The sequence below is a fragment of the Miscanthus floridulus genome, chromosome 8 (genome assembly GCF_019320115.1).
Source record: "Miscanthus floridulus cultivar M001 chromosome 8, ASM1932011v1, whole genome shotgun sequence".
NCBI lineage: Eukaryota > Viridiplantae > Streptophyta > Magnoliopsida > Poales > Poaceae > Miscanthus > Miscanthus floridulus.
Genome location: NC_089587.1, coordinates 210,249,711 through 210,321,799, shown reverse-complemented (window position 1 = coordinate 210,321,799; position 72,089 = coordinate 210,249,711). Strand labels below are relative to the sequence as shown.

At 44.1% G+C, this 72,089-nt stretch overlaps 3 protein-coding genes and 1 non-coding gene across 6 annotated transcripts; 2 read left to right on the top strand and 2 right to left on the bottom strand.

Moving 5' to 3' along the window:
- The first annotated feature begins 44,092 nt into the window (after positions 1-44,092).
- On the top strand, positions 44,093-44,164 carry TRNAW-CCA (transfer RNA tryptophan (anticodon CCA)). The gene has a single exon. It is a non-coding gene; the product is annotated as a tRNA-Trp (tRNA).
- A 1,020-nt stretch (positions 44,165-45,184) lies between these two features.
- LOC136474806 (pentatricopeptide repeat-containing protein PPR5, chloroplastic) lies at positions 45,185-47,686 on the top strand. 2 transcript variants are annotated; one of them, XM_066472372.1, is made up of 2 exons: positions 45,185-45,677; positions 46,219-47,686. In XM_066472372.1, the coding sequence occupies exons 1-2, from the start codon at positions 45,442-45,444 to the stop codon at positions 47,381-47,383; spliced, it is 1,401 nt and encodes a 466-aa protein (XP_066328469.1). In that variant the 5' UTR covers positions 45,185-45,441; the 3' UTR covers positions 47,384-47,686. The 2 variants fall into 2 exon arrangements, with proteins under 2 accessions (XP_066328469.1, XP_066328468.1); XM_066472371.1 differs by having other exon boundaries at positions 46,211-47,686.
- A 329-nt stretch (positions 47,687-48,015) lies between these two features.
- On the bottom strand, positions 48,016-51,563 carry LOC136474805 (tRNA (carboxymethyluridine(34)-5-O)-methyltransferase-like). The gene is made up of 3 exons (XM_066472370.1): positions 50,720-51,563; positions 48,919-49,971; positions 48,016-48,376 (listed from the first exon to the last, which is right to left on the bottom strand). The coding sequence occupies exons 2-3, from the start codon at positions 49,962-49,964 to the stop codon at positions 48,292-48,294; spliced, it is 1,131 nt and encodes a 376-aa protein (XP_066328467.1). The 5' UTR covers positions 49,965-49,971; positions 50,720-51,563; the 3' UTR covers positions 48,016-48,291.
- A 1,097-nt stretch (positions 51,564-52,660) lies between these two features.
- Positions 52,661-56,292, bottom strand: LOC136478079 (membrane-anchored ubiquitin-fold protein 3). Of its 2 annotated transcripts, none has more exons than XM_066476404.1 (3): positions 56,026-56,292; positions 53,831-54,001; positions 52,661-53,152 (listed from the first exon to the last, which is right to left on the bottom strand). In XM_066476404.1, the coding sequence occupies exons 1-3, from the start codon at positions 56,156-56,158 to the stop codon at positions 53,097-53,099; spliced, it is 360 nt and encodes a 119-aa protein (XP_066332501.1). In that variant the 5' UTR covers positions 56,159-56,292; the 3' UTR covers positions 52,661-53,096. The 2 variants fall into 2 exon arrangements, with proteins under 2 accessions (XP_066332501.1, XP_066332502.1); XM_066476405.1 differs by having other exon boundaries at positions 53,834-54,001.
- Between the last annotated feature and the right edge of the window lie 15,797 nt (positions 56,293-72,089).

The following is a 72,089-nucleotide window of genomic DNA, read 5'->3' as shown; positions in this document are numbered from 1 at the left end:
TCCTTGTCTATCTTGGCTTCTAGATTAAGCCTTGGTTGTACTAGGTTGCTCTTAACCATGTATCTCTATATCCCTGTGTGGTTTAGTGTTCGACATCGTGTAATCTTCCGTGCAATTTTAGATCTGTGAAGTGTAATCGCATTTGCTCCTATGGGTTAGTATAAGGTATGGACTATCGCATGAAATACTTGTTGGTAGCAGTTAATAGGGTTTAGGCCTTTTAAAAATTATAACAAAAGTGTTAATGGCTGTTAGTTTGAATTGAATCCTTAACTTTTCTAAGTATAGAAAAGTAGTAAAACAATGCTATTTTGACATTTAATTTCTATCAAAAATGTTTAAACACTAGCTGCATATTTTGGTATTGTTGATTGCATCAAAGCGAGTGCTTGAGCATGGCTTAGGTCAAAGTTGTGTTGGATGTCACGTTGCTCTCATAAAAATTGCCCAAACTTGGTTGGAACGCATTGTTAACTATGTTGTTACTGCTCTGTTCGTGAACCGGCACTCCAGCGACAAACCCAAGTTGGCATCCTTTTATCTCCATCTCTGGTTGCTCTCGGGCCATGGTGATTACTTCGCTAGCTAGCTGGTAGTGTCAACTTTAGGTTAGTAGGATTGGTTGAACTTCGGTTGAGATGATTGACATCCTTTGCTTTGCTTTAAAATTCATGCACGTCATATGTCTGGCTCGTGCATGTGGTCACCTCACGTAGCCACTTGGCGTCGTGCGGTTGGCCATGTTTTGTGTGTCGCGATGCCGAGCTCGGTCGGCCTGTCTAGCCATGGGTCGCCGTGACCGGCAATGGCGGGCCGCTGTCATCGCCCTATGCGGCTGGTCACCACCCTACTACCCCTGCTGTTGCCTTCCCCGCCTCGTGCTGTGGTGCTGCTACTGTCCTTCTCGCTATCAGGCATGTGGGCGTGTCCCTGGTGCCGGCACCGTCGCATCACCATCGCGTTCGCACCCTCTGCAAACCTATGCCGCTGCTTGGCCCAGTCCGATGGCACTGCCTCTACCGTGTTCGCCCTGCCATCCTGGCCGTACGTGGGGCCAAGCCAACACCACGACAGTCACCGTCTGGCTATCGTGGCACTTGTCTTGCCGTTTAATTCACCTACCCACCGAGTCACTATCTGCCTTGGCTGTGTTGTAGCATTGCGATCTTGTCCCCACTGCCTTGTTGTTCACGCGCCGTTCTCGCCTCACTGCGCTGCGCCTGGCGACCTTGCTTGTAACGTTTCTATTGTTAGCCCCTCACTCACCGACGCGCCTCTATTACCGCCTCAACGGTCATGTCCCCAGGTGGCTGTGCCCTCATTGTGTCTTGGCCGGTCCGTGTAACACCCAAAAATTTCAACTACAAATTAGTAATTAATTTTTAGCATTTATTTAATTTTCTATGTATTTTTAACCTAGGCTAAATAATAAATTTTGGTTAAATAAAATTAACTATAAGGTTTAGAAACATGTTTGTTGCATTCATGCCGAAGCATATTATTTTTGGTTGAGTGTAGGGCTAGATGGTTTGTGGTTGAATTCAAATTTCATTTGAATTTGATCAATTTTCAAAGCTATAGAAAGGCAAAAGAATTTGATTTTGAAAAATCTTCTTTTCTTCCCTTTTTTGCCTAGCCCCAGAACCAGCCCATCCCTTTTCTTTCTTCCCTTCCCATGCTCGGCCTGCTGGCGGCCCAGCCAGCAGCTTTCCCTTCCTTCCCCTCCTCCCGCACGGCCTGCTTCCGCACCGGCCCGCTCGGCGGCCCGCTCCGCGCCCCTCCTCCGCACCGCACGCGCACACCCACGTGGCCTAGCTCGGTGCCCCAGCCCACTTCGGTCTCCACTATAGCGTCAGTCGCCCGCTCTTCCCCCCTTCTCCCTCTTGCTGCGTCACTGGCCCCACCCATTAGCCGACCACGCTCTTTCCTTTTCTTCCCCGCGCGCTCCCTTCCTTCTTTGCCGCCCGGCGATGTCGCTGCCAAGCACGGCAAGTCGCCACCGTCGCGCATGCAGGGAAGGCGCCCAATTCCGCCTGAGTGCCACACCCCTTCCTTCTACCGCAGCGCTGCCCACCTACAAAACCTGAGCTGGACCCCCTCTCTTTCTCCTTTCCTCTGTTCGCACTCAAGCTCACTCTCCGCCGTCGACAATCCACCGCTCCCGCACCTCAATCGCCATCGCCGACGCCTCCCAAAGCTTTGTTGTGACCCACTGGTGCTGTAGGTATCCCAAATTTCACGTTTTGGTCATGGATTGCTCGAATTCACCCTCACCCATGCCCCATTTCTCTCTCCGGCCGCCGCAGTCAACGACTCACCCCTTCGGAGCCTTCCTAGACGCCACGCTCTGTTCCTCATGACTCACGGTGAGCTACTCGTTCTTCACGTGCCTCTATTTCCTTGAACAACGCACTGGAATGCCGTATCGGTGGGCACCAGTCGCCGTCGGCCATGGCACCATCGTGGGACGTCGCTCCGGCGTGTTCCTCACCCTAGGATGGCACCCAGTTGAGTTCGTGATCACCCGTAGATCAATTCGGTGTGCTCGGTTTGAACCGGGGAGGTCTAGAATGTCGTACCGGTGTTCACCGCCATGATTGCCTCGCCGCTGGCCATGGCGGGCTCACCGGAGGTGCTGTGCAGCCGACGGGGAATCACCCGATCACACGGCGTCGTTGGATCTATTTTGAACGACCGAGATTAGATAATACCGTTTGGATGTGTAACTGGTCCATCGCGGCTATGGACTCGGTCCACCGCACCGACCAGATTAGGCCACGTGTCAACCCAGTTAGCAGCCGAGTCAACCCTTGGTCAGCCATCGGACGTTTTGCAGAATAGCCCCTCGGTTTCTAGTAAATCAACCCGTAGTCCAGTTCAATTCAAAATAATTACATTTGAGTTCTATTTTTATTCATTTAGGTCCCTGTAGTTTCTAGAAATAGTACGCATAGTCCATAAAAATTTAGATTTTAATTGTTTTAATTCAAAAATAAGTTTATTTATTTACATAAATGTCATTGAACCTTATTTCATGCATAACTTTTGTGTTTTAAGTCCGATTTGAGTGATTCTTTCGCTCACGTGTTCGTAGCAGTACGTAGAATAGATTTATAAGCTTTTCAATCTATGTTTTTACTGTTTGGTGTACTGTTCTAATAGAAGTCTATTTGTATGCATGTAATGATTGGATTGATGCTTGATTGGTGCATTGGAACACGTTTAGTGGGTGAGCAGTTCATGGTGACTGAAGACCAACAGGAAGATCAGCAGTACTAATATAACTTTGAGGAAGGCAAGTATACCAAAGGCCCCTTGTACCTATGAACTATTACAATTCATATTCATGCATGTGTCTAAATTGAAATACCTTTAATGACTTTACCTAGATTATTACTTATACCACATATGCTTGTTACCTAGGGTTTGGGTATGCATTTTGGATAGATGCTGCAGCGCTCAACATAAAATAATTATTAAACATGACTAAAGGCATTATGCAATGTGATAAAATGGAGCTTTTCGCAACATTTAGGGGCCTAGAGTATGGGGTTGAGTACTCTAGTGCCTCTCCATAAGGACTTAATCCTAAAGCGACCACCCAGGAGGTTTCGTACAACCCCGAGTGTCATATGGCTCTAACTTTAACCTATTAACTAGATTATACTAGCTCATCTGTAGCTTTCCGTAAGGGCAAGAGGGGGGCACTAGTTGGTATGTTTCCTTACCTGCTAGGGTGTGTGTACCGTGCTACGACCACGCGTGCCACTCCTAGAGGAGGGCTACATATGGCTAGACGGCTGAAACCTTAGTAGCAATGACTTGTTAGTGCGACTAGCTAAGGGTTACATAGTGAAACCCTGCCACACTTCCTCGATAGAGGTGTTGTGGGCTTTGCAAACCTTAGCATTGGGAATCATGGCTCGGTGGGTAAAGTTGTACAATTTCTATAGAAATATTTAACCTGTTATAACAGTCGTGCTCACGGATACGAGCGGTCTGGATCCTTCATGATTAGTGGTTACTATGGATGGTTGGGAATTGATATAAACTTGATGATACATTATTATCACTTGGGATTTGGGATTGTTCACTAAAGTAGTGATTCAGGATGCTAAAACTTGATCAACTCAAATTATGAACCGCAGTCAAACCGTGTCTAGCCTTTGAGCCTCATAGATCCCTTTGATATACTTGCTAAGCATGGTGAGCTTACACTTGCTTTACATTCAATAAAAATCCTGGATGGGTAACATAAAATGGTTATGAGGAGTTTCTAGTGGATGTCTAGGACTACTAGGATGATGTTCACCAGTTGGAGTCCCTATGGTAGATTGGGTCTAGTTATTCCACTATGTGTGTAATAATGTTGCCTTTGAGCACAACTATGTATTAACATTATGATGAGATATGCAATGTAATAAGTACTTTACTTTGATGCTGTTACAATTTGTGATATATGTGTGTATTTAGACATCTTAGGAGCACATATATGAGTACTTAGTTTTGCTATGCAAAATTGGGTGCGACAGTCCACGTTAAGTCAAGGCCGCTGCCCACAACGTAGTAGCGACAACACACCATTCCTTCCTTTCTAAATCACCAGCTCGGGCTTCGCAGCGCAATTCCCCGCATCAGTGGGTGGCATAGGTAGTTATCTATGTGCCCTCTTCTCCTCAAGTCTAGCCAATCACTGCTAACCAACAATTTGGTGTTTTGCTCACCACCGGCCGTGGGCGCCGCTGAATTGGTAGGTTGGGAAGTAAGGCATGTAGGACTGGTAGCAATTCGATTGCTCATAACCCTGCACTCGCCTTGACTCCCTCTATCCGGTGCTCACACTGTTTTGGCCAGGGAATTCATCGGCGATGCGGTGACATGTCGGTGGGTGGCTCAGGGCGTCACCGCCATGCCTAGATGCATGTGGCTAGACCACATCAACTTTTCCATGCTTCAACCATCACTATAGCTTACATCACGGTGAGCTACTGATGCTTCTCCACCATCTCTACCTTTCCATGAGGGCGTAGGCTCATCGGAATGATCGTGCCGCCATACGGATCCACCATCGGTGAGGCTAGTGTTGAGTAGCACACCGTTGGACTTTCCGCTGCCTCTCACCATTACGCATTGGCCTGTGGGTCCTAGCAGGTTCGATGGACGCGCCGATTTGGCCCTCGATAGGCTAACGTGGTCGTGCTGTGCTATCTAGAGTCGTGCGATCATGCGCAGGGATCCTAGTGACCTCCCCATGGTAAAGGCAAAAACATCTAAGGGCTTGGTTGCGAAGTTACTGATGGTAGGAATAGTACGCATAGTAGTCGTATTAATCTCTGAAAGCTCAGGGCCTTTCTGCAAAATAGCCAACGCGCGCGGGCGCCTCCGTCCTTGGGTCATACTGGGCCACTGCGAAGCATGTGCAGCCACGCTGCACTAGGCTGCCAGGCCAGATGGGGTGGCTGCCGGCCCTTTTCCTCTTCTAAGTATTTTCTAATTTAGTTTATAAGGTAAACTTGTAAATTCAATATAAAATTGTGTTGTTAACCAAAAATTGTGAAACCAATTTTGTTAAGTTCCTAAAATCATGATCTATCTTCTAGTATGTTTTGTTCACATAGTTTTATAATATTTTCAGGAGTTATCTAATTAATTTAAGATGCTTAATATTATAAGATATAAACTTGTAGGAATTTTTGTGATAAATTGGCGATAGTGTTGGCTCTAAAACTTTCACAGTAAATTCCTCACATTATTAGGTACTCACTATAATTTTTGTAGCTCCATAATAATTAGTTTGCTAAGGTAGCTAAATGAGCCCTAGTTCAAAAATATATGTTTAATCAATAAAATGCTGAAACACCTTGGGATTTTAAAACTAGAACAATTTTTTGGAGACAAAGCCTTACTTGGCGATGTGGATACGTAGACTAGTATGTTAGTCATTAAAGCTAGCTCGTTAACTTATGGAGCGTAATAGTATTTTAGAGTTGTAGTTGTCGTTGATTATTTACATCTCTGCGTTGCATCCACGTATATCATAATAGGAACAACGATGGATCATGGAGTCAACTGAAGTAGCGGAAAAGATGGTGCCTTGATGATCATGTCACCATAATGGAATGCTAACTTTTTGTTATATCTTACCAAGGCAAGCCCCGGTGCATAACCCCTATTATTCTGCACTTTATTTTATGCTTGTCAATTAATTTCTGAGGAGTTGAATGAAACCCACTTGCATATATATATATCCTTATCCTATGAGTCCTACTAGCATGTCAGGATCATGTAGCTTGCTATGCTTAGGATCTGGTAGAAGTCGGGTGATTGCCTGTCACTCACAAGAGATAGGAAAGATATTATTGTGTTATTATATTACTATCACATGGAATATATATGAATGATAATTGGAGACCGAGCAGAATGGTACTTTGGATCTAGACTTGGTTAGGCATTCGAGCGAGGCTCAGATTGCACTTGTTCCACCGATTGAGGACTGTTTGTTATTGTGGATGGTAGTCAGGTCACAGACTTATTATCCTGAGCACATACTTGCTTATGGGAGCGGGAAGGCTCGTTACGCTCTTGCCGTAGGTTTTGGCTCTTTCTGGACCGATTGATTGGAGGCAGGGAAAGGTGGAGGTCTAAGCACCATATTGAGACTGGGTCTCAAGTGTGGGGGCTTGGAGTCCAAGTTTGGATAGGGACCTGGACCCCGTGACAGGAGTGGAATGGGTTGGTTTTGTTTATACCTAGGGTACAAACAGGGCATGTGTTTCAGGGTACCCAGCTAGGATACATTAGTTCCCAAATCGCCTTTTCTATGAGCCGATACCAACTTGGCTATGGTCTAGCACCATAGTAAGAACTGGAACATGAAAGATGGTAAAATGGTTCTAATTTCTTACCACCTGCTTGAAAGTAGCATAGGTGCTTACATAAAATGCTTAGTTAATGAACTAATGATGACTGCTAATAAAATTGAATATAAGGACGCACGTTTAGTAATGCTTCCACATATGTAATAACCCACAAGCCAAATAAGCCTTGCATATCCTTTGAGTCTTTTATTTTCCTCCTGTCGGGTAAGTCTTGCTGAGTACAATCAAGTACTTAGGGTTTTATTTCCCCTATTGCAGGTGATTGAAGAATACTTAGAGTTGACTCTTGTTTGTGGAAACCTCCTGGTGGGCTCAGGGAGGATTCCTTTTTCGCTATGACCATAGTGTTTATTTATAACCCTTACTAAAGGTTTTTATAAGAAAAGATGTAAAATCTAATAGCATCTCTTGTGTAAAAATATCCACTATGTTAATGCTCCACCATGTCATTAAATTAATCTTGCTTCCTCTATAACTCTGATAACATTGTTATATTCTGCTGTTATAATCAATTGAGGTTATATTCTGTACTGTAATAAAGTGATGTAAGAAATGACTTAAGAATGTTGTAAGCTTTATTCTCTCATTTATAATTCTGATGGAAAAATATGGATTTTCGAGTTCTCCCTTGGGGTGTGCTCGATGGAACTGGATGGTTTAGTGTCCTCTCTTGAGTACTTAGTGTCTAATGGAAGACAAGTACTCCTGGGAGACATTAGATTAGGCGGTTCTGCCACAACAAGAAACCCAAAACCTCTAAGTTTGCAGCTAAAGTTGATGAAGGTTTTTTTTCTTAGTTATGGATCAAATGAACATGCCTACCGTGTCTTCAACAAAACCTCCGGGAGAGTTGAGATTGCGGTAGACATGACATTTGATGAATCTAATGCCTCTCAAGTAGAGCAAGTTGATTCAAGTGTTGTAGAAAAGGAGGATCCACCATGTGAAGCAATCTAGCAATTGGCTATTGGTGATATTAGACCACAAAAAGATGAAGCCACTGAAGTAGAGGTTCCTCAAGTTGCTACTGCACCAATTTCCACTAACATACCTGATGCTACACTATAGCAAACACCTGCTGCAACTCCAGAGGGTGGCTGTGCCGCACCTACATAGTCGGCAGCAGCTAATTTGACTCCAGCTCATGGACAAAACCTACAACCCACATTTGAGCAAGATGATGATGAAGATCCAGAAGATGAACAAGAGGCCATTGAGCATCCAAGGCTAAGGCAAACCATACAACAGGATCATCCCATTGACAACATCCTTGGGAGTCTTCAAAAGAGGGTAACTACTCATTCACATTTAGCAAACTTTTGTCAATATTACTTGTTTGTTTCCTCTTTGAAGCCTCGTAAGGTAGAACAAGCACTTGGAGACCCAAATTGGGTGATGGCCATGCAAGAAGAGCTCAATAACTTTGAAAGAAACCAAGTGTGGACTTTGGTGGAACGACCCAATACCAATGTCATTGGCACCAAGTGGGTCTTCCACAACAAGCAAGATGAGAATAAAGTGGTGACAAGGAACAAGGCAAGGTTGGTTGCTCAAGGTTTCACTCAAGTAGAGGGCTTGGACTTTGAAGAAACATATGCACCGGTGGCAAGACTTGAAGCAATTTGAATGCTTCTAGCCTATGCTGCTCATCACAACTTCAAGCTATATCAAATGGATGTGAAGAGTGCATTTCTCAATGGCCCTATTCAAGAACTTATCTATTTTGACTTATTGAGCAACCACCGGGCTTTGAAGATCACAAATTTTCCAACCATGTCTACAAACTCCAAAAGGCGCTCTATGGGCTTAAGCAAGCACCAAGAGCATGGTATGAATGCCTTAAAGAATTATTGCTTAAACAAGGCTTTGAAATAGGCAACGCCGATCCTACCCTTTTCACTCACAAAATTGGCAAAGATATATTTGTGTGCCAAATATATGTTGATGACATAATATTTGGCAGTACTTCTTTTTGTGAGGAATTTAGTAGGATCATGACCAATAGATTTGAGATGTCCATGATGGGTGAATTGAAGTTCTTCCTTAGATTTCAAATCAAGTAAGTGAAGAATGGAACTTTTATTAGTCAAACAAAATACACCCATGATATTCTCAAGAAGTTTGACATGGTGAATGACAAGCCTATCAAAACTCCCATGCCAACCAATGGACATCTAGATCTCAATGATAAAGGGAAAGCCGTGGATACTAAGGTATATCGCTCCATGATCAGCTCTCTACTTTATTTGTGCGCATCTAGGCCCGATATTATGCTTAGTGTGTGCATGTGTGCTAGATTTCAAGCTAACCCAAAAGAGTGTCACTTAGTGGCCGTTAAGAGAATCTTGAGATATTTAGTACACACTCCTAACCTTGGCTTGTGGTATCCTAAGGGCTCTAGGCTTGATCTACTTGGGTATTCAGATTCTGATTACGCCGGTTGCAAGGTAGATTGAAAAAGCACTTCGAGGACATGTCAGTTCCTTGGACGGTCCCTAGTGCCTTGGAGTTCTAAAAAGCAAAATTGTGTAGCCCTTTCCATCGCCAAGGTCGAGTATGTTGCAGCCGGTGCATGTTGTGCTCAACTACTTTGGATGAGGCAAACCCTTCAAGATTTCATATGTCACTTCACTAAAATCCCACTCTTGTGTGACAACGAAAGTGCCATAAAGTTAGCCAACAATCCCATAAGCCACTCAAGAACTAAGCACATAGACATCCGACATCATTTCTTGAGAGACCACGAAGCCAAAGGAGATATCGAAATTCACCATGTGAGCACCAAAAAACAACTAACCGATATCTTCACTAAGCCTCTTGATGAGTTCAAGGTTTTGTGCTTTGTGTAGTGAGCTAAATATACTTAATTCTCATAACATCATTTGAACTATAGCACACCTTGATTGATGAACTAGCATGGATAGGGGAAATGAATTGCAAAAGTTTAAGTATTGTGCTTAAAATGTTTATCAGAAGAAACAAGTGTATTGTGATTATTATTTGTATTAATTATTTGTTGCTAATCATAGTGTGCTTGAGATATGTGTCCATATCCTATATATATATATATGTATTTAGTTAGTAGCTAAATCTTGCTATCCTGGGGAGTATGACAGTGCCGCACCTGCCTTGCGGTACTGCCGCACTTTGAATTTAAATCGAAATTCAGCCCATGACAGCAGTTACCGTGGGGCCCATTTACTCTTCTTATTTCACCTAGCCCTAGGGTAACTCTCACCTCTTTCTCACCTGCCGCCGCCACCTCTCTCTCTCTCCTTTCTCTCCCTCTCATGCATGCAGCCATGCCGCCGCCGCTCTATCTAGCTGTGTTGCCACCTATGGCATTGCCGCGGCCTACTGCTGTTCTTCTATGTTGTCATCAGCAGCAGCCCTAGCTCGTGGATAGAGCTGATTCATCTTTTCCTCCTTAATCCATGAAAACCAAGGTGAAACCCTAAATCCATCCTAATTTATGCAATGTGTCAATTCTAGTTGTCTTGGATGGTTGATTAGAAGGTATATAGTAGTTTGAATGATGTATTGAGGATTGATTGAAGTAGAAATCATGATTCAACTTTGGAACCAAACTGACTGCTGCGGCAATGCCGCACCTCTGTGGCAAAGATGGCAATGCTACACTCCTAGTTTGATGGTTGACTCACTTTATCTATTTCACTCAACACCCAATGCTAAGATTCATGATTACTAGGCTTTCTCTCAATCATATCTAGATGAATCAATGACATATACATGCATATGCTTTCTAAGATTGTATAGTGGGTTGAGAGTTAAATTATGAAGTAAGTTCAGTAGACAAGAAGAGGCAAAGTGCAGTCTTGGTGAAACAGCTGGTGCAGCAGTGCCGCTTTTAGGTGCGGCAGTGCCGCACATCTAGGGTAGTACCTCATCAGCTGCTTCTCTCACTTGCACATTGACTCTTCTTGATTACTTAACTTGCTTTATAGGGTAACTCCTACTCTCCATTTGTACAGTTCTCATTTTGGTCTATGTTTTTGCGTAGATGGCCTTCGAAGGTGATGATGACCAGAGGGGGAAGAGGAAGATGACACAGCCTCGGGACAAGCAAATGCCTCGCTGTGGTCGTGGCAGGACCACAAGGGCAGCAGTAGTGCAACAAGTAGAGATGTTGCCAGAGACAGGGGGAGGAGAGATCAGATGATCTAGGATGAGGAGAACCTGGAGAGGGCTGGCCGCACTATTCCTCTAGGTGCTTGCCCAGATACTCCATCTCATCTTGAGGAGTTTGACAGTAGCTACATTAGAGAGTATTCTAAGGATGTGGTTATGAGGCGTCCTGTTGACACACGTGTTCATCCCGTGTCCAACTATATGGGAAAGCTGAAGATGGTGGAGGAAGCATGTGAGAACAATCCCTATGAGCAGCCAAAGGATTTGGAGATTGACTACAAGTTTTTGAATAAGTTTCATTCCAACTTCTATGCATCTGTGAACTTCAACTACAAGAAATCCAAAGTTGTCAAGATGCAGTATGTTGATTGGGAGGAGATGAAGGCAAAGAATGAGCCAGAATTCAATAAGGTGATCAAGGCTTGTGAGTTGTTTGGCCTCACTGATATTATGAGTTTCAGATATAATTGGAATGAGGAAGTGCTAGCCTAATTCCATGCCACTTTCTTCTATAGCATCTACACTGGTGAGATTCACTGGAAGACTGAGGGACAATATTATAGAGTTGATTTTGTGACTTTCAGCCAGATCCTTGGTTTTGGAGAGGAGGAGCGGGCTTCACTTACATTCATGATGAGGCTAGAGCTGAGATCCATGACATTGCATATATGTGGATTCATAGGAGAAGTGCAGATGGGAAGGTCAGTGGCCTAAAGAGGTATTATTACATTCTGAACAATTTGATCAGGCACACTATCAATCCTAAGGATGGAGCAGCTTCTGATCTTAATGGATATGTGAGGAATGTGCTTGCTAGATTTGCTCCTGAAGGTGACAGGTTTAATGTCCCTCACTTCATGTGGCGTGAGCTGAGGAATGCCATGGAGGATGGGAGAAAGGGGATACCCTATGCCCCCTATCTCATGTTTATGATTGAGAGGGTCTGTGGGGGGTATGACCCTAGATACCCACAGTAGACCACATGGGCTGCGCCCTCAGGGGCGGCCCAGCCCACAAGATGAAGCCTTGTGGGGCACGATGCTGGTCGGCACCTTCCGCAAGACATCTGGAAGATATCCTAAAGATGCTACGAGATCTGTTAGGATATGTATGATCCCAAGATTCCTGTAATCAGTTATTACTTTCTGGTTATCTCTCAGATCTAATCGACTTGTAATCCTCCTTCTCGGACTATATAAGGTGGGTAGGGACCCCCTCCAAACTCATGCAATATCACACGATAGCCAATACAAACCAACAGACCATAGGAGTAGGGTATTATGTCATACTGATGGACTGAACCTGTCTAACTCGTGTGTCTCTGTTGCCTTCTTGTTCTTGATCTCATGCACCTCTGCCGATCAATCTACCTTCATGGGATACCCCTTGGAGGACTGCCGATGATATTCTATTGATAGTTGGCGTGCTAGGTAGGGGCTTGCGTGTTGTTTCCTTATCGAACAAGATGACTTTTTCCATAGGCTCTTCATCCCTCCCGCAGCCCAGCCAGATCTTCACGGTCGGATCGATATCCTGAATCATCAACGCTAACGGAGTCGGAGAGCTCCTTGAGCCGGCACAGGTCAATTCTATGTCAATCATCCCCGCACCTGTGACTGTAGATCTGATCTCGGAACCACCCCCAAGGTCACCTTCATCAGCAACTCACCGTCTGCTTCCTTGCTACTAGAGGAGGCAGATCAACAACGATGATCTGGTCGAGTCCATCGATTGGGTTGGTCTGAAGCTCGCTGATTGCCTCTCCATCGCCGAATCGGCTCTAGACACTTTGGTTCAGCGCCGACCACCCTCCGATCCAAATCTATCAGAGGCTACTTAGAAAACTCTAGGAGTTACGGCTCTGCCCTTCGGGCTCACCAACGTCACTTCCACCTACCAAGATGCCCTAAGGGTCAAATTCACTGACCAGGTGGGAGACATCCTTCCTCTCGCCGACCAGATCACCGACCAGCCTCTGCCGGCCGTCAACATGCTCCACGTCAGTCGATGCTTTGGAGCGTCCCTCCAGACCATCCCGGAGGAGAATCTAGATTCCTAGTCCCAAGGCTCTATAAAAACCCTCATTGAAACCTTCACCGAGCAACTTCCTGTCCCTCCTTTTTCGAGGTGGTGCGATCTTCAACATCAGCATCAATAGCCCGCCTCAGAACGGTGACACCGAGGAGGAACACGCCGCTCATGAGAACCAAAACATCAACCGCGCACAACGCCGAGCAAACGAGAATGCCCTCGCGATGGCCGAGCAGCAGCTCGACTCACAAGGAAGGCCACTCCAGTGCAACCTCGATGAAGAGTTTCTCCACGTTGATGGCCACGATGTCTTCAAGACTCCAAGCACCAATCTGGCAGTGGCCACCAACGAGCTCGCCCGCCTCCCGCAGATGCCTAAGCTTGCCAAGGTTGCCACCATGCTTAAAGCAGCGTACTGCCAGGTCAATGAGATTCGACAGGATCAAAGACCTTCATACTCCACTACTTCGATTCGCCGATCAGTCGCCCCAAGAACCGATCGCTGCCAAAGTCGCTTCGCCGACCAGCACCGCGATGATAGGCAACCCCTCCAGGGCGGAGCTTGGGGCAACCGCGCTGAACACCACCGCCAACACGACCAGGAGGTCGACCAGGACATCCGAGTGCACCTCAACAATCTCCAAGATGCACGACGACGTATCGACGAACGATGTTTCGGTCGCCATGAGGACGAAGTACGCCGCCGCTAGGAGTACGAGCAAGAGTATGGCAACCGAACTCAGCCCTCGAGCCAATTGTCGGTGGCAACGCTGTAGATGACAGCGCCGACAACCCCGAGGGACCCACGGCATTCACAAGGGTGCTCTGAACAATTCAGTGGCCCCATGGCTTCAAAATCACTAGGGTTGAGCCCTACGAGGGAAGGATGAATCCAACACAGTGGTTATAGGCTTACGCCACTGTTGTTCACGCCACTGGGGGAGACACCAGTGTCATGGCAAACTGTCTTCTCATCATGCTCGCGCCAACCATCATGAACTGGTTTACTAGCCTTGCCCTGGACTCCATCAGATCCTGAGATGAGCTAAAAAAGTCTTCACCGACAATTATATGGCTACATGTACACGACCGGGAACCAAGCATGATCTCAACCGCATCAACCAGAAGCCATCCGAGCTCCTCCACAGCTACATCCGAGGCTTTTCTGAGATGAGGAATTATATTCCAAACATCATGGAAGCCAAGGTCATCACCACCTTCCTCCGAGGACTCCATCACAGCGAGCTTCGCTCTAAGTTCAACCATAAGCCACCCACGGGGATCGGCGAGATGATCACAACCGCCAACTAGTATGCCGACGCCGAGGAAGCCGAGGTGCGCTTTAATGAGGATGTAGGCACTCATCACCCAACACGCCGCTACGACGACCGCTCCAACGACCGCCGCCACGATGACTGCAGTTATCATTGTGACAGCGGCCGTGATAGGCCAGAAGGACCCAAGACTGGTCAAAATTGCCGCCGCCGGCCAAACCACATCGTCACTGCCATCAATGAACCTCATGCCAAGCGCAACTATGACGAATAGTACAAGAAGATCCTCGACGGCCCATGCCCTCTCCATAAGAATGCCAAGCACAAGATGAAGAACTACCTCGGTTTGGCTAAGGAGTTCCAGGACAAAAAGCTAGACGACGACACCAACGATGGAGCCGGAGATCGTCGACCACCTAGGGGCAATGACAATGCCTTCTAGGACCATGATAAGGTGGTCGCTGCCATCTTCTGGGGTCTCGCCTCCACCGAGAGCAGAAGAGAATGGAAGCTTGCCACATGGGCACATGGCGGGTGCTCAACAACACTACGGAGGACTCTGTCGCCAACCCCAGCTATCACCCATGGTCCGAATTCCCCATCACCTTTAGCAGGGCTAACTAGTGGGCGGACATTCCCTACATAGGACATTTCCCCCTCATCCTTGATGTAACCATCCAGAAGGTGCTCTTCAGAAAAGTGCTCATCGACGGTGGGAGCGCTCTGAATCTCCTCTTCGTCGGAGCCCTAAAGGAGTTGGGCCTCAGATTAGCAGATCTCACACCCTCCGACTCCTCCTTTTGGGGTGTGGTACCTGGCAGGGCCTCCAAATTGCTTGGAGAGATCACCCTACCAGTACAGTTTGGCATGGCAAGCAACTACCACGTCGAGCACATCAACTTCTATGTCACCGATTTCAACACCGCCTACCACGCCATACTTGGTCGGCTAGCTCTGGCCAAGTTCATGGTTGTACTACACTACGCGTATCTGGTGCTAAAGATGCCTTTGCCTATAGGAGTTCTAGCCCTATGGGCTAACCTCTCCATCGCCTACGCCTGTGAGACAGAGAGTCTCGCCCTTGCCGAAGCCACCGACCTCTCCATCCAAATGGCCAGCATGGTCACCAAAGCCAAGACGTTGTCCACCGATGACATGGAGATCCTAGAGCTGGAGCCTCCCCGTGCCTCCACCAAGTCCAAGGAAATAAAGGAGGTCGGCCTCGGCCTCGACGACCCCTCCAATACCATGAAGATTAGGGCTCACCTTGACCTAAAATAGGAAAGCGTGCTCATCTCCTTCCTATGTGCCAATGCTGATGTGTTTGCTTAGAAACATGCAGACATGCCGAGGGTACCACGGGAGAAGATCGGGCACTCCTTGAATGTTTCGCCGACCGCCAAACCGATTAAGCAGATACTTCGCCGATTCGCGCCAAACAAGGAGGCTATTAGGGTAGAAATAAAATGGCTCTTAGCTGCCAGATTTATAAAAGAAGTGTATCATCCTGAGTGGTTAGCAAACCCTATTCTCGTTCGAAAAAAGAATAAAGATTGGAGAATGTGCATTGATTACACTGATCTTAAGAAACACTGCCCTAAAGACCTCTTCGGTTTGGCTCAGATAGACAAGGTTGTAGACTCCACCGCTGGATGCAAACTGCTCTCCTTCCTTGACTATTACTCCGGCTATCACTAGATCTCCCTTAAAGAAGAAGACCAGATCAAGACGTCGTTCATCATGCCCTTCGGTGTGTATTGCTACACCACCATGTCCTTCGGACTCAAGAACGTTAGGGTGACTTATCAAAGGGCTATCTAGAAGTGCCTTGATCAACAGATTGGCCGCAACATCAAAGCTTACATCGATGATGTGGTCGTTAAGTCCAAGACCACCGATGATCTTATCGCCGATCTTGAAGAAATGTTCACCAACCTAAACAGGTACCGATGGAAGCTAAACCCTTCAAAGTGCATCTTTGGAGTTCCATCCGGTATCCTCCTGGGCTACATTGTTAGCGCACGAGGCATTGAGCACAATCCTGATAAGATCTCTGCCATCACCAACATGAAATGACCAACATGCATCAAGGATATACAGAAGCTTATATGCTGCATGGCTGCCTTAAGCCGCTTCATATCACGACGCGACGAAAAAGGGCTTCCTTTCTTCAAACTCCTCAAGGCCTCCGAGCGCTTTTCCTGGTTAGAAGAGGCAGACACAGCTTTTGAGTATCTTAAGTTATTCCTAACAAAGCCTCCGATCATGATGGCACCACGGCCAGACAAAACTCTACTGATCTATATCACCGCTACTTCTCACGTCGTCAGCACAGCAATTGTGGTCGAATGTGAGGAGGCTGGGCACGCCTATAAGGTGCAACGTCCGGTATATTTCATCAGCGAGGTTCTTAATGAGCCCAAGACTCATTATCCTTAGGTCCAGAAGCTGCTATACGCCGTTCTGGTTATGTCATGCAAGCTCCGCCACTACTTCGAGTATTACAAGATCACCGTGGTCACCGAGTTCCCTCTGGGGGACATCCTCCACAACAAAGAGGCCAATGGCCGTATCATCAAGTGGGCTGTCGAGCTCGGTACTTACTCCATTGAATTTAGAAGCAGGCCTATGATCAAGTCTCAGGCGCTTGATGATTTCATCGCTGAGTGGACTGAGATCTAAGAGCCCATCGCCGCCACCTACCCTGAGCACTGGGTGATGTACTTCGACGGCACCCTTAACATCGATGGTGCTGGTGCAAACATTTTGTTCATTACGCCAACCAAGGATAATCTCCGATATGTTCTCTGGATACACTTTCCAGCCTCCAACAACACCGCCGAATATGAAGCATGTCTCCACGAACTCCGTATAGCCATTAAGCTCGGCGTCAAACGCCTCATGGTATACGGGGACTCCGCGCTGGTCATCAACTAGCTTAACAAAGACTGGTCTTGCTGCAGCGAGAAGATGGATGCACATTGCGCTGAAATCAAGAAGCTTGAAGGAAAGTTCTACGGCATTGAGTACCACCACGTGGTACGCGACCAGAATCAGCTCATCGACCATTTATCCAAGTTGGGCTCTTCTCACGCTGTGATTCTGCCAGGGGTCTTCGTTCAAGATCTCTTGGCGCCATCCATTAAAGAAGATAAGGAAGTTCAGGAAGTTCCCCCCACCGAGCAGCTGGTACTGGCGGTACCATCATCGGCCACCGATTGGAGGGAACAATTCATCAAGTTCCTTACCAGCGCTGAAGTACCCATCGATAAGACTAAAACCGAACACCTAATCCGTTGAAGCAAACATTATGTGCTGGTGGACGGCAACTTGATGAGGAAAAGTGCCAAGGAAGGGATTCTACAAAAATGCATCATCTAAGAAGACGGAGTGAAGTTGCTTCTTGAAATTCACTCTGGATCCTGCGGCAACCACGCGGCTTCGAGAACACTGGTTGGCAAAGCTTTCCGAGTAAGTTTTTACTAGCCCACGGCCATCTTCGATGCAGAAGACCTCGTCCGACGTTGTAAAGGATGCCAATTTTTCGCCAAGCAAATACACGTGCCGGCACAAGAACTGCAGACCATTCCAGCTTCCTAGCCCTTTGCATGCTAGGGACTAGACATGATTGGCCCTTTTAAGCCAGTGCTCGGTGGCTTCCGGTACGTATACGTCGCCATTGATAAGTTCTCCAAGTGGATTGAGTATAAACCGCTCGTCTCAGCTACTGTAAAGAAAGCAGTCGAGCTCTTCGAAGACATCATCCACAGATTTGGTCTCCCAAACAGCATCATCACTGACCTCGAAACTACATTTACTGGCCATCACTTTTGGCACTTCTGCGAAGACCATTGCATCTCCATCAAATATGTCTCCGTTGCTCATCCTAGAGCCAACGGCCAGGTCGAACAGGCGAACGGCATGATCCTTGATGCCCTAAAAAAGAGACTATATCAGAAAGAAGAAAAGCACCCGGGCAGATGGCTCAAGGAGCTACCAGCTATAGTCTAGGGACTACGTACTCAAGCTAGTCAGAGCACCGGTGTGTCTCCATACTTCTTGGTATATGGCTTAGAAGCCATACTACCAGCGGATATTGCCTTCCGAGCACCTAGGGTGGAAAATTATGATAAAGAGCAGGCCGCAACTGTTCGGACAGAGAGCGTCGACAGTGTAACGTCCCACCTCTACAAGGTCGGGCCCGCTTACATCTGGCAGCTTTTCTAGGACATAGACTACCCTCACAGACCCACACAAGTCTTTTCTACGCACTTTGTCCTCACTCATGCGCACCCGAGAAGGACTTCCCGGTCGGTCACCCATCCTGAAATTGCTCTAGGCCAAGCACGCTTAACCTCAGAGTTCTTTAGAGATGGGCTTCTGGAAAAAGAAGTTGCAACTTGTTGGTATGAGTATCCTATTAATCATGTTAAGCCCTGGGCTGGGATGTTACAGACAGGGCCGAGGAAGAATGCCTAATCACCTACGTCCGCACAGCCAAATATCTAGAAGGCATGCGGAGGTACTACAACCGCAATGTCAAAGGTCACTCATTTGTTGTTGGTGACCTCATTCTCCGTAGAAAACAAAAAACCGAAGGGATGCACAAGCTCTCCTCCCCTTGGGAAGGGCCTTACATCGTCAAAGAGGCCACCCGACCAGGGTCTTATCACCTATGTGACTTAGACGGAATCGATGTTCCCAACTCATGGCACATCGAGCACCTTATACGTTTCTATCCTTGAAATGCTCCAGATATGTACTCTTCACTTTATGTTGAATAAAGTTTTGGTCTCCATAACTTGTCTCCACTTTTTCTCCATTGTGGTTTAACCCCCACTTACGGTCGCCGAGCTCTATGCTACTCCATAGCGAACACCAATTCAAAAGCGCCATAACTGCGCCGACCACGTTTCTCCAAATCTTCAACGTTATCGCCGAACACGTTTTCGCCAAAATCGCCGAACGATTTCTCCAAATCGCCGAACACGTCTTCTCCAAAAATCACCGAATAAGTTTTCTCCAAATCGCCAAACGGTTATCTCCAAATCGCCGAACACTTTGCTCCAAATCTCCAAGATATTTCACCGATCAGCGAGCAGCATACTTTCTTTTCTGTTCTTTTCAGAGAAGACCCAGTCCCCGATCTCTCCCTACACGTGCCACGGGCTCCGCGCTCTGCGTTATGGGTGGTCGGCTGTGGTTCTTTGGTCACGCCTATTCCTCCTACATGTCCACGAGCTCCACGCTCGACGTTATGGACTATGGGCTAGCCAAGGCCGAGAGCTCAGCACAAAACTAATTGCTCGGACGCTGCTCATACTACTTATATCTCCAAGTTATTTCGATAACCGCCAAGCAGCTCACGTTCCGCTCTGTTCTCTATGGAGAAGACCCAATCTCTGATCTCTCCCTACACGTGCCACGGGCTCCGTGCTCTACATTATGGGTGGTCGGCTGCGGTTCCTTGGTCACGCCTGTTCCTCCTACATGTGCACGGGCTCCACGCTCGACGTTATGGACTATGGGCTAGCCGAGGCCATGGGGTTCAGTAGCAAACCAACTGCTTGGACGCTACTTGTACTACGTATAATTGCGTTATGGTTAAAACTACGAAGATTTTTTTGCTGAAATACAAGCTAACTGCATACACATGCACCTTATAACATTTATCATATACATAAGTGTTTTTTTATGCTTTCGCGTGTTCTAACTACATTGTCCAAAAATTATAGATAATACCCCCTGAGCAGATCATTGTGCTCTGCCATCACCGTCTGTCTCGCCAAAGAAGTCTATATCGCCGGCCAGCTTTTAAGCTGCGTCCTCCACCTCATCCTCTAGCTACTGGGTTTCCGCCTCGCTCAGCCCTTCGACGAACCCGCCTCCTATTGCGTAAAGGTCGATGGCTGGGTAGTGGGACCGAATCACCACAAGGGCGTCAGTAGCGACGGTCACAATGGCATCGCGGTTGAAGATCTTGAAGTTCTCCCATGCCGCTTTGCACCTCTAGATGATGGTGTTCGAACGTTGCCGCCTGTCGACGGGCGAAGGAGCCGATTCCAGTTCGACGCAGTCGAGCACCGGTTTAATTGTGGTGACTATAGTGTTGAAGTTATCCCTTTGGGTCCTAGCCTCTTGCACCAGCACATCAAACTGTGCCTTGGCTTTATGACGGTAGCTTACAAGAGTTACAATGTTCTATCATACAAGGAAATTACTTCAACAGTAACTCCGACCAGGAGGTATTCACCTTTCAGCTCCTCGGCTAGTTTGTCTGCTCGGTCTAACTCCTTCGCCTTCTCCTGTCGGAGTTATTCGACGGCTTGATGCAGTTGGCTGAGCTCCACATCTTGCTCTACAAGCACAACAGTTATCACCAAAAATATGGATGTTCAGCAATACAAAGTACATTCGCCGATATACCGTACATGTTTTCTACTCAGATACACTTTTGAGTTGTTTGGATTTCTGTTCCAACTGTTCAGAGGCATCGCTCAGTTGTTCAGAGATAGTGGTCAGCTGTTCGGACTTGCTCCATAGCTGCTCAGACGCAGCCGCTAGCTACCTAGACAGGACCCCCCCCTCTGATATTCCAGGTCCCGCGTGTTGGACTCTACAAGGTCTCGCTCGCACCGGGTCCTCTGGATGTTTCTTTCCGAGAGGTTCATCGCCTCCCTAAGTTTCTCGTTTTCCTTGGCGAGGGGTTCCATCCTTTTTATCAGTTGGTGCTGCTGCTCGGCAGTTCGAGTTATCCCCTACAAATGTACAATGCTAATGATGAAGTCTGATCTCCAACATCATAGTCGAGCATTCCAAAAGCAGTACTGACCTCAATTTGTTTCATTACTCCGACAACGGCAGATTTCAGTCTCTTCATCTCCCTGGTGGTGTCTTCCTCCTCGATAACCACCATCTCATCGCTGTGCTTGTGAAGGATTCGGATAGATTGGAGTCGAGGTTCAGTGAGCTCGATCTCTTCCACCTTGTCCTCTTCTGCCGTAGCTTGAGGCACCATTGGGGGGCTCTGTGGCTGGACAATGGGTCTGACCATCCCTGGCGACACCTCAGGGGGAGTCATTTGCTCCTCGGCCCCCACCAGCTTCGTTGCCCCAAACTCCAGCGCACCGCCGGTAGCTCCAGCTTCTGCTCCCGAAGACCCAATGGTTCCCACCGCTGCCTTGGGTATTGTCGCTGACTCGTCTGCTGCTGGCGTCAATTGTTCGCCGCCGCCAAGTCCGCCAGCGGCAGCGGTTGACTCCTCCACCGGTGTTGCTTCCACCCTGGGTTCAGCCCCCGGCTATTCGATAGTCTGGACTAGCGGGGTCAGATCCTCTGTACGCTTTGCACTGCATCAGATCGGCTCATCAGTCGCTAGAAAAATTAAGAAACTACAGCAAAGTAACACCAAGACAAGGGTACTTACGGTTTGGTCTGTCGGTTCAACTTCTTGAACCGGCAGTGCCTGCCTGAGCCCCCAGGCGTAGCCGTGGGGTCGACTCCCATGTTCTGGGGGGAGGTCCTGCTTCCTCCACAGTCGACCTCTATTCTGCCTACCGCTCCGGGACCCTCTCCGCCTGCCATGTCGGGTTTACCTCTGCCTGTTGCTCAGGGACTCCCGTCGCTCACCCCGTAGGGACAACCATCATCTGCTATGCGGGGACTTCCCTCATTTGCTGCTCAGGGACTTCTTCACCTCCGCTTGATTGATCCTCCGCGCGCGTGCTGCGTGGAGGCTCCTTCGTTCTCGGTGGAGGAGCCATTGGAACTTCATCGTCATCAGACCAATCGAACACCACAGTCCTTCATGTTCGAGTGGTCTGATCATCGCCAAGTGAGATGCTGCCTGGTTTGAAGGGAGCAGCAGCCGCCGTCTTCCTCTTCTTCTGGGCTGGCTTGTCTTCCGCTGCCCTCTTCCCCTGGGCTTTCTCTAACACCGGGAGAGGACTCTTCGTCCAACCAGCATCCATACCACCAGACTCCGAAGAAACACCGATGGAACTTTCTTTAGGTCGAGCCAATGGTCGTGCATCCACCGCTGGCGGCCAATCGCCTTTTGGCACACCGAAAAAGTACACCGCCCTATCCTGTGAGTGGATCTTCGCATAAGTGAATCTGTCCACTGCTTGGCAACGACAAAGGATAAAAAGCATCAGGAATGCACAACTGAGATGTTTACCTGAGGAGGCAGATTTTTGTAGTTGAAGGGCTTCGTATACCCTAACATGTTGAATGAGGCAAACAGAGCGAATAGCTCTGTAGCCCGCTCTTCAACAACGTTCCTCGACATCGTCTTTGGCCTCTCCTGGGTACCATCGGTCTCCTCCTTGAACTCGAAGGCTGGGTGCACCCTCTCCTTATAGGGCTGCACGCGGCGTACTATAAAGCTCATCGCTACCAATCCGCCATTGGTCCTCACGCCCTTTATTAAGGCAAGAAGCTCCCTCACTTGCTCCATGTCAGTACTATTCGGTGTATCCGACCAGCTCCTCTAGCTCTCTAGGATGTGGTCGACGTCACAGCAGACGGTTGGGTGGCTATGTTTCATGTAGAACCACCTGGCGTTCCACCTCTTCAATGATGTGTTCAGCGGCATAGTAAGGTACTCGCCTGCCATCCCATCGCGCAACTAAAGGTACACCCCACCGACCACCTTGGAACCACCGCCGCCTCTCTTCTTCAGCCAGAACAGGTGACGGAAGAGGTTGAAGTGGGGGAGGATTCTGAGATATGCCTCACAGAAATGGATGAAGATTGAGATGTGCAGAATATTATTGGGATGGAGGTTGCACAGACTAACCACCCAGAGCTCCAACAGATCCCTTAGGAATGGATGAACAGGAAATCCCAACCCACGCCAGAAATAATCCTCGAATACCACCACTTCATCGGTATGAGGCGTTAGGAAGGACTCACCGAGGGCCAGCCGCCATCCGGTGGTAGCACGGTCAGGAAGAACGCCAGCCTCCACCAATCTGTTAAGCTCTGCCTCTCCCGTTCGCGATGGCACCCACTCTTCGTCATGCCGGGCGCCGGCGCTCGCCTTCTTGGGGCTTGTTTTCTTCGATTTGGTAGCTCTCTTCTTCGGTGCCATCTCTCAGATGTGATTGGGGTTTGACGATAGAAGCAAATGTGGATGTAAATCTAGAAACACGAGGGTTGAGGATGTAAACGGAATGGCAAAGTGGCAAAGGTGGGAGCGAAGGATGCGGCGGCATAGTTATAAAGCACTTTCCCCACCCTTTCACATTCGAGGGTTTTTGGGGAACCATTCCCATGATTTGTGCCCCTCTGAATTCTCCGACACGGCTTAATGGGTCGTAACGTTGGCTTTCACGCAACCACAGCCCACGTTGCTCTTTTATCGCTATCGTTGGTTATCACTCGCCGAATAATCGCCGACTTCTCCACCATTTATTGAGGCTCGGTAACAGTTACTGCACAGCTGTTACTCTGGTTTTTTGTCCACGGTTGGGTTTTTCAGATATCTCCATAAATGGCTCGGGGACTGGCTGCCTGCTCGGCTAGTCTTTTAATTATTTTTATGTTTCTGACCCTGGCACCACATGACTGTGTCACCTACTGTTAGGCTCAGGGACTAAGTGGGCACAATTCACCTTGTGGTGAATGTGCTCTCTCTCATTTTAGGGCTTCACTTGAGGACTGGTGTCGCAGAACTGACCAATTTATAAGAGTACAAGTACAATGGTAGCCTGCAAGCGGTTGCACTGTCATACTTGAACCCATATAAACCCGGTAGTCCGTCGAGTACCATGATGGGTCTCGATAAACGATTTACAACAACCAAGATCATACATGATTCAACATACATGTCACATATTACATAAAGTTCACAGATACATTTTCATCACCAGAGTACGAAACCAAGTTATTACAAACCAAGTTTGATAATCAAAAGCGGAAGCAAATTAAGTTTGAAAGTAAAGTTTCCAACATAGTTTAATACAGTGCTGAAATAGGATCATAGTACACAAAAGCAAATAGAGGGATTAATAAAGAAGCATGCCCAAGGCTTTACTCCTCATCCACAACGGGATAGAAGCAACTCTTGCAATAACCATGATACACAGTGCCATCTGCAACAATGGGAAATAAAACCCTGAGTACGAGAAGGTACTCAGCTAGACTTACCCGTCATAAACCAGAAATAAAATGACTTCAAGGATCATGCAAGGCTGTATAAGTGGAGATAGCTTAACAACATTTTGCATAAAAGCGATTAACTCAGTTATACAATTATAGCTCCGTTATCAAGTTAATTATACTATCCATATCTAAATGAGCAACTATCCTATGCCAGACATGTAGTATATCATTTTAAAAGCATACAATAGTAACCATAGCCAGTATTGCAATTCCATATTCATTCGAACCATCATGTTCCATAACACAGTTACTACGATGCTGGAGCTAGCCAAGTTTCTCACTATCCGGGAGAGACGGCGATTCGAATCGATTTTAACCAGCTAGGAATTTATTCCTAACACAAACCCATGTAGACCATATCATTAGTCGCCTTAGGTCACCTTTGGTATAACTCAGGTACACATTTCGTGGGTTCGTACCGCACCGCACAGTCGGGAACACCAAATGCCAGGACGTTCAAGACTACCCTACCCTTGGGCTAAGTTTGGTTCCCTGCAAGGAGCGCACAATAGAATGGGGCCCGGCCTGAGTTGAGCTACTCGGCTTCGTGGTCGGAACGAGTTATCCGGCCAACTAAGTGATAGGCATGCGTTCAATCTTGTCAGAAGTTCCAACAATGGTACGGTCCTTAACCGGCATAGACAGAATCACATGAGTCAGCCTACGCATAGACTCCATCCGGCCTCGATTTACATCACCCCATGGTTCTATTCCACGATAGCAAATATAGCCAACCGTGCTCTGGTATCCACCTATATCTCGTAGGTGACAGGAAATCACCCGACTTCTACCGGTCTAAGCATGGCTAAGCATATGTTCGATCCTGGACCTACATAGGGTTAATGGTGTATATATCTGGACAAGGGATTTATATGCATCAAGTGGTTCCATTCAACTCTTATAACCTAATGCATCAATCATAAGTACTTAAGTAATCATTTGTAAAATACTGGGAGACTTAAAATGCTCCGGGGCTTGCCTTTTAGAAAGGACGTGGGGCGGTGATCAGGGCACTCCGGAAGCTCTTCAGGGTTCTGCTCCTCGCCTTCGGGAGCTGCAGCTTGAGGATTCTCCGGCTGGTCCCCTTCCTCTACTTCATCAAACTCCAGCAACGTTATTCCTTCCTCCGATCCTAGATGCATGAATATGGCATAAGGTATTGCGAATATATGCATGACAAGTATAATATCATGATATGTGATGAATGCATTCTTGTATGTATTCTTAACATTATGGTGCTGAAGTAATAACAAGTGTATCGTGTTTTCACTGAGTAGGTGCATATCTCTTCTTAATGATTCAATCAAACACTTCAGCAGTTCATGTACCACACTATAAAACAGCAGCTAATTATTTTACTCATAACTGTAGTTCTACTTAACCAAAAGTGGTGATCTTGGACTTTCTGGAAAGCTTATAAAATTGCCTACAACTCTTATTTAATCACAAAAAGCTAATTCACAATTTATCTTAACCAAAACAGACAACCAACTCAGTGCTGTCCAGAAATTTCAGAGAGCAAGCAATTTGGAAACACCAATATTGAACAGCCATAACTCCTAAACTCTTTGGCCTATTGCTCTAAAATTTTAGCACAAGATACATGAAGAAGTTTTCTACAACTTTGTTATTAACCATTTTTACAGCAAACACCATTTTTACCATGCAACACATCAAACTATAGAATCTGTCCTAAATCCGCTCAAATCGAATTATAAAGCAACAATACTTCTACTTCATATAAGTGTTCAAATTTTTACAACACAAAGTCTACCAACAGTGCAAGCATACCTAATACACTCAAGAAAACATAATGGTGAAGCCCAAAATATTTATTTAAATGCATTTATCATTTTATTTAGATACTTAGGTTAATTAATGAACATATAATAAATATGCATCATAAATTCTCCAAAATTTACAGTGTCTTTCTAATGCTACCAAAAGACTACTGTAAAAGTTTCATGCCATTTTACCAAGTAGAACATTCTATATAAAAATGACAAGACAGAAAGGCTTACAATAGCAAAAATAGAAAACCCTAGTGAAAAGTGTCAAGCAACAGATTTCCTATTTTTCTTATCATCCATATGGTACTGGGATAACCCCCAACAAATTTCATGAATATTGGATTCATAAATAATTTATAAAAATTCATACAAGGATTGTCTATCTATAAAAGAAAAATCTATAACTATAAATCTACACATGCACTGATCCTCAAATTTTTACCAGAGCTCATACATGTCAAGAATAGCTTACCACAAAAATTTCATAATTTTTGGAGCAAAGGAACTCTAAAAAATAAACAAGTTTGCATGCATTCAAAATCACATTTCAAGTTTCAATTTAAATCTTCCAAAAATTCTACTGTAAGTGTCAAGATTATATTTTTCTTAAATACTACACTTCCTCAAGGACACTACAAAATTTATTCCACAATTTTTGAATCTACACAACTGGAGATATAAATATTGCAAAACAGCATGAAATCTTGAATCAAATGAACTATCCTACTCTCTACTGCCGCTGACCGGTGGGACCCGCCTGACATAGGACCCCACACGTCAGTGACACAGAACAGAGCAGCGGTGTTGCGCGATGCTTGCGCGGCCAGAGCTCATCGCCGGTGAGTTCGTCGGCGGTGCCATCTACACGTCATGACCACCACGACCTAGCGCATCGATTGAGCTACTTGGTTGGGCCTCTCGTCGGCGCTAGCGACGACGGTGGCGACCATGGCGGCTCAGAGGAGCGGGACGGCGGCGCTACACCGGTGGAGACCACGACGACACAATCTAAAGCGCAGACGAGCTTCTACGGACTCAGGCAAACCTAGCGCACAAGATTGCACGACCAATGGTGGAGGGAGGTGCTCCAGCCACGGTGACGGGCGCGGCGGTGATGCTCCGGTGAGCTCGTGCGCGGTGCCGGGGCTTGCCGAGTGTGATCAGCGAGCACGGGTGGATACGGCGAGTCATGGGGGTGCTGGTGGACCAGCTACGGTGGTGGAGAAGTGGCGAGGGCGAGCTGGCATCAGCAATGGTGACGGCGGCGCTCGGTGCTGAGGCGGTTGCTGCTGCGGGTGAGGAAGGAAGCCGAGGCAAAGCAAATGGCGTGTGCGGCTGAGTGCGGGCGGGTGCTGGTGGTGATGTAGTGCGCGTTGGCCTGCCTTGGCCGCGCTGGGTAGGGCGTCGGTGACGCGCGGCCGTTGCTGCCTCCACGCGGCGCGCAAGGTCTGCCGGTGTCGTCCACTGAACCCGGCGTCGTTCAGTTCATTCAGTTAAGCAATGCAGTGCCTAACAGTGGGTTTTGACAGCGATTTAACCACTAAACCGTAGCTCCAAATTGCAAATGACCTAAACGACTTTTGTAGACCTATGTACCAGCTCCATTTGTTCTTAAGGAAACATGCGCCAATTCCCAACGGTTAGCGAGTAAAATCATCTCAAAAGTGAGCTTGTCAGCACGGTCAGCTCTTAGGACTGAGAAAAAATTGTTAAGTGCTGAAAAGGTGGATTTGCTGATTTTTGTGAGCCAAATTCCAGCATGTTAGGAGCTAAACTAGTCAATGACCCAAAAATAAAAGTTGTTCCTCTTGCCAAACACTACAACTTTGCTTTAGTGACCACCTCCATGCAAGGTCTCTAGCACATAGTTCAAACTTGGTCAAACATGTTACATTCAAATGATGGTACACCTTCAAACTAGGGCTTAATGACCTATTTACCCCTAACCATGAATATCAAAGTTGTTCATAATGATACTCTAATCATGTTTAAGCTAATTGCAAGGTCACACAATCATTTCATGCATTGTTCACTCATAGGGCTATTCAGGTCAACACATGTAACATTACTTAAGTGCTTGATCATGAAAGGTGACATTCATGAACCATGTTCCCTTTGCTAACTTAAGTGTTGTTAATATGTTTTTGTGACCCATATTAATCAATTACATGTTTACACTCATGATCATATGTATATACACATGGAAACATGAAATAATAAGAAATGTTGCATATGTTTCAATCAAATGTTTCAAGTGTAAATGCTTATATATGAATGCTTGATGATCATGATCATGCTATGCAAGTCAAGTTATGCAAGGCTAAGACCTAGGGTGTTATAGCCCCTCCCCCTTATAAAAATTTTGTCCCGAGATTTACAAGACCTACCATTCTTGGAAAAAGGCAGGATAAACCTCTCGTAAATAATCCTCTCGTTCCCACGTAGCATCTTGTTCACTGTGATTGTTCCACACCACCTTATAGAACTTAATAATCTTACTCCGTGTTACTCTGTCCATCTCTTCTAATACTCGGATTGGCTTTTCTTCATAGGTCAAATCCGATTGAAGCTGTACGTTGGTGGGTGCGATAGCTTCTTTCGGTACACGAAGACATTTCTTCAACTGAGAAACATGGAAGACATCAAATATTGCACTCATCTCAGGTGGAAGTTGTAACTTATAAGCAACATTCCCCTTTCGTTCCAGAATCTTGTATGGCCCTACATATCTAGACGAAAGCTTCTTTTTCATTCCAAATCTCTTCACCCCTTTCATGGGTGATACCTTCAAGTATACATAGTCACCCACTTCAAAAGTCAGTGGTCTTCTTCTTTTATCAGCATAACTCTTTTGTCTCGATTGAGCTGCTTTCGTATGCTGTTGGATAACACGCACTTGCTCTTTAGCTTCATTGACAAAGTCAATACCAAAGTATCTCCTCTCACCAGGCTCAATCCAATTTAACGGAGTTCTACATTTTCTGTCGTACAAAGCTTCAAATGGAGCCATCTTGATACTTGCTTGATAACTGTTGTTGTAGGAGAATTCAGCTAAAGGTAACCATTTCTCCCATGAACCTTTTGAAGATATAACATAAGCTCTTAGCAAATCTTCTAAGATTTGGTTCACTCGCTCGGTCTATCCAAAAGTTTGTGGATGGTATGCCGAACTTCTGATTAGCTTGGTTCCCAAAGCCTGGTGTAAATGCTCCCAGAAACGAGCTATGAACTGTGGTCCTCGATCTGAGATTATGGTCCTGGGTACTCCATGTAGTCTCACGATCTGAGAAAAATACAGTTTAGCGTATTTCCCCACGTGATAGGTTGTGTGAACCGGTACAAAATGTGCTGACTTGGTGAGACGATCTACAATAACCCATATTGAATCGTGACCTTGCGGTGTCGTTGGAAGACCAGTGATAAAGTCCATACTGATCTCTTTCCATTTCCAACCTGGAATAGGCAATGGCTAAAGTAATCCGGCTGATTTCATATGAACGGCTTTTACTCTACTGCAGTTATCGCACCTAGCAACATAGGCTGTGATCTCTTTCTTCATCTTAGTCCACCAAAAATAGGTTTTCAAATCTTGGTACATCTTACTACTACCCGGATGGATAGACAATTTGGACGAATGAGCTTCATCTAAAATTTGATTTCTAAGCTCATGGTCCTTTGGTACCACGAGTCGGTCCTCAAACCATAACACACCTCTTTCGTCCAATTTGAAATGCTTGGTTTCTTGCCCTTGCATTTTTCTCTTGATGTGGCTTATACCTACATATGTCTGCTGTAGCTCTATGATTTTGCTCTCAAGTGAACAACTAATAGTGATGTTGTGCAGTACAACAGGGTGTAACAAGTTGAATCCATCTTCCAATAATGCTTCCATAGTGTTGCAATGAGACTTTCGACTGAGTGCATCTGCTACTACATTAGCTTTTCCCGGATGGTAGTGCACTTCTAAATTGTAGTCCTTAATCAATTCTAACCATCTTCGCTGCCTCATGTTCAGCTCTGGTTGGGTAAAGATATATTTGAGACTTTTGTGGTCAGTATATATATGACATACATTGCCCAACAAATAATGTCTCCATATCTTTAATGCATGAACAACTGCTGCAAGTTCTAAATCATGTGTAGGGTAGTTGACTTCATGTTTTCTCAATTGCCGAGAAGCATATGCAATAACCCTTCCTTCTTGCATAAGCACACACCCCAAACCTATTCCTGATGCATCACAAAATACATCGAAAGGCTTTCCAATGTCTAGTTGTGCTAGAACAGGTGCTGTAGTTAACAGAGTTCTGAGGGTGTGAAAAGCTGTCTCACATTCTGGTGTCCATTTGTACTTCTCATCTTTCTGAAGTAGTCTGGTCATGGGCTTAGCTATCTTTGAGAAATCTGGAATGAAACGATGATAATATCATGCTAACCCTAGAAAACTCTGAACTTCATGAACCGAAGTCGGGGCTTTTCAATCCATGACCTCTTGTACTTTTGATGGGTCTATAGAGATTCCATCTCTTGATAAGATGTGACCTAGGAAAGGTACTTTGCTCAACCAAAATTCACACTTGCTAAATTTCGCATATAGCTTATGCTCCCTCAGTCTGGATAAAACAATCCTCAGATGCTCTTCATGATCTGACTCATTTTCCGAATAAATCAATATATCATCGATAAACACGACCACGAACTTGTCGAGCTCGGGCATGAATACCGAATTCATCAGGTACATAAAGTAGGTAGGAGCATTTGTTAGTCCAAAAGACATAACCAAATACTCATATAAGTCGTACCTAGTCGAGAAAGCAGTTTTAGGTATGTCCTCTGGCCTAATCTTTATCTAATGATAACCTGATCTCAAGTCAATTTTGGAGAATACCTTTGCCTTTGCTAGCTGATCAAACAAGATGTCGATGCGGGGCAACGGGTATTTGTTCTTGATGGTCACAGCATTGAGTGGTCTGTAATCTACACACATTCTCAGTGACTTGTCCTTCTTTTTCACAAACAATGCTGGACATCCCCATGGAGATGAGCTAGGTTGGATAAGACCCTTGTCCAAAAGATCCTGTAACTGAATCTTAAGTTCTGCTAACTCATTGGGTGGCATTCTATAAGGCCTTCTTGAGATGGGTGCCGTACCTGGCACTAACTCAATCTTAAATTCCACATCCCTATCAGGTGGTAAGCCTGGTAATTCCTCTGGAATCACATCTGGAAACTCACAAACCACGGGAATATCACAAAGGGTGGTGGTTTGGATAGCACAAGCTAAATGTTGGAGTTCAAAATTGTGGGAGAGTGGTACTAGAAAAGCATTCCCTCCCTTAGGTTCTCTCAACATAATAGTACGAGTGCTCGTATCAATGAGAACACCATGATCCTTCATCCATTTCATGCCTAAGATTACACTTATCGATAACCCGGGCAATATTATCAAATCCGTTGTATACTCCCTCCCTTGTATAGAGATGAGCACATTTTTGACTATCTTATTTGTAGAAATAGTAGCTCCTGCTGAACTTATATTATAACCCCCTTTGCTTACTTCAATTATATCCTGATCATGTCTAGATGCAAATGCTTGACTCATAAATGAATCAGAAGCTCCCGAATCAAATAAAACAACAGCGGGATGCTTGTTGATAAGAAACATACCAGCAGTGACAACTTCTCTAGCGGGCACTTCCTCAACAACGGTATAATGCACGTACCCCAGACGTGCCCTTGTGTTCGCCTACCTCTGATTGTTCTAATTCGGATTGCCATTCTTCTTGGGGTGGGGGCATTCCTTGGACCAATGCCCCACTTGGTTGCAGTTGAAACAGGGCTAATTACTCCTAAGTCCTGTGGAGCTCCCCTGACTACCAGTTCCTTTTGGTAAGGCAATAGTGAATGCCTTAAGGAATGGTTTCTGAGGTCTGTTGTTCTGAGCTTTCGGTGGTGGAGGCCTAAACTTGGGTGCAGGTGGATAGAATTGTGGCCTAGCTGTGATAGGTGCTCTAGACTATGAGGATCCGGAGGCACCTACCTTGAATGCCCTCTTGCGACCCTTAGCAGCCGCATGCATATTATTGTGGTTTTCCTAGGTCAGAGCATCGCTGATAAACTCGTTGTAAGTAGTGCACTTGGAATTGGCCATGGTCTTCATCAGTTTGGTGCCTAGACCCCGCTTGAAGCTCTCTATCTTCTTCTCCTCAGTATCCACAAAACCTAGAGCATACCTAAACAGATTGTTGAATGCGTGCATATATTCTGTGAGGGTCTTCATTCCCTAAGTGAGCCTCATAAATTCAGTCGCTTTCATGTGCATTAGGCCCGGGGGAATATGATGTCTCCGAAAAGCCAACTTGAACAGCTCCCATGTCACTCGCGCATTAGCAGGTAGTGATGACAAGAAATGTGCCCACCAGATCCCTGCGGGTCCTTGCAGCTGGTGAGAAGCATACTCAGCTTTCAGATGCTCAGTGACCCTTAGCAGATGAAACTTCTGCTCAATGGTGTTGAGCCACTCATCAGCCTGTAGTGTCTCCTCTGCTACCTTAAAGATAGGAGGCTTTGTATCCAGAAATTCCTTGAATATACTATGCTGATTTGGCTTGGCCCCTTGTTGCTGTGGGTGGCCACGAGCGGTGTTCTGCGTGATGAAGCGCAGAGCTTCTTCCATTGTCCTTTGGCTCCCTAAGAATTGGGCAAAGAACTCCTGAGTGGATGGCGGTGGTGGTGGTGGTAAGTCATCACCATTGCCATCCTAGCTGCTACTAGCTCCTGCACGGGTGCGCGTTATCTACGAAGTTGTAACAATAAGCGATTATTGGTTGATGCCACAAGATTGCAGATGAATTATAATCATTCCAAACTGAAATTACTGGAGACAATTCTCAAATTCACAATAAAAACAGAGGCATAACAATTCATTCTCGCAACATGACACCACCAATTTGATCGCTTTATCGGACTCATAGCATGTTAATACTCAAATCATGAGCTCAGATAAATCAACTGAAATTTGCATAGGTGTTAAACCAAACGTGTGATAGTCATGCAAATAACAATATTACATGATAGTTCAAATCACCAACACCAAACTCAAACTACAGGTCCATTACATAACCAACGACAATACAATAAGTACTTCTACTAAGTACTATGTGATCTAATTCTCGTCATGATCACTATTGAGGTCAGAGATAGGATCATCTCCTTCCTCAGGCTCCGACTCTTCCTCTTCCTCATCCTCATCATCATCTTCTTCCATATTTGGACCATCTTCTTCCCCATCCAGGACTGGGTTCAGTTGGTTGTTCAAATAGTGCACTCCATGCTGAAGGTTCATTACTTGAAGTTGGGCATGTGCAAGCTACTGACGTAGACCCCTTTCGGCATAGTCCTAGGCGTTACTCATGTCGCGGTGCCTATCTCGCTCTATCCTTATTGTAGCGACATGGTTTTCTACTGCATCATGCTGACGTCTAGCTGTGGACACCTCCGCACGGGTGGTCTCCAACTGCTCCCATAGTCCTGCAAGTACTGCTTGATCATTAGCTCTAGCTTCTTGAGCTATTGCCCTCTGCTGATCCACTTGCTCCATTTGGGCATGTAGAGTGCCCAAAGCTACATATGCTTGGTCAGATTCCCATCAGGCTTTACTTGCGGCTTTCTTTTGCTTGCGCACACACTTCTTGAGCTTGTACTGCGTGGCTTCAGCTCTCATGAGTTTGTCCATGCAGGTGGTGTATGATTCCTGCTAGAAATCCCTGATGTCCTGGCATGCACAAAACATCTTCATCACCGCAAACATTGCACTCATGGAGGGACTAGAGCTATCCGCTCGCTCATCCCGATCTCTGATCAAAGCATTTTGGCCATGTTGTTCCCAATTTGTGGTGGACGGATCCACCCAAGGAAACATACTTGCTGCACTGCCGGTAAGTGCATCTCCATGCTGCTGGCAAATTTGCCTCAAAACCTCAAAGGCCACAACTTGGGCAGCCTCCCAAGGAGTCTTCCCATCCGATTCTGCCTTCCACTCTTGCCAGAAGGGCAGTTGTGTGTGGGCTGGTATAGTGAGCTGCACCTCGTACCATGGCTGTCCTTCCAAGTACTCTTCAATCCAATGGTAAAGGGGCGGTTCATGGTACCCCGCAAAGTGCAGAACTCTCCACAATAGGATAGGTGTTCCAAAAACCATCAGGAAATTCTCACATCCAACTGGTGCTGCCATCTGTACCATCAACATGTACACTTTGTGAGACAAGGCCATAATGGATAAGAGTTACATAACTGAGTAAGAAATTTATAAGGGGAGGAATAATGTAATTATGTGAATGGTAATTATCATGATGCATGCTCATTCCGTACGTCCTCACAAACTTAGGAAAAATTTGTTTCTAACGGTAGACACGGTGGCATACATACGTTCTCTCATATATAGCGTAACTAGTCGAGCTACATGTTTCATTGTTAGTGTACCTGCATAAAAATTTCATTTCAGCCCCAAACCCATAAGTAAATATGCAGAATGTAAATCTAAATACTTTCATATATGTATACCCATACATATACTTCCGTATCAAAGCTACCTGATAATAGTTTAAACCCACAATTAAATACACACCACATACACATGCAAGCACGCATACATAGCCATACCAAAGCTAACTCTCCCCGACCGCATACTCACATCTTGCGGTCATGCCACTCATCATCTTACCTTGGCGTAGAGGCATTTGATCCACACATTACCATTCAAGTGAATGTCATCCATACAATAGCACGCCGTATAGACGACGAAGTAAAAACCCCCATGTTAGTACTTAAATAGCCACCTAATAGTCCTTAATTTGGGCATAAGGAAAGTGATCATTGGCACACTTTAGATTTCAAATACCTATTTATATAGCTATTAGTTGCTAGAGAAGGGTTTTTGGAAAGCAAAAACTTTTGTTTTAAATACACATGTGACAATTAACGTTGAATCTTGCTCTGATGTCAGCTGTCGTAGAACCGACCAATTTATAAGAGTACAAGTACAATGGCAGCCCGCAAGTGGTCGCACTATCATACTTGAACCCATATAAACCCGGTAGTCCATCGAGTACCACGACGGGTCTCGATAAATGATTTACAACAACCAAGATCGTACATGATTCAGCATACATGTCACATATTACATAAAGTTCACAGATACATTTTCATCACTAGAGTACGAAACCAAGTTATTACAAACCAAGTTTGGTAATCAAAAGCGGAAGCAAATTAAGTTTGAAAGTAAAGTTTCCAACATAGTTTAATACAGTACCGAAATAGGATCACAGTCCACAAAAGCAAATAGAGGGATTAATAAAGAAGCCTGCCCAAGGCTTTACTCCTCATCCACAGCGGGATAGAAGCAACTCTTGCAATAACCATGATACACAGTGCCATCTACAACAAGGGGAAATAAAACCCTAAGTACGAGAAGGTACTCAGCTAGACGTACCCATCATAAACCAGAAATAAAATGACTTCAAGGATCATGCAAGGCTGTATAAGTGGAGATAGCTTGACAACATTTTGCATAAAAGCGATTAACTCAGTTATACAATTATAGCTCCGTTATCAAGTTAATTATACTATCCATATCTAAATGAGCAACTATCCTGTGCCAGACATGTAGTATATCATTTTAAAAGCATACAATAGTAACCATAGCCAGTATTGCAATTCCATATTCATTCGAACCATCATGTTCCATAACACAGTTACTATGATGCTGGAGCTAGCCAAGTTTCTCACTATCCGGGAGAGACGGCAATTCGAATCGATTTCAACCAGCTGGGAATTTATTCCTAACACAAACCTAGGCAGACCAGATCATTAGTCGCCTTAGGTCACCTTTGGTATAACTCAGGTACACATTTCGCGGGTTCGTACCGCACTGCACAGTCGGGAACACCAAATGCCAGGACATTCAGGACTACCCTACCCTTGGGCTCAGTTTGGTTCCCTGCAAGGAGCGCACAACAGAATGGGGTCTGGCCTGAGTTGAGCTACTCGGCTTCGCGGTCAGAACGAGTTATCCGGCCAACTAAGTGATAGGCATGCGTTCAATCTTGTCAGAAGTTCCAACAACGGTACGGTCCTTAACTGGCACAGACGGAATCACATGAGTCAGCCTACGCATAGACTCCGTCCGGCCTCAATTTACATCACCCCATGGTTCTATTCCACAATAGCAAATATAGCCAACCGTGCTCCGGTATCCACCTATATCTCGCAGGTGACAGGAAATCACCCGACTTCTACCGGTCTAAGCATGGCGAAGCATATGTTCGATCCTGGACCTACACAGGGTTAACGGTGTATATATTTGGACAAGGGATTTATATGCATCAAGTGGTTCCATTCAACTCTTATAACCTAATGCATCAATCATAAGTACTTAAGTAATCATTTGTAAAATACTGGGAGACTTAAAATGCTCCGGGGCTTGCCTTTTAGAAAGGACGTGGGGCGGTGATCAGGGCACTCCGGAAGCTCTTCAGGGTTCTGCTCCTCGCCTTCGGGAGCTGCGGCTTGAGGATTCTCCAGCTGGTCCCCTTCCTCTACTTCTTCGAACTCCAGCAACGTTATTTCTTCCTCCGATCCTAGATGCATGAATATGGCATAAGGTATTGCGAATGTATGCATGACAAGTATAATATAATGATATGTGACGAATGCATTATTGTATGTATTCTTAACATTATGGTGCTAAAGTAATAACAAGTGTATCGTGTTTTCACTGAGTAGGTGCATATCTCTTCTTAATGATTCAACCAAACACTTCAGCGGTTCATGTACCACACTACAAAATAGCAGCTAATTATTGTACTCATAACTGCAGTTCTACTTAACCAAAAGTGGTGATCTTGGACTTTCTGGAAAGCTTATAAAATTGCCTACAACTCTTATTTAATCACAAAAAGCTAATTCACAATTTATCTTAACCAAAACAGACAAGCAACTTAGTGCTGTCCAGAAATTTCAGAGAGCAAGCAATTTGGAAACACCAACATTGAACAGCCATAACTCCTAAACTCTTTGGCCTATTGCTCTAAAATTTTAACACAAGATACATGAAGAAGTTTTCTACAACTTTGTTATTAACCATTTTTACAGCAAACACCATTTTTACCATGCAACACATCAAACTATAGAATCTGTCCTAAATCGCTCAAATCGAATTATAAAGCAACAATACTTCTACTTCATATAAGTGTTCAAATTTTTACAACACAAAGTCTACCAACAGTGCAAGCATACCTAATACACTCAATAAAACATAATGGTGAAGCCCAAAATATTTATTTAAATGCATTTATCATTTTATTTAGATACTTAGGTTAATTAATAAACATATAATAAATATGCATCATAAATTCTCCAAAATTTACAGTGTCTTTCTAATGCTACCAAAAGACTACCGTAATAGTTTCATGCCATTTTACCAAGTAGAACATTCTATATAAAAATGACAAGACAGAAAGGCTTACAATAGCAAAAATAGAAAACACTAGTGAAAAGTGTCAAGCAACAGATTTCCTATTTTTCTTATCATCCATATGGTACAGGGATAACCCCCAACAAATTTCATGAATATTGGATTCATATATAATTTATAAAAATTGATACAAGGATTATCTATCTATAAAAGAAAAATCTATAACTACAAATCTACACATGCACTGATCCTCAAATTTTTACCAGAGCTCATACATGTCAAGAATAGCTTACCACAAAAAATTCATAATTTTTGAAGCACAGGAACTCTAAAAAAAATAAACAAGTTTGCATGCATTCAAAATCACATTTCAAGTTTCAATTTAAATCTTCCAAAAATTCTACTGTAAGTGTCAAGATTATATTTTTCTTAAATACTACACTTCCTCAAGGACACTACAAAATTTATTCCACAATTTTTGAATCTACACAACTGGAGATATAAATATTGCAAAACAGCATGAAATCTTGAATCAAATGAACTATCCTACTCTCTACTGCCGCTGACCGATGGGACCCGCCTGACATAGGACCCCACACGTCAGTGACACAGAACAGAGCAGCGGTGCTACGTGATGCTTGCGCGGCCAGAGCTCGTCGCCGATGAGTTCGCCGGCGGTGCCATCTACATGTCATGACCACCATGACCTAGCGCATCAATTGAGCTACTTGGTTGGGCCTCTCGTCGGCGCTAGCGACGACAGCGGCGACCATGGCGGCTCGGAGGAGCGGGATGGCGGCGCTACGCCGGTGGAGACCACGGCGAAGCAATCTAAAGCGTGGACGAGCTTCTACGGACTCAGGCGAACCTAGCGCACAAGATTGCACGACCAATGGTGGAGGGAGGTGCTCCAGCCACGGTGACGGGCGCGGCAGTGATGCTCCGGTAAGCTCATGCGCGGTGCCAGGGCTTGCCAAGTGCGGTCAGCGAGCACGGGTGGATGCGGTGAGTCACGGGGGTGCTAGTGGAGCAACTACGGTGGTGGAGAAGCGGCGAGGGCGAGGTGGCATCGGCAATGGCGACGACGGCGCTCGGTGCTGAGGCAGCTGCTGCTGCGGGCGAGGAAGGAAGCCGAGGCAAAGCAAATGGCGTGCGCGGCTGAGTGCGGGCGGGTGCTGGCGGTGATGTAGTGCGCGTTGGCCCACCTTGGCCGCGCTAGGCAGGGCACCGGTGACGTGCGGCCGTTGCTGCCTCCACGTGGCGCGCAAGGTCTGCCGGTGTCGGCCACTGAACCCGGCGTCGTTCAGTTCATTCAGTTAAGCAATGCAGTGCCTGACAGTGGGTTTTGACAGCGATTTAACTGCTAAACCGTAGCTCCAAAGTGCAAATGACCTAAACGACTTTTGTAGACCTATGTACCAGCTCCATTTGTTCTTAAGGAAACATGCGCCAATTCCCAATGGTTAGCGAGTAAAATCATCTCAAAAGTGAGCTTGTCAGCACGGTCAGCTCTTAGGACTTAGAAAAAATTGTTAAGTGCTGAAAAGGTGGATTTGCTGATTTTTGTGAGCCAAATTCCAGCATGTTAGGAGCTAAACCAGTCAATGACCCAAAAATAAAAGTTGTTCCTCTTGCCAAACACTACAACTTTGCTTTAGTGACCACCTCCATGCAAGGTCTCTAGCACATAGTTCAAACTTGGTCAAACATGTTACATTCAAATGATGGTACACCTTCAAACTAGGGCTTAATGACCTATTTACCCCTAACCATGAATATCAAAGTTGTTCATAATGATACTCTAATCATGTTTAAGCTAATTGCAAGGTCACACAATCATTTCATGCATTGTTCACTCATAGGGCTATTCAGGTCAACACATGTAACATTACTTAAGTGCTTGATCATGAAAGGTGACATTCATGAACCATGTTCCCTTTGCTAACTTAAGTGTTGTTAATATGTTTTTGTGACCCATATTAATCAATTACATGTTTACACTCATGATCATATGTATATACACATGGAAACATGAAATAATAAGAAATGTTGCATATGTTTCAATCAAATGTTTCAAGTGTAAATGCTTATATATGAATGCTTGATGATCATGCTCATGCTATGCAAGTCAAGTTATGCAAGGCTAACACCTAAGGTGTTACAACTGGCTGCCTGTTCGGCTGGTCTTTTACTATTCTTCTACTTTAGACCCTAGCACCACATGACTATGTCATCTACTATTAGGCTCGGGGACTAAGTGGGCACACTTCACCTCGCGGTGAATGTGCTTGCTTTATTCCGGAAGACTCCACGCCTCTTGAAGTTGAAGAAGACTATCTCCTTTTCTCGTGGTCGGACTCTAAGTGGGCACACTTGTTCCACTGTGAAGAAATTTTTGGTTCTGAACTTGAGCTCCTTACACCCTTATGGCAAGCCGTGCTTGGGTTATGTTGCTCGGCTATGGTTCGAGCTGCTCGGTGATAGTACACGCTGCTCGGCAACTGCTCACAACTGCTCGACAACTCATCATGGTGGTCGAACCATGAGTTCGACTGCTCGGCTTCGTTCGCACCTGCCCGGACAAGCTCAAGACGGTGTTGCACTACGGGTACAAGGCGCTCGGGGACTAGCTGTGGGGGGTATGACCCCAGATACCCATGGCAGACCACATGGGCTATGCCCTTAGGGGCCCAGCCCACAAGACGAAGCCTTGCGGGGCACGATTCTGGTCGGCGCCTTCCGCAAGATATCTAGAAGATATCCTAAAGATACTACGAGATCTGTTAGGATATGTATGATCCCAAGATTCCTGTAATCAGTTATTACTTTCCGGTTATCTCTTAGATCTAACCGACTTGTAACCCTGCTCCCCAGACTATATAAGGTGGGCAGGGACCCCCTCTAAACTCATGTAATATCACACGATAGCCAATATAAACCAATAGACTATAGGAGTAGGGTATTACGTCATACTGACGGCCTGAACCTGTCTAACTTATGTGTCTCTGTTGCCTTCTTGTTCTTGATCTCACGCACCTCTGCCGATCAATCTACCTTCATGGGATACCCCTCGGAGGACTGCCGACGATATTCTATCGATAGGGTCACTGCCTACAGATTTAAGAAAGATGGTCTTCACATCGTCTACAAAATTGAGAAGACCTGAGGGGCGGGTGCTAGTAGGGCAGTGAGACGCTCTCCATCGGTTGAGGACGTGCCTGAGTCATCCCACTCTAGGCCTCGCAAGGAAAAGAATATGGAGAAATTTGGGAAGTGGATCAAGACCATCTTCACCACATGCACTTATGCAGCGAGGACAGCATATCAGGACCGGTTGGAGAACCATGAAGCCAACCAGGAGTCTAGAGAGCGTGCAGGGCTGCCACCTCTTTCTCTAGTTCAGTCACCGTCGAGGTTTGATGACCTCCCTAGTCTTTTTGAGATAGATTCAGAGGATGAGGAGGAGGAGGAGCAGGAGCAGCCAGAGCTTGATCCTCACATGAGTTTGAGGACCACCTTATAGTCCATGAGGAGGAGCACCAGGCGTGAGCACCACATTTTGATCACTCATTGCCAAGGGAGGGCGGTGGTGTCTTCTTCTTCCTCCGACAACGACGACGACGATGATGATGGTGGAGAGGAGGACGTTGTAGGTGCTAGTGGAGCTGCTGGTGGGGATGATGTCGATTGGGACACCATCCAAGAGGATGAGGAGTGAGTGTTGGTCTTTCTTCTTTTCTTCTCTTTTTGGTGCTTTATGCCAAAAAGGGAGAAAATTAGAGGGGTTAATAACTTTTTCGACGCCATGGAGGTTGTTGTAGCTAGAGTTATGTTCGTATCAGTTTAGAGTAGTCTTCGTTAGGTGAGAGTTTGAGAGTCTATTAGAAACTCTATTTATGTAATAATGCTACTTAAGTACTTCTTATATGTGTGGAATATGGATATATATTAATCTATGTTGTCCTTTGTGATACAATTGTGCTAGAATGTATATCTTTATATGTATCACATGTTGTGTGATGTTTGTTCTGATTTGTGCTGTTACAACAAGTGTCTTAGTGCCGCACTCTGGGGTGGCAGTGCCGCACCCAGCTGCAACAGCAAACCATGTTTGTGCATAAACTGTTATTTGCATCACGTTTTACATACCTGACATAGTATGCAACACCCCACAGAAGCATGGATATAGGGGGAGCCCCATCACTTTCACTAAAAAGTGAATCTTGGCTTCTTATGCCAATTTAAGAATTCAATTCTCTATTCACATACTTAGGGAGAAGCTCTACACCCATGGCTCAAAAATCTTAGTATTTATTTCATATATTTTGTAAGCTCTAATTGTGTTGTCATCAATCACCAAAAAGGGGAAGATTGAAAGCGCAATCAAGCTCTAATTGTGGGTTTTGGTGATAATGACCACACAATTAGAGAACTAATGAGGTTTATTGAGATGACAAGCAGGGAATTTATATTCGAGGATGCTACACAAAACGGAGGAGCTTCCAATTACAAATGTAGATGGCTTCAAACTTAAAAGAGGTTTAAATTCTTTTATATTTTGAATTTGAGTATAGGAAAAGCCGTACTATAAAGGGGTTATACAATGCTTAAGCTAATATGTGCTATCAAGTGCTCAAACATACACATGCATCATCAGTTTCATAGCCAAGATAGACTACACTTCAGTCTTACCCTTGTTGTCTTACGTGGTGTGGCACTACCGCACTTGATGAGAGGCGCTGCCGCGACTTAAGTGACTGTTGAGGGCTGGGGGTATTTATACCCTTCCCCTTCCTCTCCAACGGCTCTCTGCTTCTTCTTCCTCACTTCAGCACGGCTCTCTCTCTCTCTCCCTCCATTGTTGACCTCAAGCCCTCAAGCAAATTTATTGATTTTCCCATCAATCCTTGAGGGAAAAGAGTCCAAAACTCAATTAGAGAGTAGCTCCATTGATCCCCCAACTCTAAAGAGCACTCATGTTTTGACCGACGGTTGTATTTGTTACTCTTGGAGCTTGGCTCCTAGCCGGCTAGAGCATTGCCCGTGGAGCTTGCCAACTTGTGTTGCAGCACCGGGAGGTTTGTAGCCATCTCTTGAAGTTAGTAAACTCACCCCTTATCTCAAGAGTTAAGTCTCTTGATTTGAGAACGAGGAAGTGTTGGAAAGTCCTAAGCCTTAGTGGCTAACCTCAACAACGTGGAGGTAGGCAAACCTTGGTGGCGAGCCGAACCACGGGATAAATCATTGTGTCACTTGTGCTTGATTTACATTACTTGCATGCCATATTGTGGTTGAGGTGATTTCTAGGGTTTCTAGTCGATCTACTTGTGTGTGGTGTTCCTACCACTTCTAGCTCTTGATCTGTGATTGTCATACTTGCAGTAAGCTAGGAAATTTCTCCGATCTAAGTTTTCGTTCACGGATTTTGAACTATGATTCGAAGTTGTCTGCATGTGCGGCAATGTCGCTGTTCTGGTCCGACAATGCCGCTCTCCAGAGCGGCAATGCCGCAGGGTGAATTTGATAAAAGTTTAAGTATTTGTTTTGACAGGCCTATTCACCCCCCTCTAAGCCAACTAGAGATCAACAAAAAATTTACAAACTTCTCTAGGGCTGCAGAATTCGCCAATTTGATTAATCTGAACTGAAATGGTTGTTCATCTTTGCAGCTGGTACTGTCTGAAGGAATGGCATGAATCAAGCGGGAATGTCGGTCCTGTCCCCTTCATACCTGCGGATCAATGGTGCTGGCTCCAAATCTCCAATACATATGAACGGACATTCTATTTTGCGTTTCTGTTTTCTTTTTTTTTTTTGGCGGGAACCTGTGTAATTCTTTCTCCTTTTGCTGTGGTTGACAGACACTGTAAAATGTTTATTAAAACACTCATCTATAGCTGAGTGTGCACCTCTTCTCTCAATCATATACATACTCGCTGATAGAGTCACGGAGATTTGTATCGGATGATGTCCAGTTGTCCACCGGGAAGTAAGATCATGTCGCATTCTGCTTGCGCTCCCTTAACTTTGACGAAAAGTACATCAGGTGTAGTTCACTCGTGCACTCTGCTGCTTATCAGCTTATGTTCGTCTGAAATTACCGAGCTTTTGAGTCGTGGCATGCCGCTTCTCGAGTCATTAGCGTTGCTCTTGCAGTCCTGTTTCGCCCCGTGGTCCTGGTGTCATCGTTTTGCCACGAACCACAGTGAGACTACATGGCACAAATCCATGGGCGTCGTCGCTTAGGGCTTCTTTGGGGGGGGGGGGGGGGGAAAGGTCTTAGTGACATGTTATGTAATATATAAAATAGTTATGGACTCCTTTTGCCAAGGATCCGTGGCGCAATGGTAGCGCGTCTGACTCCAGATCAGAAGGTTGCGTGTTCGATTCACGTCGGGTTCAAAACCCCGATCCAAACGGAATTTACTTTTGCTAATTTTTTTTGTAATTCGTCTAATCTCCACCGCTCATCTACCACTAAAAAACATTCCCAAACAGCCGATCCTCTTTTTTGCTAAAATTCAGCAGTTCGTCTTTTTTCTGCTTTTTTTTTTTTTTTGCCATTCGTCTAGGCCCCTTTGGCTCACAGGAGAAGCATAGGAAAAGCGTAGGAAAGAAATCATCGTGCTCATTTGGAATAGAGAAAACTTTCCTCTGGAATACTGTAGTGAGACACCGATTTGACAGGAGAGCGAACATCACTTTGCAATACGCCGTGTAGTGATTTGCGTAAATCATTGGCCAACTTTTGCGTAGTGCAGTTCAACTTGTCAGGTTAGTCATTTGCCTTGGACTTCCCCAAAACATGAGCTCGAACCGGATGTTTTATTTACTGCATTTTTGTGGGTGAACGAATCTTTTCCTCTGAAATTGACACTATGTTTTCATCTGTTTCCAACACCATGTGACGTCAGCAAACCATAGGAACTAAGAGTGTGTTTGGAATGGAGGAATTGATATTTCCTTTCCTTTGGATTCCTATAGCTAGATGCCGATTTCACGGGAAGAAAAGAATCCACTCCAATCCCTTGTTTTCTTTTCCTTCGTGATTGCTCGAGCAAATGAGTGATTACGAGATGACGACAGGTGTCATCTGGGAGCATAGCATCATGAGCATGGACCACAGCGACGAAGTGGAGGGAAAAAAAGAGCAGTTAAGGCGAGAACATGGTGGGGTCATATCGTGCCTAATAGATATAGTAATTAGTACCCATATTTGCCTAACATGTTATAAATTCATGTGTTCCAAACAGCATAAATTTTCTATTCCTGTGTTTTAAAATCTCATAGTTTTTCACTTTTTATCGTACCTTATTTCTATATTTTTTTTCTATTCCTGCCTTCTGGATTTCGTTCGCTCCCAACAGGCCGTAGTTCCCCTATTTTTCCTACGCTTCTCCCGTGAACAAAGGGGGCCTAATCTCCACGGCTCCACCCTGCCCTATCTCCTTCCTCTCCCCTACCCAGGCGGCCAGACACAGAGCGGCAGAGCGCCTCCCTCCCACCCGGCGCTGCCATCGCAATTCTCCATTGCCAACCACAGCGCAGTCCAATGCAGCGCTAGACCCTAGCCTTCCTTTGGTCCAACCCGATGCTTGCCTGCTCAAGCACATCAACTCCATGGCCGCAGCGACAGCCTCCGTCCCCGTGCCCAGGCGCGGGCGGCGGCGCCCCGCGCCATGTGGCGCTCGCGGCCAGGAGCAAGCGGCGGGGTGCGGGCGCCGCGGGGGAGGAGGGGGTGGACGAGGCAGCGGAGGCGGCGGAGCTGGTGCGCTCGCTGCTGTGGAGGACGGCCGGCGGCAAGGAGCGGCTGGTGCCAGTGCTGGACCGCCACGTGCGGGTGGTCCGCACCGAGCACTGCTTCCTCCTCTTCGAGGAGCTCGGCCGCCGCGACGCCTGGCTCCAGTGTCTTGAGGTGCGCTCCTGATTCCCTGTATACTACTCCTTGACTTAGGATTGGTGTGGAGTGGATTATGGAGACTGCATGCTTTGCGCATTGCAAAGCTTTGGGTTAAGAACTTATTAGGATTGGTGTGTATATGTAAATTATGAGCCATTGTTTGTTTACCTGCATGTGTGATAGGTAATTTAGTGCTGGTGCTACTTGAGTCCAATGTTTTCGTCGTCCAAAACAATGAAGAATGGACTACTCAAAATCTAGCTACTGACACTGATTATTGGATCTTATCATGCATTGCATTTTCCGTACTCAGCAGCTTCTCTGTGGGTGCAGAGTAAAGTGTAGCTGTGGTACTTCGAGGTCTCAGGGCAACTTTAGTGTCTAGCACACACCAGAATGCTAGGACATGTCCATCTCATAAAGCATAGCTAAGCAAAATGTACTCCGACATACAGCAAATGTCAGCACCCAAACAAGAGGCCCACTAAATTTCAGCATGTTGGATATTTTTATTTTTCTGTTCATTCAATATCTTCATGTTCTGCTAGGTATTCAGATGGATGCAGAAACAGCGGTGGTATGTTGCTGACAATGGCATCTACTCCAAGTTAATATCTGTGATGGGAAGGAAAGGCCAGATACGGATGGCAATGTGGCTGTTCTCTCAGATGCGGAACAGCGGGTGCAAGCCAGATACGTCTGTATATAACTCTCTTATCGGTGCACATCTGCATTCACGAGACAAGAGTAAGGCTTTGGCCAAAGCTCTTGGATATTTTGAGAAGATGAAGTGTATAGAGAGATGTCAACCGACTATTGTGACATACAACATTCTTCTAAGGGCTTTTGCGCAGGCTGGTGACACAAAGCAGGTAGACATCTTGTTCAAGGATCTGGATGAAAGTGTAGTCTCCCCTGACATATATACTTACAATGGAGTGCTTGACGCATATGGGAAGAATGGCATGATCAAAGAGATGGAATCTGTGTTGCTGCGGATGAAAAGCAAACAGTGCCGTCCAGATGTGATCACATTCAACATACTCATAGATTCATATGGGCGAAAGCAGACATTTGATAAGATGGAGCAGGTGTTCAAGAGCCTACTGCGATCAAAGGAGAGGCCTACACACCCAACGTTTAATTCCATGATAACAAATTATGGGAAAGCAAGGCTCAGAGAGAAAGCAGAGTCTGTAGTTGAGAAGATGGAAGAATTGGGATTCAAACCAAACTATGTGACACAAGAATGCCTCATCATGATGTATGCTCATTGTGATTGTGTCTCAAAGGCCCGGCAAGTGTTTGATGAGCTTGTGAGCTCACAAAACAAAGTGCACCTTTCTTCGTTGAACTCGATGCTTGATGCCTACTGCATGAACGGCTTGCACACAGAAGCAGATCAGCTGCTGGATACTGCACTGCAGAAATGTGTTGTGCCCAATGGTTCCACCTACAAGCTGCTCTACAAGGCCTACACCAAGGCGAACGATAAGGTACTAGTGCAGAAGTTGCTCAAGAGAATGAATAATCAGGGGATTGTCCCGAATAAAAAGTTCTTCCTGGACGCTTTGGAAGCATTTGGCACCTCTGACAGGAAACCCAGGACATCACCAGCCATAAACTCTGCAAGCAAACCAAGTGCAGATTCTGCTGGTGATTCGGAATCAGGTACTTCTAACAAGCCAGAGGTAAGCGTTTGGCAAGTAGCTGCTACATAAGGCTGTTGGTTTGAACAAGCTCGTCAAATTACCTGACATCAGGAAGAATACATTTGATCTGCACCAGAGCCGTTAATATAGTGTACTTGGAGCTACAGGAGTTCCTCTGCTCCCAACAGGATGCTCCTTTCCCTACTGAAGAATGCTGAGACCTTTTGTGCTTCGGCAAAATCTGCTTGTACATGTACTCTGTTATTAGCAGTAGGTATTTTTGTTTCTAGTCATCGTTGGGCATCACAAAAGTTCCGGCTCTCTGTACTCTTCGATTGTTATGACAGGTCTGTCATCTCTGTTTCCTGAGCATCTCCCAATACATAAAACTGGGAACTGGAATGGCATGCATGCTGCACATTGTTTCAAAAAATGTTTGCTTTTGTAAAACACAAAGCAGCATAAGGCCATGTTTGAATCGATTAGTTAGCTAGCTAATAGCAGCTAACTATTAGCTAGCTACTATTAGCAAGAGGCTGCCCGGCCAGCTAATAGGGTGGTTGAATAGTTGGCTAGAGGTGCAAATGAACTATAAGCATCCCTCCACCAGCTAATGAACTATTGTTGGGGCCCCCAAACTAATCGTTGCCACTAATAGATCCAAGCAGGATTAGTATGTCCATGATGTGATAGATCAAACAAAGGGTAACGGACACCTTCATTTTGCGTTAAAAAAAATGAAAGCTCACACTTATATCAAAAACAGTACTAGCAATCATGCTAATATACGATGTTGACCAGATTGACAGTAAATATTTCTACAAGTCCAGATGGCCCACAAAATATCGGGCAATCTGACGCATAAGCCTTAACAATGCATCATACATTTCGGGATCAAAACATTTGGCTTGCCTACCACTGAATCCTCCCAAATATCAGCTTCAGATGGCTTCTTGTGACATCCCTTTGCCTGCAGCTCAAAGCTTCTCGAGAACAATGCACCAGTTGGATTTGTCATAGAACTGGTCAACAATAGCAGCATTCTTTATGCCAGAAACCAATCTGAAATTAAGACAGTTAATGATATGAGATATTCCGAATCAAAAGAGCTGACATTCAGCAAAAAGAAAGTAATACATGCTTATGAAGTGCAAGCAGCAGAATATATTCTTCTTTCTCTATAATTATTGTTACCAGATTTTTGCAACTATAACCTGTATAAGGCAATCAGGTGACAAGTAGCGATATCTATATGTATAAAGGCAACATTTCTGGTGAACCTCTAATCAAGAAAGTTTGGGTGAAAGAGTAAATATAGCCGCTAAAATGTCAACTGCATCAAACTGCCTTCGACAGCTAGTTACCATCTTTAGTTATTCCATTTTTTTCCAATCTTTCGCAACTTAACAAACATATTAACATTGACCAAAACAGAAAAAATCAGAATAAACCCATGAAACAGGAAGCTTCTATGAGGCATCAATACTATGGCTTATTGGTCAAATGTAGAATTTGACTTTATACAGGTATACAGGTAGAAACAAAAGGGGAAGGAAGTAAGCTTTTTCGTGTGAATGTAGACTTGCTGAGTAAGAATACTCCACCTTTGAAGTTCTCCTTCAACAAAAACATGATAATAACGATTGTAGACCACTGTACCCTTCTTCTCATCTTTCTTTGCAAATCCATTCTCCAGAGCAGCAGATGCAGCACCAATTTCAGCTCGGTGAAATGGTAGATGCCATGGAACAAAGTACTCCTGCTGGTTTTTCTCATTTTCATCAGTCTTTGAATTACTACAGTCAATGATCTTATCCTCCACCCCATCATGACATTTTTTTAATCGGTCATCTGTTTGCTTCATTACACCAGTGTCTTCATCAGTTTCTGCAATGCTTTCCAGAAGAGTTCCAGATTGACTACGTACTGGAGGACTGCTCTGTTCAACCCACTCTTCATTATACTTCTCACAGAGGGGAGTCCACTTGTTAAGCAATGACTTGTCTTCCTGCTCCCTAGCCCAGACTGTTATGAGCACCAGACCACCTCTCCGAACAACACGTATTAGCTCTTCTATGGCCTTCCTCCGTCTATCATCAGTACTCAAATGATGCAACACGGCAACTGAAATTGCTGCATCACCAAAATCATCCCTGTATGGGAGGTTGACAGCATCAGCAACCAACACCTCATGCCCTCTCCCAGCACATATCTCAATAAGCGGTGGACTTATATCACATCCTATGAATAAACAATCAGGGTTGAAGCCCAAATACTTGCCATTACCACAGCCAGCATCCAGTACAATCGACCCAGGCCTCAAGGAATTCAAGAATCCTGCAACCTTGGGCCATTTAGCAAATCTTGTTGCACTGAAATGGGGAGCTATGGAATCATAGACACGATGCACATACTTTTTCTCAATTTCTGGGGTGGACTGAACACTTGAGGAGCCACTGTGGTTTCCCTCAGCAGGAACCATATCCTGAGCCTCCAACAAATCATTTGGGCTCATCAGGTTGTTAGTGCTAAGATGTTGAAATGTTGGCTTACAGCTAAAGAATTCTTTGATCCAAAAGATTGAAGAATGTGAATGAGAAGCGGCTTTATGAAGGCTTCTTGCTGTTGTCCTCGAAAATACTAGTATCATGCAAGCCCTATGCCAGAGGAGATATGAATTAGCCACGAAGGTGGTTGACAACAACTCTGACTTGATAAAGAGATGAAACTAAAGCAGATTAGCTTGGTTCATGACAGAACCAGGATTTAACCTAGATTAGTGTTAGTCCTAGCCAGCACTAACATATGCAATTCAGTGTAATCCATATTCACATTTCGGTATATAGATACAATATTTGACAAAGAAACCAGTATACAAATAATTAATCAAAAGCATGATACACATACATATTTAGAAGGTCTCATAATATCTGAATTCAACAAACTAAGTTCAAAACCTGCATAAATTACAATATAAATAGTTCTAAGATAAACATAGTCTGAAAAAGTAATACAATATTTCCGTTGTCAATGCCGTCTGAAAAAGTAATACAATATTTCCGTTCTCAATGCCCTCAGTTATCTGTCAAGTGACCACAGTTTCAGAATACCAATTTCAGTCATTCAGTATTTCAATGGTCCACCTCAAACAGTCATACGCTGAGCTTCAAGAAATCAAGTTAATGGAGATTAACTAGACGGATCAGGGGCGGACCCAATAAAGGGCATGGGTGTACACCCGATAATTTTTTGCCAAAAACAAAAACAAAGTTAGTGGCATAATACATGCATACACTTACACTTGTGATTAGATCAGATCCGAATACAGATAGCCAAATAGCATAAATCAGGGTTCGGGAACTCCGTTTTGCACAGAAGGAAGGGAAGAGAGAGGGGTGGGCATACCGAGTGCTCGTCCCCGGCAAAGAGTCCGACGAAGACCTGGGCAGCGGCGAGTAGGGCGGCGGCGGCGGTCGGGAAGGGCGTGTTCGGCCCGTTGATGCAGAAAACGGCCGAATCGAACGTACGACGAGCCTCTATAGCTATCAAGGCAGGGGAGTAGGGGAAGTGCGTAAACAGGAGTGCAATTTCCCCTGGCTAATTGGCCGACATTTTTTCCCCTGCAGACAGCACGCGCATGGAATTTTTTATTTCAATATAATTTATAAATTTATTTTTCTAAAAAATATCCTACAAAGAATTGTATATTTGTACACCCATCGCCGATTATTATTAACTTATTATCGCCAAGTGAATCGGCAGAATTACCTTTACCACATATTCAAACGGCGGAAATCTTTTAACATGTCTAAAAAAACAATTTCTTTATATGAGCTTAGATGGGGATAAATTTTATTTGAAAATTTTGAGCTTGGAGATCTATAATTTTGTAGTTCATATGTTTTCCGTTTGAAACCATTTTGATGTCTAAATAATTGATACAGTACAATGCTCAGATCAGAAACCTGCATCGAATATTTCGGACTAAGATAACTCCAAATGAAAACATAATGAACTAAAATTTTGTAGATTTCATTGGCCTCTACAATTGTCATATAAACTTTATTTTTATATGTAAAAAAAGTCATATTAGTGCCAAAATAATCGATACAAGTCTCAAATGTACATTGGTAGATCTGATGATTGTATCGACTATTTTAGCATCAAGATAGCTTTAGACAGCAAAGTTATAAACTACGGAGTTGTAAATCTCGTCGAGCTATATAATTTTTATAAAAAAATTGTCTCCATCTAAAACTCATGTATATAAAAAGGTTATGCTTTTTTAACGTATGTTGCCCGAACATTGTTGGTTCAAACGTCAAAGATAGTTATGGCAGTTTATTTGGCGGTAAGGCAATACCACCGTATCAATTGGTGACTAGGTATATTAGCACGGGAGTCGCGCTCTGCTGTGCCGTTTTTTTTTTCACGTGAACAACATGTACTAAAAATTGTTGAACAGTGTAGCTACATGACATGCAATGTTTGTTGTCATGGTGAACAGTGACAGAGGCAATGGGAGGCCTCCAATTTATTTCTGCTTGAGGGAGTATCTTATGTATTAATAATCATTTCTACCTTTTGCAGATCCACTACTGAAGCATTTTTTCATTTTTTGCCACTGGTCTAGGGCAAAATTTCTTACCGGTCTTTTTAAATTTGTGTTATAATTAATTTTATAATTTTGTATTTCACATAAATATGTCATAGAATTTTTATCTCAAATTTATAACTTCTTTTCATGTAATGGTGGAATTTTGGTCTCGTGATGTTAGAACATGATTTCTCAAGATGTTGCAATAAATTTCCTAAATATGGAACACTTTGGCCATAAAACTAGAATATTTTCTTCAGGAAGCTACAACATGTTTTAAATTTATAAGAAAAAAATCATCTTAAGTTGAAACATTTTATTTTAAGATAGCACATTCTTTTCCCCTAAAGTTACAACACTTTCCTAATTTTGTGTGTATATTTTGGCCCCGTTTGCTTCGCTGAAAAACAAGCCGAAACATTGTTCTAGCTGATTTATTGGGAGAGAAAAACACTGTTCCGGCTGAAAAAACAAGCTGAAAAAGACAGATTATAAGAGAAGCAAACAGGGCCTTTATTTTAAGGTAGAAACATTGAAAATGTCATAATTACTATAAATATTAGAAGTAATTAGGATATATGCTTGTCGAAGCACGGCTATGCAAAGACTAATAAGTAATAAGATATGGCAAGCAAACACTAAAAATTGTGTGCAGATGCAAGTATGAATCAGAGCAAATTGTGTATGCACGTTCATCACTGCTCCTTCATCTACTGCATGCACGGTAAGCTCAGGTTCACCAAATAATCAAATGTAAAACCATTGCACAGCCATCCTCTTTTCACCTCTTTGTTTCCCCTTTACCATAACACCATACATTACTCCTTTTGCAAGTTACATATATCTGAGTACAATATTTCTGTTACACAAGACAAATCAACCGAGCTAAAAAGAATCGATATAAAGTCAACATAGCAGAAAAGAAAAAAGAAAAAGAGCTTTTTTCAGTTTTGACAACACAATTTATACAGCAGGAAGCATCCAATCCTCCACTCTAGAACAAGGCGATCCAAATTCAGCCTCCAGAAATCTTCGTATTTGATGGATTTTCAGTGTGTATGTTTCTGGGATTCGAATGGCTTCAAGAATTGGATATCAAAATGAATTCACGCTTGTGTGAACACAGCAAAGCAGATACAAAATCCTAGGACTACACAGATTGTACAGCAACAAGCAGGCGTCTTATCAGAGAATGGTGCATCCACATCTGTTCTGCTTGGGGGAATTGGCAAGCTGCTTCTCTGGAAAAGTATAGGTGAACGACATGTTAGAGGTATGTTCACAAGTGCCAAAAGAAAATCACAATAGCTTTCAGTATCATAGTCAAAATCAGATTAAACCACAAACAGAAGTTACTTAGTATGCTTGTGGCCACGTATCGCACTATCACCACCCAAACATTCCACCACATTAACTAAATGCTCATGTAGGCACAATTTCTATCTAAAGAAACCTAAGCACCTCAAGACTTGCTGCATTGAAAATTATTAGAAGGTTGTGTCATGGTTTGTGTGTTCGAAAGTTTGCATCTCTGGGCATCATTAGTGGTGGTGATAGTGCACACACACACACATTGTAGGTACACGTACACATGAGAAAATTACTCCCATATATAAGCAGCTCAGCTCATAACTCGAATACAGGTATTTGACCTGCAATGTATTGTGAAAAAAATTACTGAAACTAAAGGTTTAAATTCCCATGAAGTAACTGGAAATATCTTTCAGGCTGTGATATTTGGATAACAGAGATCCATCCCTAGATGCATTCACTGCCACAAGAATGGGAGCAGTATGTTTCCAGCACAAGAGTTGATCATGACGAACACTTCGATTAAATATATGGAACTAGAATTCAAGTTATTTGTCATAGGAACTAAGAAAATGTTATGAACAAAGGGCTGAAATTGTCGGCAATACCACTGTTTTTGTCAGCTTGTGGAGGTCGCACTACCACATGCATTGTAATTACACCTCCTGGAACCTCTCCTACTGGAACACGGGACTCTGCAAGTGTCCGGTTATTCTCCAATATCCTTCCAGCATTGATAAGCTTCAAGTCATTAACAGTTTTTGGAGCTATATCCTTATCTGTTAGCAAAAATGAAAATAACAAATTCCATTCAGCAAGTAAGAACGACAGGCATGGATTGCAAAACAGAGAATTTGCACGGGAAAAGTTCCAATGTGTAGGACAATATGACAACACAGTAAGTTTCCAGCATAATCAACCAAGGGGTCTCAGACAGAAAATACAATATGCTATTGCACGATTCCCAGTTTGAATTTTGAAATGCAAACTGAGAAACTGACGAAGCTAGCAGAATAGACGCAGACACCCTTCAAATAGATGACAGAAGGAATATATCATGTCCGTGACGATTTGCATACTTATGTTCGGATCAACACATGCATGCATGTGCAAGTACATGTTGCTTATGTTGTGAATGCAGGCAAAATCATCAATATAGTTTCCACTTTCCACATGTTGATTCAGCCAGAAAGGCTCAATTTTTACTTGATCTAGTCCAGTTCTCATGTGGGAGCACCTCATTCAAGTTTTCATGAAGTCATGCCAAGGGAAGTTCCTTCACCAAGTGGGAGAATCAGAGAACTGCCGTTACTAACATTCCAAGTATTCATTATCAAAAGATTTGCTTTCTACCCACCAAATCGTTAATATTCTTTATCCAATATAGATAAATTATTCGATTGTACAAGAGTAACTAATTATTTCTGAAGATTTTTTAAAATGACTTCTGCTGGCTTACAAAAGATGCTCTGACTGTTAAGTGAAACAGTGTAGATCAATCTGCTGCTTAGTGCTTACACAATGTTTTCTCAGTAACTTTCACGTAACACGGGACTAGCGTCTACTATGGCTTGCTGACCAACATGCTTATAAGTGAGCTGACATCCAAATCATATCTCTCTGCCATAATATTTAATACAGCCCAAGGTTAAATTCATAAACAGCACAAATGTCCAAACGGTTTCACTTGAATACCAGACCGCTAAGGATTCAGAATGAATTGTTTGCCCTCATCTAATAAGGTGAACAAATCACATGATAGGCAAAATTATTAATGAGAATGTTTATCCATGGTGAAAGGTTGAGCTGTTGCACTTCTGCAGAGAAACTCAGGTTATCTAACAGACGAACATTAAAAGCTTTTCATAGTGCTATAGAACTCCCTTTACAGATTTGAAGAGAGTAAATAATCAGTCAAAAGGTCTACACTTATTAACATGGCCTGTGCACTTTGCTTCTTTTATTACAGCAAACAAAATAAGAGAGACCTTGTTTTTCCATCCGTTCCACTTTTTTTTTCTCGAATACGTAAAAGATTTGCGTATCATTGTATTAAGGAGAAGAGTTTAAAGAAACATACAACGCGCTTCTATCGAGCGCCGAAGGAGGTCGACCTAACACAGCCTAAGCTGGACCATCCTAGCAAAATACCTCATGCTTATGGTTTGTGATATAACTGTTTCCAAAAAAAGCTCTTTCACTCACAAAATTAGCAATTGGTATTCACGTTTGAGAAGTTCATACCACATAAAGTAAGAACCGAAAGTATCAACTAACTGATAATATGGCACAGCCAGTACTAGGATTCTGCATACACCAAAAAAAAAGGAAGGAATATGGCATAGCCAGTCACAGGATACTTCTAAAGCTAATAAACCAATATGGAATAGCCAGTCATATGACACCGCCGAAGCTAATTAGAGAATATGGCATAGCCACTCGAAGCATAATGCTGAAGCTAATAATTGAATAAGGCATAGCCGGTTCTAGGACTTTGCTGAAGAAGAAAACTAAAGCATAGTTTCCCCGCTACTCGACTGACCAGGCATCCAGAAAACAACAGCAACTAAAGGATGCCAAGTAGTCATACGCCACAAGCAAAATAGCTGGAGGTAGCAGGAAGACTAGCGAAACATGAGCACAAAGCGCAAAAAGAAGCAATACGTGATCCAAGAAACTCATGACACGGAGAATACCCCTGCACCTAAATTACAAAAGCGTCCGTCGCTTGTCAGCAGATCGGGACAGCACAGGCGTGCACGCTGCCAAATCAATAAGTCTCGTCAGTGCCTCACTGCCTCACCTTGCGGCCACCGAGCGAGGATGAACTCCTTGAGCGAGGAGACTGTGGTGGAGGGATCGTACTTGGTGGGCCCGATGTCCGTGCCGTCGAAGAGCCGGAACCTGACCTCGATCGGCTCCTTCCCGCCGGCCATATCCTCCCCGCCAGATCGCCGCCGGCCGCCGACCACACCTCCTCTTCCCAAGATCCACGAAGCCCCGGATCAAAGGCCCATAGGAGCAAGGAAACGGCGAAAAAGGAAATCCACAGAAACACACGCAAGGTGGGAATTTGACGACGAATTCTTGCTTCCGCGTTGGGTGAAAGCGAGGGGGCGGCGACTCGGTGGGGGAGGAGAGGAAGACGAGAGCCAGGGAGGAGAGAGAGAGAGAGACGCGGTAGTGGGCTTCCTCCTCTCGATGCGTGGGGATATTTAACTTTTTATTGTTATAATGGATTCGCCTAGTTGGATATCACTCTTAAAATTACTTTTATATATTTATTATTAAAATAGAAGAATTCATAACTTTAAAATATTTTTATATACATGACAGGACATGTAGAAAAGCCAGCGTGTCTGTAGGATACGAAATGACTTTGTTATCCCTCATCTATTTCTTCTTCGTCCATCTCATCCTCATCGCTCGGTAAAGATGCATCTCGGACTACGCGCCTCTCAGCTCCGCCTCCTCCTCCCTCCCATACGTGAGCAGCAGCAGATGAAGCTGGCGAGCGCGAGGTCTGCGCACCACCCTAGCTAGCAGCGCTGCTCCGATGGCGAACGCGGGCACAAGATCTGCCGCGCGTGGGCTCTGCCGCGGGCGCGGGCTCTACCCCGCGTGCGTCCCCATCCCCGGCGTGCCTCCCCCATGGTCGGCCGCGCGAGGTCCAGCTCCTCCCCTTCCGATCGCTGCTCCCCCATCCCCGATGGCGCGTGCGAGGTCCGGCTCCTCCCCTTCTGGCCGCGCGAGCTCCTAGGTCCGGCGATGTGCCACCATGTTCGTCGCCGACGGGGGAAGTTGGCTCGTCGGTACCGGCAGCGACCGCGCACGAAGAGACGTGGCGCAGCTTGTCTGTGGCCGAGGATGCGCGTCCTCCACCGGCGAGGAAGCAGAGGAGCACGGGCACGAGGAGGCACGGGGCCGCCATGTTCGTCGCCGGCGTCGGGCGCGACCGTGGACCTGCAGATCATGGACCCGGCTACCTCGCCCCCAACTTCCCCTGTGTCCTGTCAGCCGCCGCCATGGACCCCATCGTCGGCCATGGCCGGAGCTCGAGCGAGGAAGGGATAGAGATAGAAGAAATAGATGAGGGGGCAAAAATGCCATTTCCCGTGACCGGTCTATGCTGTCAGGTCGAGTTGGCGTGCCACGTCAGCGAAATGGCAAAAATATATCAAATGCTCTCTTTCGATGGTAAATATGTAGGAGTAATTTTAAGTGTTATCTGAAGAGGTGACATCAATTATAATGGTAAAAAGTTAAATACGCCGGTGCGTGTATTGACGGATACGCCCAAACAGAAGTTTTTAATTGCGGTTTTGGCATCGAGCCATGGTGATGGAGTGTGAAAGCGAGTGGCGAGGCCGAGGCCGAGGCGGAGCGGGGGATTCTATGCGAGGTGCGAGGCGGAAACAAATCGCCGGCCGGGATTCGACGTCGGCGATGGCTTCTATCTCGGGCATTTTGACTGCCTGGGTCTCGTCGAGGGTCTTCTTCCCTGTTATGTACTGCTGCTGTAGTCGCCGGAGTCATGGTTTTTTGGCATTTCATGTGGAAGTATCTCTCCCCCTCTCTGTCTCTTCTTTGGTGGTACTGGTACAGGTCCAACTTGTTTTTCATTTCAAAAGAAACAGTCAACAAATACTGCACACCACAATCCAATGATGCATTGCTCTGGGAGAAAGTTTTAGACCTGGATGTGCCGACAGGGTTTTAAGAGTGTATTTTATTCTCGTCTTATGTTGACTCAAGAAGATTAACCTAGATACCTTGAAAATTGAAATGGTAAAAAAAAAATCGTTCTTGATCACAGAACTGCTGGCATAAGAGCACGGAGCTCTTTTTTATCTCCAGAGCAGTGTATATTTCCTGGCTGGCCAAAGGTCAATCATTCAATCAACATCTGCATTCCACTGGGGAATTATCATGAGCTGGCCTGCGATAGTTGGCTATTATTCTAGGCAACCAACGCATAGAGTTTCGGCCATTTGGTGATCACGCGATGTACTCACACTTGCACACCAACCAGCTCAATATCCAGTTTTCCAGGCAATGATCTGCACAAAGTCACAGGCACATGCAAAAACAATGCGAAAATAGTCAAAGGAATACGGCACTCAGATGAATTTCAAGGCGAAAAAAATTCAGAAGCGACCCATGCTTAATCTGCAAAGCATTTAATTCAGTCGTTACGTTGCAGCTTTGCTCAGGCAGTCCAAATTTTCGGAACTAGGGCCATGTTTAGATTGCAAAAAATTTCAACTCAATAAATAGTAGCATTTTCGTCTTATTTGATAAATATTGTCCAATCGTGGACCAACTAAGCTCAAAAGATTTATCTCGTGATTTCGAACTAAACTGTGTAATTAGTTATTTTTTTTACCTACATTTAATGCTCCATGCAAACGGCTAAAAATTGATGTGATGGAGACTAAGTGAAAAAACTTGGAATTTGGAGGTGATCTAAACAAGGCCTAGTAGTGTCCTATATGTCCATGGATTAGGATAAGCTGTCTGGAATCGCAGGATGGATGCATTTTGAGGACTGGAAAAGTACGGTAGCCTGGCGACACCAGATGAAACATCAGCCAAAAAGGAAGATTATGACATGCTAACCACTATAAAATAAAATGACTAAACAGCACACAGAAACCGGTGCTTGTCAGATATGATCCGGTTCTAAAAAAGGGATATCATGAGGACAGCTAAGACATGATAAGTGTGCAGGACACAAATGATTGGCAACGCGACGTCCTCCTGGACTGATGGAACTAAGGGGGTGTTTGGTTCCAGGGATTAATTTTTAGTCCCTGTCACATCGGATGTTTGGACACTAATTTGGAGTACTAAATATATTCTAATTATAAAACTAATTACATAGATGGAGACTAATTTACGAGACGAATCTATTAAGCCTAATTAATCCATCATTAGAGTATATTTACTGTAGCACCACATTGTCAAATCATGCACTAATTAGGCTTAATAGATTCGTCTCGCAAATTAGTCTCCATCTATGTAATTAGTTTTGTAATTAAAATATATTTAATACTCCAAATTAGTGTCCAAACATCCGATGTGACAGAGACTAAAAAATAGTCCCTGGAACCAAACACCCCCTAAACCCTACACATCGTTACAACTTTTTTTTTTTTAAATCTATACGAGGGCTAGAAATTTTCAGCTGAATCATTGACGCGTTTGCTACCAAATATTCAGTAGTGGTGGTGGTGGATTGGTGGTGACGGTGACAGTTCAGGTTTTTTTTTCAAGAAAATTTAAGCACCTGTTGGAAGAACTGCAGAGTAAGGGCCCCTCCTAAATTTTAGTCGCTGTCTCATCGGATGTTTGGACACATACATGGAGTATTAAATATAGACTAATTACGAAATTAATTACATAGTTTACGACTAATTTGCTAGACGAATCTTTTGAGCGATTTGACAATGTTTTGCTACAGTAAACATATGCTACTGACGGATTAATTAGGCTTAAAAAATCGTCTCGGAGAGTACTGACGGATTATGTAATTTGTTTTTTATTAGTATCCGAACACTTCATACAACATCCTTCGATATACCTCCTAAATTTTAGAGCAGGATCAAACACCCCCTGCTAGGGCGATAGTGCCATTGCATTTCTCGGCTTTGATTATGCTGCGACCTGCAATTTGCAGCAAATCAATCAATATAAGCTTCTGATTTCCTATTACACCCATAGTATTTTTTTAGTACTAGAAAGGAGCTGTTTTTGTAGTGGCAGAGACCACCGAAGTGTCGTGTAGTGGAGCTAGCTCTAGATTCCGTGCTACTGCTGCTTTCGCCTCCGCAAGCAATGATAGTCTGAGGAATATTTTGAGGAAGCAAAATATGAGAAAATTGTTATTATAGGATACGAAACAGTAGGCTTTGTTATTATAGGACTTCAATCGCCGACTTTGCTAAAACGACACTTGAAACGTTGGCACTTTGTTTTAGATGACATTTGGTGTATTTCTTGACTTTGGTAATCAAAATACATGTATTTTGCTCCTTAATTGACTCTTTTACCCTTCTGTCCTTACGTATCCTTTTGCATGAGTCCGACGTTTCGTTTCATCTTCTGACGTTTCATCTGACCACCGTCGCCCGCCCAATCCTCCTCGACGCATCGCCTATGGAGGAGATGAACTCGCCCCCACCGGATCCAGAAGGGCCGCCGGCCACCTCTGCCCTTACCGCACTGCCCTCAGGCGTGGCCGCATTGGCCGGCCCTGGCCTGGCCGCCTGTGCCTCGGTCCGTCCGCCGTTGCGTGCGTTTGCACTTGGCTCCGCGATTCAGTCGTTCCCTTCTCTCTCTTCTGTCTCACGTGCAAAGATTCCTTGATCTCATCGCCTAAACATTTTGTTGCAGATACAGATCCATTAGGACAAGCTGCTGGGGATCTGTTGGATTACAGAGCTGGGGTGGATATTCCTAACCACACGTGTACAGGTATATGTCTTCCGTTATGTTTTTGTTTTCACACTGAGCATTGGTACCCCCAACATCATGTACAAAAGTAAGCATCGGGTAAACAGTTTTGACTTTGATCTAATTGAGCCATGTCTGCAATTGCAACCCTCCATGATTTTGGGAGAACAATTAATTTGTTAATAAATCAGTTACATCTAAATAGCTTCTCATTGTAATACAAGGTAATAGTACTCGTCGCCTTTTGCCAATCAGGTGTTAGAACTTTATTCTTTTAGCAAACATCCCGACTCACAGTGGAGCATTACCAACAATAATAAATTAGAACTATAATGGAATGATAAATTCATGTTCTGAAAAGATTCTTGATGACATCATTTTGCGTATTCAGTTGATACACAGGTAGAGATGATGTCTTATGTTGCAAGCTCTCCAAATTAAGTCAGTGATTTTTGCATGCACTGTTTTCTTCATATTTCTATCTGGTGGGTTATATTAATGTTGTTTCCAAGTTGGAATAAAAAGTTGTTAGCTATGTGGAGGCATTACTCTAGGATGGTTTGCTACAATTGCTCAAAACACCTGCGTATGGTGCTTCTACATTTGCCTCCTGCTAAATAAAAATACGCACGCGATGCTACTATCTAATTAATTTATGCCTCATTTTTGTAAGTAGAAGGTCCAGCAAAAGGTCTGGACGAGCCGGTAGAAGGCATGTCCACTGTTCTAGCCCTAGCGAGATCGCTGCTTCCAACTGCTCCTCTTCTGGCAGTAGAGTGCAACCTTCCTGTTCTTGAAGTGCAAAGGTATATATGCTTGTATGCTTTCTGTTTGTTTTTTTTACCATGATAGTAGTACATATTAGTTAAAGTTGATTTCACTTGTTTAGGTCCCAAGTAGATCATGTGGAAAATATGGAAAGAGTTGATTGGGATACGATACAAATAGTGGAGACACATGATGATGAAGGTCGTATTGCACTTATGAGTGAGTCGTAGATTTATGAGCTTGGAGGCTTGACAGAGGAGGGCACAACAAATATACCTGCACAAGGCTTTGATTGCCGAATGGATGAAGAGGGGAATGATAATGAGATTGGGCAAGATACTGATGGTCCTGCCATTCCTACTAGTGATGTCGTACCAGGTGAGATAGTCATTTCATATGATAAGAACAACCCATCAATGGAGGTAGGAACACTGTACCCAATAATGGAGGAGTTCAAGCTGGCAGTGCGGCAATTTGCCATCAATAAGGAGTTCGATTTAGGAGTAGAGAAGTCATGTAAGATGAGATATAGGGCTTTTTGCAAGTCCGGTGATAAAGATTGCCCTTGACCTTGAGGATAAATGGCACTAAACAAAAAGGCCAAGCCACTGTGGAGGTGAATAATTTTTTTATTATTTCATTAATTCTACTTGTTATGTAAATTAATATCAATCTCATTGATTTTTTATTTTACAGGTAACCGTCTTAGTCGATAAGCACGAGTGTGTGTCCAGCATGAGGCAGATAACTACAACTTCAAGTTGCAAGTGGGTAGCTAGCAAGGCTGTGAGTATCCTTAGAGTTGATCCAAATATTGGTGCTAAGGAATTGTAAAAGAAGTTAGAGACAGATCACAAGTGTCAAATTGCATATGACACTGTATGGCGGGGTAAACAAAGAGCTCTTGAAGAGGTTTATGACAAATGGGAAGAGAGTTTTGAGCTGTTATTTAGGTGGAAGGCCGAGGTAATGAAGCGGTGCCCCGAGAGTGTCGTTGAGATTGAGGTACTTGAGGTGGATGGTCAAATATATTTTCACTGTTTTTTCTGTGCTCTTAAACCATGCATTGGTGGTTTTTTAGAAGGTTGTAGGCCTCATTTGAGCATAGATACTACAACACTTAATGAAAGGTGGAATGGTCACTTGGCCGCAGCTGTAGCAGTTGATGGTCACAATTGGATGTATCCACTCGCTTATGGCTTCATAACTTCTAAAAACATAGACAACTGGACTTGGTTCATGGAATAATTAAGAAGGCAATCGGTGATCCTCCACTGCTTGCTGTTGTTCTGATGCTTGCAAGGGCTTGGAGAATGTAGTGAAGAATGTATTCCCAAATACAGAGCAAAGAGAATGCTTTTATCATCTTGTCAGAAATTTCAAGAAGAGATTTAGAGGGTTTGGCCAGATATATCCTGCGGCAAGGGCTTACAGAGAGGACATATTCTATGACAATATAGCAAAAATGGTAAGTGAATCAGCACAAACAGTGAAATGGTTACAGACCAATCATAAGTTATTATGGTATAGGTGTGGTTTCAATCCAAAAATTAAGTGTGACTACATAACTAGTAATATTGCTGAGTTATTATTAATTTATTTGATTACTTGTAGGAAGCGTAGGCAATCTAGGAAGAATGTTACAAAAGTTGTGCCAGCAGAACCTAGTACCCCACGGAGTCCGACTAAAGAAAAAATCCTACGGGATAGTCCAGGAAGGATCACAAGAAGGTAAGGAATATTAACACATTTATCGTATACTAATTCTTTCCATACATCTAATTGTGCTATCATATTTATGTGCAGCAAGCTTGCGATGTTATTAGGAGAGGGCGCATCTTCACAAACCGACAACACTTGTCCTGTGAGGATACCTACAGCGGCAGCACAAAAAAAGATGACTCCGAAGAGAAAGCTACACATTGGATGAATTATTTTAGCTGTGATGAGATGTAAACTCATGATTTATTTGATATGACTTGAATCTTGTTTAGAACAATATTATGATGTGAGATGAATTCATGTGTACTTAATATTGTGTTATATGCCCAGAATTTTACTCTAATTTTTTTGGAATTTTTAGTGTATTTTTGTGAATTTTAATAATGTGTGATATACGGCGGCATGCGTGCCAGCCAGCCTGCCCGGCGGCGGCGGCGGCAGCCGCTAGGCAGCCCACGCACCGGTTAGACGAAACGTCGGAAGATGAAGATGAAACGAAACGTGGTGACGAGCATTGACCGTGGTGACGAGGATGAGTAAAGGTATTTATGTATTTTTTATTTTATATTTTAAGAGGAAAAAGAAATTATATGACATAGGCACGATGTCATGATGTCGTCATTAAGCTAACAGCAGGGCAGGGCACGGAGCACGCGGCGGCTGCGGCTCAGCCGCGCTCAGGCTCTCAGCCATAGCTTGCTGGGGCTTCGCGGCGAGCTACACCGCCACCTCCTCCTCGTCGGAGTCACCATCGAAAGCATCGTCGTCGGAGTCAAGCGAGACGAGCTTGTGGCCACGGCAAGGAGGAAGAGCGGCAACGAGCACGTACTGCCGCGGGTGCTCATCGCGCTCTCCGGCATGGCGCGCTCGGCGCCACCCCGCTAGCGCGCAGGCCGCCGCGGGTGCTCGTCGTGCTCTCGCGCGCTGAGCAACAGCCAGCCAGCCTGCCTAGGCCAGGCGACGGCGGCAGCAGCTAGGCAGCCCACGCACAGGGGCAATACGGTCCTCCCTTGGCAAAATACATGTATTTGAAATGAGAAAAGTGATTAAAATGACCAAATATCATGTAAAACAAAGTGCCAACGTTTCAAATGTCGTTTTAGCGAAGTCGACGATTGAAGTCCTATAATAACGAAGACCAATATTTCGCGCCCTATAATAACAATTTTCTCAGCAAAATATCAAATATTTCCAGGCGCCTATTTCCAATTCTCCCCCTAACCTTATCTTCTTAACTTCTTTTAACTCGATTCATTAGTTCATCACTGTCAAAAATATTCAGTGATCTAATTGCTCTATGTGACAGCCTAGTTGATACAGCATGCCATCATTTAATTGAAAAATAAGAAGCTGAAAATTACAGGAAGAAGGTTACCAGAAGCAATGGATAAGCTACAGGCCGGCTCGAATTGTTGTTTGGGAGGACTCTTTACCTAACTACCTGATTACAGGTAAGAACACCTGCTGGTTGATGGCTTCATGCTAGTATACTAATACTTGTGCGTCTGCATCACGACACCATCGTTTGTTTATGCCCTCATGGTACTATCATATTGCTCTTGTTCGAGTTGCATATTGTGAGTTTTTTTTTTCCAAAAAAAAAAAATCGAAGTCATATTATGACCTGTTAGAACGGCCCTCTTGGCCTGTTTGAGGAATCCAAAAGCACTTGAAATTGTTCCAACAGCGTCTCTCTAAAAAAAAAGTTCCAACAGCCTATCACTTTTTATGTATGTGCAAATGTTTATTCTATGAGCAACTGGGAACCTGATCCCCATGCCTTCAGAAAAAGAGAAAAACTTACTAGGAATTATGGGGTTCTATTCTTATCCCATGCATAAAAAGTGATGATTGGATGTATGCAGCACTCCACTACACTTCCTTTTTAAAAAGAAAAAAAATCCTCAGGTAATTCCTTTTTTCACATCCATGTTAACATATCACTTTGTCTCTATCTTGAACAGGGCCGCACTTGTGCTAATCTGCATGTTTGTTAGTGGAAGAAATTACGTGTGTGCAGCAGATACGCCACTGATTTGTCGTCACACCTCTATGCCTATGCCTTTGCCCCGAGCTACCCCGTAATGGAGGAGGCATGGGCCTACTGAGATGAGAGATTGAGAGCTGGACCCATTCAGTGCTCGCCAATGAGCAGAGCAGTAGAAAGATGCATCTGCCAAGGATGAGATGAGAACACTGAAACTTTTCAGACAAGTGGAGGATGAAAACCGCGAGAGAGAGTGGGGTGAACTGAAAAGAAATGCCCCGCTTGCGCTTCTGAAATAATTGCAGGTTTCAGTCCTTGGAGGATGCAGACCGCGTAGGAATCGGAGGCTACGAATTGGTGATCCACTCGCGGACCTGATGTTGTCTGCTGCGGCAAGCAAGTTTCGTGGTGGATGGGGAAAGAGGGGGTTCATAATTGAACGCTTTATGTATGTCCGAATGGCTTGGCTTGGCTTGATTTGACTGTCGACTGAAAGCCCTTCGCTTGCAATTGCATGATTGATTGGCGATTTCAGGCCAACTGTCGAAACGAGGTGCAAAAGAGGAGTAATCGCTATCAGTTTGATGGTGGTAAAGTGAGGTGTTACTTCTAGTGCTCCTGCAAGCAAGTGCCACAGCTCAAATGGCAGGCAGCCAGGCACTGCTGCTTTTCCAATGAGTTCTGAAATTACAGGCACGTCAGTTTGTCTGCTGCGGCATCCAATTTTGATCCGACCTGAACCAGGTGATCGTTAGCATTCTGCTTGTTCGTTTACACATGAACAGGTGCCACTAGGTGAGTGGCTGAGTGCTGCAGAGCAATAGACTGATGAATCAGTAGATCAGTGACAGGGATCACGGCGAAAAAGAAAAAAAGGTTCGTGGGAACCGAGTGCAGACGGGCCGAAAATGTGGATCTCAAATGCTTGGGAAGCCCACTCCATAAAAACCGAGGCCTAGAGAACCTTTTTTGGGCTAGGACTAGGAACTTGTGTCAGGGGAGTGGGTTCAATTTTGCATCTCAGATTGGAAAAGAAGTCCACTTTACCTCTATATAAACTATTGTCGTGGTATGATTTTTCTCATCAAACTCTAAAAGTAAAACTAGATAGTTCTATCCATAAAACTCTAGAAACTGTTTAAATTACCTCTCTGCTCTGATTTGAAGTGGTTTTGAAGGCGTCCCCCCCCCCTAGTTAAAAAATGATAAATGTGTGATAAGGTTTAAAAACCATGAAAAATGTCTCTGAACTTCTAAAATTTTGATAAAAATCATAGAGATGGACTGGGATACGAGAAATCCAAATAAAATTTTAAAAATCATAAAAATATATCTATAATCTTTAAAATATTAGATTTAGCTATAGTAAAATGAACAAATATCTAAAAAATCTACAAAAATTCGCAAAACATCCTAACTAATGACTAAATGCATTTGGAAAACTTCCAACAATGAAACTGTAAGATGCAACCCGCATTAATGCAGTAAGCATTAATGTATGTTGCATTCATGCTAGTTGTATCTCATATATTTTGGCGTGGAAAGTTTTTAAAACATGTTAGATATTGATTATAATGTTTTAGGAGTTTACCATGTTTTTTGGGATATTTTCTCATTTTATTATAGCTAAATCTGAATTTTTAAACTTCTAAAGATACTTTCATGAGTTTTTTTCTAAGCTTATAGACATTTTTTGTGGTGTAAAAGTATTATCAAGTATTTATCAAAAAATTTATTAACTAAAAAAAGAACGACTACCTTTAAACCCACTTCAATCCACAACAGAGAGGTAATTTGAACAATTTTGAAAGTTGGGGATTAAGTTGTTTGGTTTTAAAGTTTAAGAAGATAAGTCAGACCAAGACAATAATTCAGTGCGGTATAATAGACCTTTTCCCAAATTCAACAATAAACCCTCCTTGAAAGCTGACCAGGTCATCACTTCTCTCTTCATCGATGCCCCTAGAGCCTCTAAACTTTTGAAGTGTGATCCCAACTCCATCTCATATAGTGACGTAGTCTGGTAATCTCAACATTAGCACCTTGATTATGCCTTCTGTTTGTAGCGTCACCTTCGGGCTCCAAAATTTTTCTTATTTTAATAAAAAACTAAATGTTAAAAAACATGCTCCAAGCTAAAATTTCAAGAGCTAACTTTTTAAGTCACGACACATATTATGGCGCAACTTACCACCTAAGTCATGTCACTGCATGTGTGGCGTGACTCGATGTAAGGAAAATGGACCATATGCCTATTTACTTTGGATTTTGTGTTTGATGACCAACACAACCAAATTGGACTAATGAATTTGCAAGTGATTGTTTTGTAGTTCAATAGGATGCAAGACGTGACTTGGACGAAGGTGGCGTGATGATTCGATGATCAACACCTTAAGTAAGACCTTAGGAGCACAAGAGAAGACCCAAGATATCAAGCAAAGTCCAAGCACGAAGATAGGAATCTAGCCGCACACAAGATATCAAAGAAACGAGCTCACAGAGGTGACCGGACGCTGGAAAAAAGTGATCGGACGCTCCGATCAGTGGCCCGACAACAGCAGGCGTCAGCAGCAGTGACCGGATGTTGAACAAGCAAATCGACCGGACACACAGATGACACTGTTCATCAGTCCGACAACACACTCAGCAAGTGACCGGACGTTGGTGGCAAACCGACCGGACGTAGGACAGCAGCGTCCGATCGAGTACATAGAGGTTCTAGAGCGACGAACTTGCGACCGAACACGTCCAATGGCAAGTGACCGGACGCTGGCAGCGTTCGATCAGTTGTTCACGGCTCCAACGGTCAGGATGACCAGACGTGTCTGATCAGGATGACTCCAGCGTTCGGTCAGTAGCAGAAAAGCGGGACTTTATCCCCAATGGCTACTTTCTTAGTGGGGATTATAAATACAACCCTCAACAGGCTAAATGAGACGAGTGGAGCTGAGGAAACATACCAAGGGTGTTGATACACCATTTTAGTGATCTCTACTTACATAGTGCTTAGTATTTTATTAGGTGATTAGTGTAGGTGCTTTCGAAGTGCTTAGATTGATTAGACCACCGCTTATGCGCTTGCTCTAGGTTTAGACCTAGTGTTTAGTGAGGTTTGCATACCTCTTACCACTCGGTGCTTGTGCGCACCAGTGTTGTACATCGGAGGGGCTTGTAGTCTTGTGAGATCACACCAACCGCGTTTGTGGTGTTGCCGCCACCGTGTACCGGAAGGAACAAGGCTCACGGTGTTTCGACCAGAAGCTTGATAGTGAAGACGGCGGGGAGCATTCGAGAGAGGCTTGCCAGAAGGTACGTCGGAGACCCACTTATACATGGGAAAGGCCCAAGGCTATCCACGGAGTTACCCAACCAGGAGCTTGGCCCTTGCAAGGGATTTCTTGCGAGGGGCTACAACGAGGACTAGGGAGAAGCTTGCGCGCTTCTTGATACCTCGGTAAAAATACTAGAGTCATCGACGAGAGTTTGCATATCTCTACCTTGCTCTTTAGCTTCCGCATTTACATTGATTATATTACTTCTTTTATGGTAGAGATAGCAACACACTAGCAAAACTGTAGTTGCGTATTTAGATAATTTATCTATTGCATAGGTTTTGCTAGAGTTAGAAAAAGAGGCCATAGTTTAGAGTTAGAATTTTAAGTTGCCTAATTCACCCCCCTCTTAGGCGTCATGGTCCACTTCAATTGATATCAGAGCCGGTTGGCTTAATTTGGACATTTGGCTTAACCGTTGTTGAGCCGACGCTATTTGGAGTGGTTGGGATAGATACCTCTAGGCCTCCGTACTTTGATGGCACTAACTTCTCCTATTATAGAGCTAGAATGGCTTGCTACCTTAAGGTGGTTGACTTGGGAGTTTGGAGAGTCACTCGTGACGGGATGAAACCCATTAAGAATCCCGATAAACCCATGAAGAGTGATGAAAAAGAAATTCATTTCAATGCTAGAGCAAAAAATTACTTGTTTGAATTTTTTAGCATGGATGTGTTTAACCAAGTATTCACCTTAAATATGGCAAATAGAATATGGTTAAAACTCTAAGAGCTCCATGATGGCACAAGTAATGTCCATGAGCAAAAACATTGTCTAGCTAAATAAAATTATGATTCCCTCGAAATGAATGATAATGAGCTTGTTTGTGATATGTATTTTCATTTGAATCTAATTATCAATGAGCTCCATTCTATAGGATTAACAAAGCTAGATGATACGAACATCCTGAGGAAGATCATCTCCATGCTACCACAAAAAAATACAAGCATCATCACCATCCTTCACAACATGGAGAACTTGAGCACCATGACCCCGGCCATAGTCATTGGTAAGATAGTGGCATTTGAAATGACATGGGAGATGGGTCAAGAAGAAGCCTCTTCATCAAGCAAAGGCAAAGCTCTTGCATGTGACAAGAAGAAGATGAAGAGCAAGCAAGTTGAGACAAGCTCAAGCTCAAGCTCCTCAAGTGAAGAAGAAGATGAGGATGATGATGATGAAGATTCAAGTGATGATGATCAATCTTCCTCCTCCACCTTTGACCTTGATGAAGAATCAATCAAACTAATCAACAAGGTGGAGAAGATGATCTAAAAGCTCAATGTCAAGGGTGTGCCCATCCAAATCTAAGATCTCATTTTCACCAATCAAAGAAATAAGTAAAGAAAGAGAGGATGCTATGGATGCAGCGAGTTGGGGCACTTTGTGGAAGTTTATCCAAATAAGCCTACACCCAAGACAAAAAAGAAGGCATGCAAGAACTAAGCCCTCACATCAATAAGGTCATGGGATGATTCAAGTGAAGAAGAACACCATCACAAGAGGCGAGGACACAAGCACTCATCATCAAGCTCTTTATGTGTGTGTCTTATGGCATGAGGTAATGAAAGCTCATCCTCTAGTGAGAGTGATAGTGATGATGAACTTCTTATGAAGAAATTGTACAACAAAATCTTAATTATGCTAAAGTTTACACTAGTCAACAAAAGAAGCTCAGGAAAATAAAAGAAAAGCTAGATAGTTCACAAAAAGTATACAAAACTTTGCTTGAACAATATGAGAATTTTGCTAATCTTAATGTTCAACTATCTACTAAAATTGAGCAACTTGAGGCTAGTGCAACAATAAATGCATGCACAATCAATGATGAGCAACTTGTAAAGAAAAATGAAAAATTAAAAGAAAAGTTAGCTAGCTCACAAGATGCTTATAAAAGTTTGCTTGCTAAAATGGAAACCATGTGCAAACATTGTGATGAGCTAACTAATAAAGTTGCTAATTTTGAAGCCGTTAGCACAACCCCCACCAAAGCATCTAAAAGGAAAAGTTCTATCATTAACATATCTAAAAAGGATGCCTCTACTTCTTGTAATGATTTATGTTTAGACTCACCTTTATGCAACCAAGTTTGTGTTGAAAAAGTTGTTGTAGATACATGCACACAAGCGGTTGCAAAGGAGAATGAGCAACTCAAGCAAGAAGTAGCTTGCCTCACCAAGGACTTGACTAAAGTGAAAGGCAATCATCAAGATAACACCGTCAAGGGAGTGAAGAATCTTGATGAAGGATAAACCATGGTTTGCTACATGTGCCACAAGGAAGGTCACAAGTCCTATGAGTGCAAGGTGAGGAATGGGGGAGGAGCAAAGAAGAAAGAGAAGAAGCAAACAAGCAAGCTCTCCAACACCTACACCAATAAGGTGGACAAGAAGGCCTTCACACCATACTTGCTAAAGAAGAAGAAAAATGACAAGGTGGTGGTCATCAAGGTAAACAAGCAAGCCAACAATGGGGTCAAACGCTTTTGGATGCCAAAGGAAATCATCTCCAATATGAAGAGCACCAAAAAGGTTTGGATTCTAAAAGGGAAGTGAGAAGTCCTATGGACCACGGGGAATTTAGAGACTTGGCAAAGTATGGTGCATTTCATGGGGTGCATCATGATGGACAAAATCATTACTAAGTGGGTTAGTGAATACTATGGACCCAAATTCCCCTTCCTATGTTAGGTAACTAGATTATTTTGCTTCAATTGGTATTAGATTTAACTTTCTTACAAATTGGTATCTTTAAGCATCTAGTTACTCTTCATGCCTAGGTTTGCAATTTGCATGCTTACATCTTTTGTCATACATACACTAGGTATTTTATATGGTAGGCTTGCTCGGTTTCATTCTTAACCCTTGGAGCAAATTTACATGGTTTAAAATTATTTAGGAGCACGGCACATATCTTGTCTTATATTTGTTCATCTAATATGTGTCAAAGTCCAAATTGTAGATAATCTCTCCCGAATATCGCCTTCGAAAATGACTCTCATGTTTATGTGATGTTATCTTTCATGTGGTATTTTTTATTCTAAAATCAATGTGCGTGTTTCCTACAAGTATTTTATACTCGTGTGCACAAATTTAGGGGGAGGTTACTCTACAAGTTGGATGCTTTGAGACTAACACATTTTTCAAGTTTATCATGTGTAGTAGTCTTATTGCAAGGAAAATAGAGTCCCCGGAGTTAAGCATCATACTTCAAATATTCACCACCTATTGCAAGTGGTAGAATTCAAATTGGTTTCCACATGTGGTATTTCTAAACCGATATCATCATGTTGATTTCATTTTGATATTTATATGCTTTCTCTATGCATTATATAGATTAAATTCCCTTGTGCAATAATTTGACAATTATGCATATGCTTAGCCTTCTACCATATGTATGCATATATTTAGGGAGAGCTTAATCTATATAATGTAGAGTCAAATTTTTTGATCTATTTCACTCTACACACAAAGGATCACAAAGTTTGACCCTCCCTTATGCTACTAATATCTTCCTTTTTAGTGTTTGATTCCAAAGGGGGAGAATTTAGAGGACCAAAAGCAAGCATTAATAAGTAGGACCAAAAGCTAGATCATTTACAAG

Coding starts and splice junctions, on each gene's coding strand:
- LOC136474805 (XM_066472370.1), bottom strand. CDS start 49,964: ATGATACTAGTATTTTCGAGGACAACAGCAAGAAGCCTTCATAAAGCC. Junction 48,377..48,918: donor GTTGAAGGAGAACTTCAAAG/GTGGAGTATTCT, acceptor TCTTAATTTCAG/ATTGGTTTCTGGCATAAAGA.
- LOC136478079 (XM_066476404.1), bottom strand. CDS start 56,158: ATGGCCGGCGGGAAGGAGCCGATCGAGGTCAGGTTCCGGCTCTTCGAC. Junction 54,002..56,025: donor CCTCGCTCGGTGGCCGCAAG/GTGAGGCAGTGA, acceptor TTTTGCTAACAG/ATAAGGATATAGCTCCAAAA. Junction 53,153..53,830: donor ACAAGCTGACAAAAACAGTG/GTATTGCCGACA, acceptor ATACTTTTCCAG/AGAAGCAGCTTGCCAATTCC.
- LOC136474806 (XM_066472371.1), top strand. CDS start 45,354: ATGCTTGCCTGCTCAAGCACATCAACTCCATGGCCGCAGCGACAGCCT. Junction 45,678..46,210: donor CCTGGCTCCAGTGTCTTGAG/GTGCGCTCCTGA, acceptor ATGTTCTGCTAG/GTATTCAGATGGATGCAGAA.